Source organism: Lampetra fluviatilis, chromosome 2 (genome assembly GCF_964198595.1).
Source record: "Lampetra fluviatilis chromosome 2, kcLamFluv1.1, whole genome shotgun sequence".
NCBI lineage: Eukaryota > Metazoa > Chordata > Hyperoartia > Petromyzontiformes > Petromyzontidae > Lampetra > Lampetra fluviatilis.
In genome coordinates this window covers 4,284,971-4,346,795 of record NC_136276.1, presented here as the reverse complement: position 1 = coordinate 4,346,795, position 61,825 = coordinate 4,284,971, and the positions used below count along the sequence as shown (strand labels likewise).

General features: G+C 39.9%; 1 protein-coding gene across 3 annotated transcripts; it reads right to left on the bottom strand.

Annotated features, from left to right (window-relative positions):
* Positions 1-33,027: 33,027 nt before the first annotated feature.
* Positions 33,028-47,709, bottom strand: LOC144940169 (NADH dehydrogenase [ubiquinone] 1 alpha subcomplex subunit 10, mitochondrial-like). 3 transcript variants are annotated; one of them, XM_078866762.1, is made up of 10 exons: positions 47,521-47,709; positions 43,687-43,858; positions 43,181-43,396; positions 40,900-40,986; positions 39,447-39,568; positions 39,246-39,325; positions 38,640-38,694; positions 38,317-38,402; positions 37,307-37,410; positions 33,028-33,542 (listed from the first exon to the last, which is right to left on the bottom strand). In XM_078866762.1, the coding sequence occupies exons 1-9, from the start codon at positions 47,617-47,619 to the stop codon at positions 37,332-37,334; spliced, it is 996 nt and encodes a 331-aa protein (XP_078722888.1). In that variant the 5' UTR covers positions 47,620-47,709; the 3' UTR covers positions 33,028-33,542; positions 37,307-37,331. The 3 variants fall into 3 exon arrangements, with proteins under 3 accessions (XP_078722888.1, XP_078722887.1, XP_078722889.1); XM_078866761.1 differs by lacking the exons at positions 33,028-33,542; positions 37,307-37,410 and having other exon boundaries at positions 37,424-38,402; XM_078866763.1 differs by lacking the exons at positions 33,028-33,542; positions 37,307-37,410; positions 47,521-47,709 and adding an exon at positions 44,930-45,687 and having other exon boundaries at positions 37,424-38,402.
* Positions 47,710-61,825: the final 14,116 nt, after the last annotated feature.

Here is a 61,825-nt window from a genome sequence, read left to right as displayed (position 1 = left end):
CAGTTGATGTATTGCTTAGCGTAAGCACAGCCAGAGGCTAAAGCCACCTGGCTCTCGTCTGATTGTAGGAGTTGTTGAATGTTGGGTAGACTCACGTAATTTTGAAATTGCATGTCACAACCAGTAAATGCAATTGGTAATGGTAACACAATGTCACAAGTGCTTAGCAAAATGCCAATACAAGTTGTTTCGTTGTTTAAAGACGTGGCTTTAAAGGTCAAGGATAGGTCAACATTATTAGGAACTTCAAACCTATTTCCAGTTAAATCAAGCCCATTTTCTTTTTTAGCCAGGTTTTCTAGTTTAGGATAAGTAAGATTAATATGAACAACAATGGGAATTGACACAAACGTGAATAGGAATAGATTGTTTTTACATAACTGGGCCAAGAAAAATGTTAGTCTTTTTGTATTCATTAAAATGCAAGTTGTGGCTGTACAATTAAGATGAATGAACGAGTTATTATTGTGGCACTTGAAAGGCATACGCACCTAAACACCGATACTTTGTAGAGGTGTCTTGCTGCTTATTAATCGACAAAGGAAGTGTGTACGGGTTTTTCTTTTAAAGAGCCTCCACTTTGAACCTTTAATTGGGGATACATGTACTGTATTATTTACAAATTGCAGCCAGCAAACATTCTCCAAAAAAACTAATGCACTTTAGCAATGGCGTCATTGTATTATATATATTGTATATTGTATAGGTCATATAAATTAAGTGCTTAAATGTGGAGTTTTTGTGTGGGTTTGCATTATTCGTTACTAAACACAGCTTATTCGTTACTAAACACAGCTTATTCATAAGTATATTCTAACAAATATAACGTTATTTCAGTTTTAAATAATATCCACATGTCCACGTACCTATGTTAAAAGGTTATATAATTGATGATTTACTTGACAAGGATATTCAAACAAAACTCTAGTAGAACTAGTCGTATTGCAATCGACACACGCGGCATATAAAACAAGCTCAGAATGGCACCATAATTATGCCGACACATTACTTTAAACGTAACGCATCAAATCATTTATTATGCTTTATTTAAATGTGCAAACAAACAAACACACGTGTAGCTTCAAAATGACACTTGGTGGGTGCAAATCGTTTACGTTTTTTTATTTTAATAATTTTAAACCGCCCACGTGTAACAACTCAATCTAACACAAAGGGTTGGTTGTCAATGACACTGACATGAACATTAAATCACAAGTTGTTGATCGTCTCTACAGACGCGCATCCATCCCTCAGCTCTTAATTGGCTGAAACGAGGTTATATGAGTTTATTATCTTTGGCAAAGCACTGAAAACAATGTTGTATCGTGTTAGGCTACATTAACAAAACACGAAATGAATACCCAATACAGAGTTGGGGTGCTGATGATGTACGTGGCAAGGGGCTCTTGAGCATTGAAAGAATGTGTTGCAGTTGAGAATGTCCAACTCGGGGCATAGCCACTCAACATTGAAAATGATTGAATCTTCATCTGAAATGTCTTTTTTTTATTGGTCTTCGGCTGAATCGTGTTTCACATAGAGATCACGAAATGAGAAGTGAGGTCTCAGTGTGAGGACATTGTGATGTTTTACAGGTAAGGTTAAGTTCACAAGACAAAGTTGTGTCGTTGTGTAGTGTGAAAATAAATGAAATCCATAACACGGCTTTAAATACAGTCGTGCGTTTATATATAAAAAAAAAATTTGCTTCAACAGGTTTTCAAACTAGTGAAAATGTTAATTGGTAGACCATAATTTATTCCGAAATAAAGGCAAAATCTATAGTTGTAAAAAAAAACACATAGAACAATCTGCGACCTTAGAAATTGGAAATCTCTGCTAACCCAAACAAAACTTCCCCCCCCCCCCACTTCTTTTGCATTACAAGCATTTGTCATAGCCTTGTGAGAGCGAAGACAAAACGCGATCCAGGCTTTACAGAAGGAACCCTGGCCCAGTGCTTCCCTGACCCAACACGGTCCTGGCCATGCTCAAATACCCAGTGAAATGAACTGCTCCTTTCCCCAGTTATCACATTACACACTATAATGTCGAGGAGGAGTTGGGGTGGGGGGTCACCTAGTGCCTTGCCCTGCGATGTATCACGAGGCAGCGATTGCGGGCGGCCGTTTGAAGTTAACTTTGAGGAGTGTTTCTTCGCCAACCTCACTCATCACCATTGGCTGTCAGCGAGGATATGGAATATTAACAGGTTTTCTATCACGCGGCGCACGTACTTTTACACTTTTATAATATTTAGCACTATGGGCCATTTGTGGCGCGCATTAATTATGGCGATTGTAGACGCGTTTACCGCTCAACAAAGGATGAACACGCGCGTGCGTGCAAAATGACAATAACAATATTTTGTCAAATGGTGATTCGACGTTAAAATATGTTGCACTCTTCGTATTACTGAAATGATTATCAGCATTACCATTGCATTATTAAAGCTGTTACCAAAATCAATACCGTTCATTATCTTCTTGAAATAATTCAGTTTAATACATTATTTACGTATAAGACTCTCAAAAGTAATTCTGCTTAGTCTTGATCTCTTTAGTTTAGAGGCACTACTTTTCATTGTTATGCATAATGATAACGTTGACAATTATTTTGACAGCAGGCTCATTATGCAATCCAGTTTTACCACAGAAAGAAGGCAACGGTTATTACTACACTAATCAGAGGACAGGAAAACATGGGATCCATGGCGTCCAACATCTTGCTGATGCAAATCTGTAACTGACGGCAACATTCATCACAAGATACACTTTTAGCGCAGGCCAGAAAACATATTATGGTTAGTTGCGCTTTCTCAATTGTTTGAGTTCGCAGTCTGAAATGACAATAGCCATGAATGCAGTTATTTTGAGCTGGTCGTCTGTATCAGGCTCTGAGATTTTTTTAATGAATTGCACCATCTCTTTGCGTTGTTAAATCTAACCTCTTACTAGTAGATCGTCCAAATGAACGGCACGCACACATTAATTTAAGGGATGATAATTGGTTCTGATAAACTGGTACGTGAGTATATGTCAGATCTAAATACAAACACTTGGCGTATGCATACCCAGAGTTAAGCTATTGCTCTTATTTTTGAGTGAATTTACATGGACCAGAAATTGACAACGGAAAATGGCATGCACTTTGACCATTATCATTAATTAAAGTGTGCTACCACTTGTAGCAGTCTGCTTCAGTTGGCTGATTAGCATACAATCCAGTTGCAAATGTTAATTAAAATGATTTATAGTAATTCTGCAAACGCACTATTAGCCCAGAATTTAAAAATGGAAAATGCCTCACTAGCCCAATAGAGCGCAAAAATATCTCATCCTAATATATTAAAAAAACAGAAACATTTCATATGTTTATAATCGATGTTGAGCATACTCAGCCAGGCCATAATATTATATTCTGCTTTTTGATAACTCAATCTACGTCAATTAAATGTAGGCCACGATGAAGGCTGACCACCAGATTATCTCCCATCACACTGGCATATAAATATTTGACCTAAGACGCCAAACTTAACAAAAATCAATTAATGCTTTTTTGAAAGTGTGTCGACACAAATGCACCATCATAAGCAACAACTTCAAAAACATTGGGTTGCAAATATCATTGTGGCCGTGAGGCCCATTAAAGATGAGCATAGGTGAAGGTGGCCTTTCAATAGGGAAAACATAAAGGCTGGTTTTGGAAGACCCCCAAATTACTGTTGCACAGTTAGCTGACACCACGTGGCGTGAGTCCATTGTGAGTGAAAACCCTGCGTCAACATTTCGCAATGGACAAAAATGTGTGCATGTTGGTTCCCCAGAAAATCGACAGGTGACACATCAGGAGTGCCCCTCTTACAATGTCTCACAACAATCTTGAGCTGCTGAAGGCAGACTGGAACAAATGTAAGAGGCAGCTGTCGATAAATGGCACAGTTGAGCAACTCTCTCATATCCTGCCTAATCTACAAACCTGACACTCAGCGACTTTCATCTGTTTCCCAAATTTAAGTAGCATCTGCGTGGAAAACATTTTCAAGATGATCCTGATGATGAGCTGGTGGCTCTGCAGAGATACAAACATGAACTGGAAGAAAATGTACATTCTGGCTATCGCCTGATGAAGCTTATTGTAATCACCAGCGAAACGTCGTTCACTCGAATTGTAAATGTTGTGGGGTTACTCTTCAACACACAACCGGTGTGCTGAACTAGTAACTAATTGGCACATTTTGTTTACGTGACAAACCTTACTAAGTGTCGGGTGGTGGTGTGTTTAACGACTCACATATATATTTACGCGATCTAACACCCAAAAAAATACTGTAATAAAACATATGTTATCGATGAAATCAAAATGCTTCGGGACCAAGATGAATGATATATTTGTTACAGAGGGTGGTTCTTGTTTGTGTACGCACTTCAATACGTGTGTTATACTCAGAACGTTTTGAACCACTCTCGTAGATTATTCATTCACGAGGCCATACATTTGCTTTTCCCTCCACAATACACAATGCCCTAAAAGAGGCATTCGTTGTACGTGGGAAACTGCAGTAATGGATTTCAGTGGTAATTTACATGGTTCACAAGGGATAACAGAGGATGCCGAAGCAATGTAGCATTAATGTAGCCGTTGATGTAAGAAGCTACTCACATGAGTCACTATTTAAGTACATACATCGTTAAAAGCATTACAGATTTGACTTCCAGATGCACACATAGAGACAGTCACCTTTGTATTCGCACAAATGCGCACAATATCGCTGTATTCTAGATTTGAAGCTTTCGTGACTGCAATGATTCATATTCTTAGGTTTTTTCGGTAAAGTCACGTAGGTAAAACATCAAAATTAATAAAATAAAATAAAAAATCACGACGTTTCGGAGGCAACACAAGTATCCGTCATCAGGTGGGACCGTGACGGTCCTACCTGATGACGGAGACTTGTGTTGCCTCCGTGACGGTCCCACCTGATGACGGAGACTTGTGTTGCCTCCGAAACGTCGTGATTTTTTATTTTATTTTTATAAATTTTGATGTTTTACCTACGTGACTTTACCGAAAAAACCTAAGAATATAATATCGCTGTAACCTCTGAAATACCCTTTACTGCCACCTACAGTCAAATGTTTGCAGCAACACAGTTCATGTATACAGCGACGTCGGCTACTGATTCTCGACATGACTGGCACCGTAACCTGAGAAATGCGTACCTTTCCATTACTATCATTAACACAGCTGGCTGGAGATATATATATATGTGTATGTATGTTGACACTGTGTATACAAAAACATAGTTGGGTGTTCCGAATAAACTAAACTCTTCTAACAAAGTGTATTCTTTATATAAATAAATAATATCCTGAAAGCTTCTGAAAGTTTCAATTAGCCCAGCTGTTGGCGTGAGTTCAATTCATGGATTAAGCTCACCTGGTTGATAACATTCACCGAATTTCAAAAAAATATGTATGACTCAAACTTGTGTTTCTGATCATTCCTGCTACTAACCACCACACACTATAAATACAAAAACACTGCAGTACAGCATTATACACGGCATAGCGGTGGCACAGTAGTTAGCTCACTGCGCTATAAACCCAGAAACTAGAGTTCGATTCCATCTCACGGAGAACATCAGTGAATGCCACAGTGGCGAGGTGTTAACACCTCGCCTGGTATGCAGGAGGTCGTGTGTTCGATCTCGACCGCTGACACCTTCATATTTGGAGTTTGCACGTTCTTCCCGTGGTCGTGTGGATTTTTACCTCCACATTTAGGATCATCATGTGTTTAGAATATTTGGCTGCGATACATTTGCACGCGATAAGCTACTTCGTTGATCTATCAATTGTGGCCAGGTCGCTTCTGAAAAAAAGATAGATAGCTCAGTGAGCCTTACCCACTTTTTCAAAAAAAAAATTAAGTTCATAGCCACGCAGTGAGCCGGTGCCAAAAAATTCCCACGTTCCCTGCTGATCATATGGTAATTCATACTCACTCTGAGAAAGACGTGGGGGCTCTTCTGCTGACCATTGAGCATGAAATTATGAGTTGGGACTTGAATATCAGCCTTACCAAAACAAAGCCCCTGCCTTGGTATGTTACGCCATCAAATAACTCACCCTTTCAATGAGCAATGGGACAGTTGCGGAGAGAGTGAAGGAGTTTCCGTACTTAGGCATTATGCTCATGATGGCTCAGCTAGCACCAACCTGCGTTACCTAGCTTGGTGAAGTATGGCCAACGTCCCCCGCCCCACCCCCATGACTGACATGGCGTGTAGAGAGAGGCCTTCATCCATTGCTAGATTGAGAATGGCTGCTGTTAATTTTATGATAATTATAATTACACAATCGGTAATCATTGTCATAACAGAAACACTGTAAGTTAATACAAATTTTTTTTTAAATGCACTTCAACATTAGATAGGTAATCGAAGAATCTCCCGAATGTATTTGTGAATACATAAGAGTAGAGCATTGATACGTTTGACGTGCGGAATTTATTCTGTGAGGAAACTCTTGTGAAATCCATCCCCGTGTTATTAAATTGTGCCTTGTATGTGGCAATGCATGCCACTGCAATGGAGGAGAACATAGCAAACACTTCTCTTCGGCCAGGGGGATGCAATGGAGGTGTAAATGAGTGGCAATTATAATTACGGGCATCTAATTTAAACCAGAAAAGACCCACGGCCAGAGTGCATGCAACAAATCACGTGTGAATAATTTATCTGCACGCTTTAAGTTAGCCTGCCGTGGATAACGGACGCAGGCGCGTTTGCACCCTGAGACATGTGCGAGCACAAGTCGCACACTTGCAGACGTGCACATTGTAACACAATTCGCATCAAGTCATTCCCAGGAAAGCGGTCACACCTCTCTGCACAACAAGTCCAGTCTGGGCTTTGGTGTGAAGTCACCTCCTGAAACCAGAGGCATTTCTCTGGTGACATCAAACGCTTCAGTCGTGTAAAAAACAATTAACGTGGTTTTGGCAAGTAATTAAAAACGACACTCGTGGTAGCAACGAATATGTCAAAGTCATGCAAGACGTGCATTGCTGATGGTACTTGTGGATGAGACAAATATGTAAAACTCCCAAAACCACACCGGCTTTAAGGCGGCCAGGATTTAGCAGTAAGGCAAAGTGTATTGCACCCATCGGTGTGGAGCTTTGAGTGTTATCCTTTGTATGCATAGGCTTTATTCATGGTACTCTGGTTTCTCGAACATGCCAAACATTCAGAACCGCTATTGGCGAACCATTCCAGTGACTTACTCTCTTGAAAAGAAAAGTGTTGCATTTAGGCTTCCCTGCATAAACAAAGGTCGTAAATTATTATCATCATTATTATTATAACAATGAGGGATTGAACATATGATTCCTCAAGATTTAATCTCAATATATATCGAGTTCACAGTTTAAAAAGAAAACAGACAGCGGATTAATTATGCTTACATAGACTCTTTATCATTTCATGGAATTTTAAAAATCCCACTCATCTCAACTAAAATAGAAAATTTAAACTTAAAACTTTCGTGACTGCAGGAATCCATATTCTTTGGTTCTTTCGGTAAAGTCACGTAGATAGAAGAAATAAGAATAAAAATAAAGTTAATAAAAATATCACGACGTTTCGATCGCAACACAAGCAGTCGTCATCAGGAAAAGGAGTTAGCCTCTAAAGGCCAACTGTTTATAAAGGTTTGGGGATGGGCGCAGCCCAAGTGTATCAGCAGCACCAGCAGCATGGGCCAATGCAGCATCAATGGCAATGCAGCAACAATTCCAATGCAGCAGCAATGCCAATGCAGCAGCAGCAATGCCAATGCAGCAGCAATGCCAATGCAGCAACAATTCCAATGCAGCAGCAATGCCAATACAGCAATAATTGCAATGCAGCAACAATGCCAATGCAGCAACAATGCCAATGCAGCAGCAATGCCAATGCAGCAACAATTCCAATGCAGCAACAATGCCAATGCAGCAGCAATGCCAATGCAGCAACAATTCCAATGCAGCAGCAATGCCAATGCAGCAAAAATGCCAATGCAGCAGCAATGCCAATGCAGCAAGGGGCCGCCAAAAAATGTCTGCACCCCGCTCCACACACCACACTGCTGACGGTGGAGGTTGATTGACAAAAAAACACAAGTCAAGTCATGACCCAAAATGGTTGATGACACCTTTCCAATGATTGCTGAGTCTATAACCTTCCGCTCGGTTGAAATTGTGTCTGTGTCTGTATATATAGATGGCTTAATGAACGAATCTTTGTTGATAGCCAGTAGGCTTGCAAAGTCCCATCGTCTTAGAGAAATCAAAGTGATTAAAAAATATATACATGAAAGATGCTGCGAGAATCTCTTGCACATTTGTCATGGGTGGAATGTAATTTATTTCTACGTGACTTTACCGAAAGAACCAAAGAATAATTCCTGCAGTCATGAAAGCTTCGAATCTAGTTAGAGCCATGAAGTTCGCTATCCCAAGAATTTGGCGGGAACCCACTGACCACTCAAGCAACTGCTAGTTCTGCATGGTGGATCCTTCCAAACGTCAGACTGGCAAGAATGCACCTGCTATCACGTATCTGGACCTTCCTTCATCCATCGTCCCGGTGCCACACTGCCATGAGCTTCCCGTACCCACTCCTCCGGAGAGAGAGCAGCCATCTTTAGAAGAGAGCAGCAAGTCAGAGAGCGAGGAAGACGTTGTAGATTCCGATGATATTTTCAGAGGTGGAGCTGAGGTCTCACCAAGTCCAATGCCGAGCTTTTGACGTCTAGGCTCAAGCAGTGGAACTTGTTGGATAAAAGTGTGCAAGTCACAGATCAGAGGAAGCGTCACCAACCTGTTTGCAGCTTCTTCACCCATCAAGATGGGCTCTGCTTCTGCCACAATGTGACCAGTCTGTTCGAGGCAATCGGAATCGCCTGTAACCAGAATGAGTGGCGCCTCTTCATTGACAGCTCATCCAGGAGCCTCAAAGTCTTGCTGCTCCATAATGGTAACAAGTACCCATCTCATCCCCTGGCTCACTCGTGCACCTCAAAGAGGATTACAACAGCATCAAGACCTTGCTGGACGCCTTGAAGTATGATGAGAGGTCATCACAGACTTCAAAATGGTGGCATTCCTGATGGGTCTCCAAGGCGGTTTTACCAAGTTTCCCTGCTATCTTTGCCTTTGGGACAGCAGGGACACCAAGGCGCAAATCTTTTGGAGATAATTTTTTTTATTACTTTAGTATAAATACATGTTAATTTAGATTAATATGTTGTTTTTATCTGACGTTATTTGAACGAAAAGACACAAATTCGTCCCTTTTCTCATTTAAAATAGGTACATTTTAAAATATCACTGTCCTGGTCACAAAATCAAATTTTGTGGGGAATAATAGCCATTTTCTATACCTTTTAGGCATGAGCAATTACGAAATAACACTTACCACCCAGGAACAAAAATTGTGTTACATAGTGCAATCAATGTCCTTATTTTTTACTTAGTGTTCCCAATCCACATCATGAAATCTTCTTCATGCTTTTGTGCTACTCTCGCATTTCTATGTTCATTCTCTTCCAAATGATTATGATTTTACAACAATTCATGTTCATCCTGCGTGAGCATCAACTTACGTGCGAAAATACTCTATTGACGTTTATCAATTTATATATTTAATGGGTTAATTTGTATGGATGTTGTTGAACATCTTTCGCATTGTACGTAGCAAATCGTGCTAATCGGATCCCTCCAGCCAGTGGAGGCCGCTACGTTTACCACTATGTAAAAAACCCATCCGATTATTGAATCAAATAGAAAGTCTGATCACAGAAATTAATTGGCACTCAATGGTGTTAAATCTTTACATTCCTACAATCAAATTTAATTGAAAATCACGATAAATTCGTTTTCATTGTACTATTGTCAGTGTAAGGGTTAATGCTAAACACAAGTTTAAAGTCTCGTGATAACGTGTGAATGAGTGTAACAAGTGAAGCAGATCGTTTTCGCCAATTAGGATGTATAGAAACTAAATTTGGCCTAGAATAACATTTCAATATGCTTTTATTGGATTATTGACATAAGTGTGTCATGGTAAATGCAACACTAATATAATTACCACGGGAATAATTCGTTTTAGAGTGTTATGCACTTGGAAACAAATCCATGCTAAGCTATCAAGAGAATATTTTAAAATAACTGGAAATGTCAAATCAGTGCCAAGATCTCAAATGTATTGTTATCTAACTGTAATGATATATTTTCAACAATACTACAGTGTTTATAATTCATATTTCAAGTATGACACAAAAGCAAGGGACAGCAAATACATCATGGTGACATTTTGTGTTTCATTCATTTTAAGTTTGCATTTCTACAATATCAATCAAATGCACATTGTACATATTTGGCGTTTTCTAAATGAAAGAGGTTACACAAAATGGCAGTTTCATAACACGAATATATATTAAATATTCATATTTTAAAGTTACATTTACATAAGTCAAAATGCACCCTTCAGGAAATAAAATAAATCCGTGGAAAAAACACATTTGAACAAACATTACAATTGTTTGTATGCGTTTGCCATCTGCTGAACAACACTACAATCTGGTTTAGTAATTAAGAGATTCGGGCTTCTCAGCTGTTGCTGACTAGCAGAGCAGCGAGCAAAACATCAAAACAACATGCAATCATCCACCCTGGAAGCAGGAAGCTAATCATGACCTGGAGTCGTTAACCCACCACGAACTGCTAGCTTTGAAAGTCTTTGAAGTTAAAGTACCCTATCAGATGCATGACTTCCTAAACGTCTTTCAAAAAAAGCATAGCTGTGATCTTTAAGAGCATATCAAGCTGAGATGGTGTCTAAGATATATTATAGGTTGTCGGTTTCAAAATATCCTTCAGTGGGGCATAAAATAATCGAGCACAAGATATAAATTTCTAAATTACGCTTTTAGACAACTTATCCAGTATCAAAGGCGCACGATCTGTTTCTTTTTCTGCACACTACACTACTGTGTTTGGTTACACTTGTGTGTTTAAGCTGCCTACTATCAGCCACCACTGCCATTTATGTATGCTAGAGCCACAATATGCATTGCGTCATGTGGTGTTAAAATATTGCAAAAGCAAATTGGTTTGTATAGTGGTTGATGTACACAGCTTATTTACTGCACGTGGTTACATGAATAGAATTACATTATAGCATTTTCAATCCACCAAATGGATAAATGTCTCTCCATGCTGCGTGGGTCATGTGGAGGGCTTGATCAGACTTCACCAAGCTGGCGAGATAGGTGAGATAGCACTCATGGCTAGTCCTGATAGCACTTGCACCTGATGTTAACCGTGGTTATGCATCCAACTCAGATTACTGCGTTCTCATATGCTTTACAACCCATTTGTTAAGTTGTACTGCCTCTAATATCAAAATGACAGATTGTAAAATATAAACATATCTGGAAAATATAAAAATGTTATATTTTTACAATCTATAGTTTTTACAAAATGATCATGATCTCCATTTCACGTCAAACGCCATTAACAGCCATCGCATATCTTAGCTTTCTCTTGCTATCCCGTGGAGAACACACGAGGTATCTGGGATGGGAGCCGTGGTTCCCAAGTCATCTGGTCACCAAAGAGAAACGTTCTTTGATACACTACAGTGCACGTGTGTGTGTTTATTTCGTTCATGTGCAAACACCACATGATCTCTGTGTTACCATTTTTTTTTATATCTGAAAGGGCTAAAGTGCCTATTAAACAAGTTAATGTTTCTAATGACCCCTCTGACTTTCTTCTCAACAGGCAATTGAATAATGTGAAAGCCGCAGCTCCAAATTTGACAGAGGAATGTGTGAAATACTACACGCTGCAATATGTTCATTGAGATTTGGAGGAGGCACTAGATCCTTACTAATAAAATATTATTTTGTCGATAATTTCTCATTATTTTAATGGCGTGTCTATCAATGGATCTGCTTGTATTAAATGATTGGCAATTTTTGGAATACAGTACAGACGATTATTATTTTACAACTCGATTGCAACCACGCATTGTCTAAAATACATTTCAATTTTGCCGTGTTAATAATTCTCGGAATGACATTGACAAATCGAGGCAGTGCAGCTGCATTTAACACAGCAGGCTTCGCTGTGCAAGTGACGTGTGTTGAAGGGATACTGCCCAACCACATGCCTAGAGCATGCAGCAAGTGGTTTCAGCAAGAGAGGGCTATTGATAGAAACAGGAAATAGCGAGGGCTTAGCAGAGCTGGATCCTTCTGGGATAGCTGCCAAGTCAGCCAGATTTTAGGCAGGAGAGCCTAGTGCTTAATTTTTATTTTATTTTATCTCGAACATACTACAACGCGTCTTCCACTGCTTGCTATTGACGGACGTTCAAATCAGATGGAAATGCTCTTCGTGCAATTCAGGAGGGCAGATGCATCAGTTTGCGATGCTACTTACCACTCTATATGAAGGGCCACGGCATAATGAACAATTCATGATCAGATGGTGTAACAAAGTTGTGTTGCACAAAATGTCGCTTAAGTGAGTACAAAATGTTTTATGCGACACCTCGATGCTAATGAACACACGCTGTTGTTTGAAACCTTTGCAAATGTCCAGACCATTAGCATTAAGTTGTTTTCATTACATCAGCAGCAGAGTACGATATTGCAGCTCACTACGCACGGTGTGAACAATAAACGGAGCCCTGCGATTTGAATACATCATTCAGCCCATTAACATACACCCACCTGCATAAATGCTGCTATTTTACATATATACAGAATATAATTGGATCCTGCGATATAGCAGTGAAACCATTATTGTGGATTTACCTATAATGCACAATTAAAACATTTGAAACGTCAACATTATTACTTCGTATCAAGTCAACTATTCTTGTAAACATTAACGGGTATTCGACTAGCGTTTGAAAACACAATTCTCCTGTAATTTAGACGTTCCAGAAAGCATAACTTGCTTAAATTCTGAAACAAAAAGAGCTGCAGGCAGTAAATGGAATTTCCTTACATCATTGGCCATTTTGCGGTCTGCAATATTGTGGCAAAGTGGCTTATATTATTACTGTATTACCAAATTATTATTGATGTTTTCCTAAATAGCACTGCTGGCAACAAAATGTCCCAGTTAATCAAACTAAGATGCACTTTGATGCATTTATTTCAGATAAAAAATGCTTTAATATACGGGGATAAAAATATACTCAGCAAGGGTGCATTTATTACTTCCACGTTATCTATCAATTGAATGTCAGTCCTTTGTTTGATTTTAAATCAACAATGCCTTAAGACTTACAAAAAAAGACTTTTCTTGTTCCTATTATCAAAACAGACTGGAAGTGACCATAACTTTTTGCAGCCTTTTTTTTAGCAAACCTTACTCTATGCAAAAGGATATGAAAGAATGGTTTTTAATTGCTATAATTGCCAACAAAATGCCATGGGAATGAAAGCTGGCAGTGACCGGACACATTACAAACTGCTTCTCAGGGCACTCACTCGCATGTGTCTACTCTGCATGAGCCATTTTTCCAGGTATTTGAGCTTGTTAAACGCAAAATGTACAGGGATGGCATTACATGGCCAAGCTTAGTTACCACAAACAACCGTCTCTGTTGTACTACAGTGTGGAACTCGCCATGAGCATATGACACCTATGCAAAATAATGTTACTAATGTCTCGCACGTGACTGAGTGCAATAACATTGAAACAAATTACTGGTATTCATAGTCGTGCCAGTATGAAATTCTATAGATTTTTGATAATTGAATTCCACAAGGGATGATTTGGGTTTTTTTTCTTCCCTAAACCCTCTCATAGTTGAGGCAAACAAAATATAATGAGTGCCTCTAAATGCATTTGGAGTTCAAGTTGCAATCAGTTACATTTGGAGTTCAGGTTGCAATCAGTTCAGATTGCAGGTACAATTGTATTTATCAGCACTCACCATGACTAAAAGATTAATGCAGCTGCTGTATATTGATTATGGTCAGCAAATTGCCCAAATTTTCTGCCCTGAATCCATTTTCAGCTCGAGTTACCATTGATGGAGCAAGTAGAGCTCGTGCTGAAATGAGCGTACACCAAATGCTCAAACAGTCCTATCATAAAATAGATTTGGCCAATAACTGTTCACACCACAAACATACAAACTATACAGTCAATTGTAAATATCACATAGATTTCGATTGAAAGCTTTCGTGACTGCAGGGATTCGTCTTCTTGGTTCTTTCGGTAAAGTCACGTAGAATGGAAATAATAAAATAATAACAATAAAACATAATAAAATAATTCTCACGACGTTTCGGCCACAACGCAAGCAGCCGTCCTCAGGTGAAGAACAGGTCTGCAAATTATTTTGTCAAGGCGCTCTTCCCCCTCCAACCCAGCTTAAATTCATTCAGACGCTGTCTTCCCGACAGACCTGTTCTTCATCTGAGGACGGCTGCTTGCGTTGTGGCCGAAACGTCGTGAGAATAATTTTATGATGTTTTTTTTTATTATTTTATTATTTCCATTCTACGTGATATTACATAGATGTTATACTGAACTGGGCACATGGGAAGGCACCTTGAGAGTTCACTGACATAGTTCACACCATTGAATGTTCTGAAAGAATTCAGGTCACCAGCATCTGAAATATTGCACATATACCAAAGAGCTTTGGAGGTTACAAACACAGCAGTTGGAGCCTCCAGTGAACACAAAGATACAGCACTGTAGAAATGGCTCATGCGCCCCATCTGAATTACTTAATCAGCATTTTATCAATCTACTTCTGGAAGAAGGCCTTGGTTACAGGGGTTGTTTCACCATACTTCACCACACCAGTTAGTGTGTTGTTTGGTGAATGCAGGTGTAGGGGGCGGTGCAGCACTAGTTCATAGATCACTTGCAGCTTCTTTCGCACCGTACGTAGTCAACCGTGCTTTTCGGAGGTGGTCAGGAATCAAACTCCGACTGCCCAGATTATAGCCCACCGTGTGCCACCACTGGTTCCTTTTTTGCATTAAAATTACAGTATTCACGTGAAGTTCAATTATTAAGATCTTCAACCTTAATTTATATTGACATTATTGCATATGTGTGCGTGTAATTGTGTAATTATTTCACGAACCAAAAAAAAATGTTTATTGCTCACCCCCCCCCCCGTCCACTCCGCCCCCACTCCTGCTCCCTATACTCCTTGCCAGCTAAGGCCAATCTTGAACAATTTCATTTTATTGTGCAGTGAAAATAAGTGGAAATATGCCAAGACTGTGCCCAGGTTATCAATCACAAAGGGTGTCTGGTTTTGTCACAGCAGCTGTAATGGGTTCCATCTGTGCGGCTGTCTGGTGACTCCGGGGAAAAAGCTCTTGGCTGCACTTCAGTCAGCAGAAAAAAAAACTTCTTTCTCTTTCCTCTCTTTTAAAGCATTCTTCTTCAATTCCTGTCAAATAAAATTTACGATCAGAAATAATGACACGCTGAAGAAAGTGCACTCCGAGGGACATAGCCTTTAAAACATTTAAAAAACACAACAAAACATCGCACCCACTGGGTTGATCGACCATAGAATGCAAAAAAAAAAAGTCTAGATTAATACATTTAATGACACTGATATTTTACACATCAGCAACTGAAATATCATCATCTGAGCCTCGTGCTGATGTGTGGAAAGCAGCAGCAATGCGCACATTTGCTTGCATTAAAATAACTCGGTCATAAGATCTCATCTTGTTCAAGTTAATTTGATTTTTTTTTATATCCAGCAACACAGAGAGATGTGTGTGTGTTTTCATCAAGATTAATCCACCTCTTGATGAAATGAGCTGAGGATACAACTTCTCTAATGGCTGCACAGATATGATGTGTATGGCATCGATTCTGGAACGAAGCCTATCTAGTTTTAGATTTAACAGATCACCCTGTTTTCTTTGTTTGTTAAAGTCATGACCTCTGATGTTTTGTTGCGAGTCACGATCTGTCAGTTTGCATTACATTGACTCAGCAGTAGCAACGATCTGCTTTCTGTTGGGCTGTCATTGCCTGTAATTTCAAGGTGTATTTTTTCTTTTCAAACATAACGGCCTCATTCTGATGTGTGAAATGATTTAATTACTTGCAAACATTCCCATGGATGGTCTGCATGGTCAAATACCAAAGGTCAAAAATAAATGCAATTTGTAATGAACGAATGCATACATACATTTTTGTAAACCGCAAACAAAATATGTGCACTGCATAGCTATTTTTGTGGCTGTGCTATATAACTCTCTGATGTGTATTCTGGTTGTAACTGAATAGTTCATGAAGAAGCTCACGGCATGTGGAGTGAAACGTCCGACACGATAACAATACAGCATGTGGTCCATCGTAAAAGTACATCAAAGAGCTTGTACATTGTATTTTTTTTTAAACAAACAGGGTATGAAAATGTAATCATCAAAATCAGAGGATACTGAATGACTTACATCCTATACTAGTGTTTTTTTTATCGTACAATTACATTTCGATTTAAAGCTTTCGTGACTGCAGGGATTCATCTTCTTGGTTCTTTCGGTAAAGTCACGTAGAATGGAAATAATAAAATAAAGAAATAAAAATATATTACTTTATTATTTTATTTTACTATATTATTTTATTATGTTTTATTTTTATTATTTCATTATTTCCATTCTACGTGACTTCACCGAAAGAACCAAGAAGACGTACAATTACAGTTTCAACATGTACAACCCCCCCCCCCCCCCCCATTGCTGAAATAATGTTGCCTCGCAAAATTGTGGAAGACGGTGGCCGCTTGGGAGGCCTTCAACCAGCAGTAGATCGACCATGGTCGATGATGTTGATTCTGATAGCTCTTAGGTGGGAAAACACAAACACTTGCCTGCTATCTTTAGCAGGTTCTGGCTGCTGCTGTGCTGTTTATTATTTGTGCTAGCTGCTGCTTAAATTTAGCGGAAGCCAACTTAACAAAGGTGCCTGTCCAGGTCACTGTCTGGCTTCCTGCGATAAGGGCAATACAGGTAAGGGAAGTTGGATTATGGAATGAAGCTTACATATCTGGATTTAATTACAACGGTTGTCATAGAAAAAAATCCGTTTTGGCATTTTAAAACCTTTTTATGCCCATTCATTAACATAATAGTTTGATTAAGTCCTTAATACGATGTTGGTGGGCAGTGAGAGTTTAAAATAAAAAGCTACAATCCACAGACACAATTGAGGATAATATACTAAGGGGCCGTCCATAAATGACGTCACGTGATTTTTGACGATTTTTAACACCCCCCCCCCCTTCATCACACGGCGTCACAAAGTCAGACCCCGCCTTAAATATGACGTCACAAAGCTCTGCCCCCCCCCCCCCCCAAAAACATACTTCAAATCGTTTTAAACTATTGTCATTGTAGTGCGTATTTAATGTGGCGCTGTACTCTGATGTTGTAGGAGAAAACATTTATTAAAAAGTATATTTAATTAAGTAGAACGTGTTGTCTATATTTATTTAAAGTTGCGCATTTTGATGTGACGTCGCATTTCTCACCCCCCCCCCCCTCGTCACACATCGTCACAAATGTCTGACCCCCCCCCCCCCCTCTTGGTGCGTGACGTCATTTATGGACGGCCCCTAAAATCTTCTTTATAGTTTGTAAAAACGATCGATTTTTACCCAGTGCAGTCTACATGCCTGCAGATAAACTTTCTCACGTGGCAATTCTTGTCAGTAAAAAAAGTTAACAATTTTTTTTACACATCAATCATGGTGTTAATGTATTTGCACGACAGTATTCCTGACATTTTGTTGGTTTAATGATTTAAGATTGCGATAATTTCTTACAAACTGCAAAACGTGTAGCGAATGAACAAGGATGGAAGATCGTCCAAGCAATGTGAATACATATCATGTTGACACTATTTATTTTGTAAGCTGCTTCCACCGAGAATTTGTATGCGTTATATCCAGCTGAGCAAATAAGGATAATGGGCCTCAATGAGGCCTTCCTTTTATCAAACAAGCCTCGATGGTTTACTTTGAAATTGTATGTTTTTCCTAATTATTTCTCTGTTGAAAATGGTGACTTGCCATTCATGCGCTCGCATTTCTGACATGTAAATCGCGAAACAATACCCTGAAGCTGAATCACAAAGCTGCAAGGCCACGTGCTCGTTCAAAATAATTATACCAAAATATAATATCCCTCTCCACTAACTTGCATGTTTGTGCTCATGAGTTAGAGTAGTGTTGGTTACGATGTTAGTATTTTGAAAAAGTTTTTTATTTATTTAATCGGTTCCCAAAATGAGCCAACTTTACCAATGTATGCATTGAGACAAGATGGAGCAAATACACTTTCGTCCAAATTACTTTGTACTGTGATAGGCAAAGAAGTAACACGTGGCAAGCTGGTTTGCAAGGCCCGAACGCAGCTGGCAGTCTAAAGATTTTCTTCTTAGAACGGTCTGGCCAAGTTAATTTGAACTAAACAATTCTCTGCACGTACAGCAATGAAGGATATAATCAACGTACATTTCCTGACAATTCATTTTTTTCAAATGGTGAAGAATTCCATGCCACGGGCCCTTGGATTTTATTTCCCTAAATGCCACGAGGCCTGAGGGAGGAAACTCCAACTGCAGATTAACGTTTTGCATGACATTGGCTTTGCTCGGCTCCAGTCCATACTCTATTTCCTTTAGTCACAAACGTGAACTGGTAATTTCACGTTAAGTCGCCAAGAGGCCATTTTCACGTGGCTGTCTGTCAGCTTCTTTTGACATCACATCGGTTATTTTCGAGTGAGTTCAGCTACCTGCTCAAGGGGTATGGTGATTTTTTTTTATATATGAATGTGCTTTCAAAATAAGCATCGTTTTTGGCAGTTCGTCAACCTGCACGACATCATACTCGTCCAGTAGGCTGTAGGTTTGTACCATTGCCAGAGTAGGCAGATATTTTCTGTTCAAAGTAAATTTAAAAGGAATGTAGCAGGTACAACGAGTTTATACTACATTACATATCGTGAGAGGAGACAGCCATGGAATTTCCAATTAAGATGCGTACATGGAAATAAATGTAATGTTGTTATTGAAGACTTCTGAGGCCTAGCAGAGACTAACCTGTATGTTTGCTTGTTTATATTTGCCGCAATGTCTGGTCAACATTGATGTATATGATATGAAAGACACAACCTTTTAACAGCCAAGCCAGCCCACCCGGTATAGGCCAATGGGGAAAAAAATGTCTCAAGGAAAATGGTGCTTTATTCAAGCACCCTCAGCAACACACTTATAGAAGCTTCTGAACAAATGTTCCAACATCAAAGGTGTGGAAGTGACACTGACAGACAAAACGTTTTATTCATTGGGAACCGCTCATAACAATGAACGATTACCAATGACAAAATGAAGAAAACCTATGCACAGTCAGGACCGATTTCCAAATTGTGGGTATATTTGGAATGTGGTAGCTTATGTGCTTTGGGTCTGCACTTTAAATGCTATGTGTTGGCGCGTAATTTTGATAAAATCTTGGCTGCTTTTAGCAGCTATGCATATACAGTATATATCACTATACTAATCTTAGTAACCATGCATATATAAATATTTAACTTTAGGATAATTTAGTCGAATAGGTAGAAGTACAAATTGTTTTATAAACTCAATTCGTAATTTTAAAAGCGTAGGGTTATTATGAACACCGCTTTAATTTTGTAAATAATTAAAGTGAAGCAATATCATCCATTTCTTTGTTAGGCCACAGCCGGATTATGGCATCCGCATGCCATGCCGGTTCCGGGGGTTATTTGACCATACTTCACCACGATGGTCAGCTCGTGTTAGTGAAGGGGGACCGAGAACCAGTTGAGATATCGCTCGCCACTGACGTTGATCATGGCCCGGGAATTGAACTCATGATGTCAGGTCCATAGCACAGCGTGTGAACCACTGTGCTATGAACCTCGCAGTGTGTGAGCCACTGCACTGCACCACAGCTCCCCCCATGTACAGCACTTGTCAGGCAAACATTAATTAGTAACAAGTGTACATGGAACACGAGTCAGTGGGATCCAGTGCAGTGTATTAACTCGACGTCACAACTTGCCAGAGTATAGATTGCATGCACTCTCACAGTTACGCCTGCCATGCACTCAGTATGTCAAAGGAATGAGTCGAACAGTACAGTACTTTTCAAGTTCAATTTCCATCTTTCGTTGATGTATTCTTTCTGCCACGTTGGTCCACAGATACTGGATCTCGGTGGGGGTGGGGGGGGTTGGGGGAATACGTGTTTTCATTTGAGCCAGCATCAAAACGCTCGTCCACCATCGGGTCAGAGTTTCTCTGTGTTCCAACCGGTCCCACGTTCCTTGGGCCAGTCTGCAACCTCTGACCCCCTCCCCCGACTTATTTAGTTGCAGGGGCATTTCGACGCTGTTGCGGTGGGGGGGTGTATGACGAAAGGTAAGAAACAAATACGCAGCCTAGCAGCAAGTGTCTTCGCGGTGTTGTGCAGCCACTGCCAGTCGCATACCACCCCCTGCTTCCAAGCTCTGTTCTCAATCTCCGTTCATTTACAAATTGCAGACACATGGCAGCGGCCTGGCACGTCATTCTCCATCTGACCTGATCCGCCCCCTCCCCACGGTGGTGCGCTCCTGCTCTGATCAAAGTCCAGAGACTCCTCTACTTACGAACGAGTTCGGTTCCAGAGGTCTGTTCGTGAGTCGATTTGTTCGTAAGTCCGACTTTACTCCCGTCGATTCCACACTAAACACGGGTGATGGCTTTAAAAGTTGTATAATCTTCTGTAGATGTAGATACCACCGGATCTTCATGTTCTACAGACGTAGATGCCAACCACCGACATCTATTGCGCGGCGGTTAAACTCACTACTCTCGGTCCGAACAGGCAGCTGGACATACGGACAGAGTTGTTCGCATTTCTGCAAGTTCGTAAGTCGAATGTTCATAAGTAGAGGAGTCACTGTATAAAGGCTACAACGCGGTAGATGCGTTCCGGAAGAACGCCGCGTTGCGGAAAAATCGCGTTACCATAAATCATATTTAATATAGGGGGTAAAGCACAGTCCGCAATAATACGTGAGATGCGTACTGCAGGCTGAACAAAGACTGAGGCGTGTGTGGGTAGCATCTAGAAGCATCCAGCAGCATCCCACCTTGTGTGATGCTATGCCGAGGCAGCCGCACAACCGCTTATTCCTATTCGCGAGACGTAGTTCTCTTCACTTGATCGCGTTGTATCCAAATCGCATCCGTGTTATAAAAAAATGTGTTCCCAAACACATTAATCGCGTTATGAAAACAACACGTGTTACAGTAGAAAATACTGTGTATAGAATCAAGCTAGCAAGATGTTTACAGAACAGGCACCCTTATCTTATAACATACTTTTCAAATAGTTTTGCGTGCTCTACTCTTCGAATATTCAGCCTTCTTATCTTGTGGTTATTAATGCCGTGTGGCCGTGTGTGTAAGCCCCATTTTGGAGTTTGGCAACAGTACACATGTTCAAAGATCATCAATTGAAAAAAAACTAGTTTATTTTAAAGCTCAACCAGCATAATGCAAATGCATGAACATAAATCATTTTGCTATGTAGCATGGTACTACCTCAGAAAACTATACAATGCTGGCAATACGTGCTTACCTACTATTGACAACTCTTGATTTTTTTACAAAGCAGAAAGAGGTTTTGGAAACCTTTTAGGAAGTACAATATCTATCAAACTTGATTTATACTTGAGCAATCTGATTAGCTATAAAACTATTTTTCACACATGCCCAGTATTTTAGTTCATCTTATGTTTAATATGTGCACAAAACTTTCATTATCATTGAATAAATTACAGTGTATTAAGATTACCCGAACCTTTGTGACGGAATTTATGCCTAAAAATTTGGACTTAGACTATGGATATGAAATATAAACCTTGCGAAATAAAATCTCTATTTTCATGTAAGGTATGTATGTTATTGGGTGCATAATTGACATGTATAATATCAGTTACTTGTTAGGTCTTGTTGAAGGAAGAGGAGTTGGATAAGATAATGTAAATATTATTTTACATTAAAGTTTATATCAATACGTTGTGTGAAAACTGTTTTTTTGCTCAAATAAATACAGTATCGAGACATTTAAGAAAATAATGCTTCACAAGTGTATTAAAACAACAACTTACCCCGATATATTTACACACACATTTGAGCATTTAAAATGATAGCCAATTTTGGAGAGAACTTACATGAATGCACTAAGCCTAATGTAACATTCCATTCTGGCAAGTAACTGGAACACAATTCACTCAAATTTACAACCGTGTAAACTTAAGGTACTTTTGGGGTGTGTTACGCTTTGAGAAAATCCCCTTCCAATGGTGTTTGCATGTTTTATTTATTTTAGTGAGTTATACAGGTAGTTACAAAGGACTGCGTGAATACCCACGTGGCAAGGAATTTGTGGCAGGATTGACACCCAGTGGTAAAAGTGTGCAACACAGTTCTTTGCCGGGCTTTATAATGCAGGCAAGGAGTAATCGATGCTGTGCATAAGATGGGAACTGCTAACGTGCATTGGTGTTACAGGAATAAAACGTTGTGGTTTGGGAATTCGTCCAAGCATAGCTTTCAATGTACCCCCACCGTCTCTACGCCTGTAAATATATTATTAACCATTACCGTACATACATTTGTTTTAGCAGATTTAATTTTGTGAATTCATAAGATCATTACTGAGTATAAGAAAAAATATGCCAGACTTCGGGCTTAAATATGTTTTGAATAAAGGACATTAATTTAGTATTTTCCAAATTCAACATCATGGCCTAATTTTGCATAAAACTTCCAAAATAGTGCATGCTATGGCCCTGCCATTTTGCAAAATAAGCATTTACGTTTCATACTCTTTGGTTCTTTCGGTAAAGTCACGTAGGTAGAAATAAAATACAACAAATCACGACGTTTCGATCGCAACACAAGTGATCCTCATCAGGTGGGACACCCACAGCAAGAAAATGCTGAAGTACATCAGCATGAGGATCGATTGTGTTGCGATCAAAACGTCGCGATTTGTTTCATTTTATTTTAAATCTACCTACGTGGCTTTACCGAAAGCACCAAAGAGTATGGGTTCCTGCAGTTACGAAAGCTTCAAATCTAGATTATTTACGTTTCAGTTAATCAGCCACTAAGGGTGTTGCTACATTACACTAAATGTGTAATGCTCATATGAACCTTATGGCGGTACCCTGGGGTGTCCATAGTGCTCTGGCTCTCGCATAATATCTGTGATGCAGTCATTCTGAGTCTGTTGATGGTCAGCGATGCGGCAATCGACTCATCTCGACGAGCTGTACACGATGCACCACTACGGTGCGTTCAGGGTTTCAGCGCAATCGTCCTCGCTGCGTTTCGACATCGCGGAGTAGCACTGATTTCGGATTGATTGGTACCCCAGTCGTGGATAAAATAGTGTCCCAGAAATAAAGTATTAAATTGCCTCGGCTATTTTGTATTATTTGGTACCCCGGGGTACCGCCATAAGGATCATTTGCTGTTCCCTACTAAATGTTCAACTGTCACTATTAGTCAAGCAGACCAGAGGTTCTTAAACTCCAGACGTCACACCTCAAACCTCTCCCCACAAACATTTAATTCCCCACGGTTCAGCTTTCAATGTTGACTAGTCCACGGATGCATATCGTGCGCATTCATTTACATCTGGAGATCGGTGAACATCAAAAGCTCGGCCATACAAGGGGCGAGGTAATGGCAATGAAGAATGGAGCTTGACGAAATCACCACTGTTTATAGCGGAGTTAAATTAAATTAAATGTTCTCATCTCAAAGGGAATACACATAGCTGCTGGGGGTTGACAAAACCACTCTTTTGATAAGGTGCTAATATTTAATTAGTTGATCATGCTATCTTCAGATTGAAATGCACCAAACACGTGTACGCTTAAAATATCTCAATCTGAATTCACTTTTACTTTTGTGTAAAATATGTTAGGTTATAGAACGTTATACCTCGCTGGCCTTTATATGTATGTGCTAGGAAGACGGTCCATTGCCCAAAACGTCACCTGTTACATGTAGTTTATTTGAAGGTAGTATTATGAAATGCGTGTTTTCGATACAGTAGTGTGGATTTCTTGTCAATTACGTTTAAAATATATGCCTTTTAAAAACTCATACCTCATCTGTGCAATCATTTATAACATCCTCCTAACAATATTCTATTTGGAAATAGCTATACGACAAAACACATATCTAAAAACATATATTTTGGCTGGATTGTCATACAATTTTCTAAAATCTAGAAAATAGTAATGAGGTGATGTGACATTTTCCTTGCAGGCATTTATAAGTATGCAGCCTGTTCTGGCTGTCACTCGCTGGATACGTTGCAGATCTGCAATGAGCGCGGGACCCGACTTGGCCCGGGGAAGCGAGCGAACCTGGCATGCCTCTGGCAAGAGGGAGAGGAAATGAATCATGCGAGGCAGAGGGCGAAAGCTTCAAAACCAGCCGCGGCGTAGCGTGCGATTGATACTGATTCCACGTCCCAACTCCGAGATACGGTGCCGTCTTCATATTATTTGTCCTCTCGCCTTTCTTTCATTTCTCACGCCGGCCAGATGGAAGCCATTAGCGGGCTGTTATGTTGAGGCTCGGTCCGAATGTTCTGGGTCTTTCGCATTTATTTCAGTAAAAAGTTTAGTCTCCGGGAGCCCGAGGCAAGATAATGCAGCAAATAAAAATACAACTGTGGTTGCCAAGATATGTTCTTTTCCATCATAACTGTTTTTTTTATAGTTGCTAGTGATTTAAGTGTGGGAAAAGCTCTCGAAAAAAAGCTTTCAAGTAATTGAAAGTACCAAAGTGTAGAATGATCATCTATATTCCCATTATTATGCAAACGTGTGATTGTGTGCCAGTTCTCAAAACCTACATATGGGATTTTTAAAATCATTAATATCCATTATCCAACTAGCGTCAAAATCCGTGGTGTAATCGCTTCTGAGAAAGGTTATGGAAACTGCATATTCATTTACCATCATGACGTGTATAATAATTTAATATTTTGCAGAAATGATTTACTCTACGCACACAGCTATGTTATGCATTAAGGGCTTTTTCATATCTCATCTTCAGAATGTAATTAGACATAAATGTTTCAGCTTCCGTGTGCATCTATAACCTCATTTCAGCAACTGTTGTTCACTAAAATGGAATAATTGAGTTCAATTCACGTTATAAAGTTCAAAAAAGTCTATAATGCAGTCAAGTTTTTAGTAACATTTTGTTGCATGTTGAGTATGTGTAGCGATTAAATGATGATTGTATTTCACTTTGGCTAAATCGTGCCACCAACAAACTAATTGACAACGCTGTGACTCTTGATTTCTCATTTTACAATTTTTGCGCATTTAAAACAACATTGAAATTCATTTTTGCAAAGTATTGCTATCATGATTAAAAAAAACTGGAATATTTGTATAACTATCAAATGGATTTCTTAGATACAACACTGACAAATGACAGACTTAATCTTTTGTTAAAGACCAAAACATGAAAGATTGTCCTTTTGAAATGTCAAACATGTTGGATAATAATTTTTTTTATATAAATATGCTTAGAAATAAATGTTGGTACTGTAATTAATGTGCATTGGCTCAAAGGGCATTAATTGACCATCGATTATAATAGTATAAGCAACTTGGCAGACAAAGCATGGGAAATTTATTTCAACTAATTCTAGGCTACCTTTCAGAAAGTTCACAGAATGACATAGTGAATGCCAATAAAATAAAAAAAATAAAAACCTTATCAAGGTTTGTTCAATCAACATTTCATTACATGTTATGGTAGAATTCACCATCTCTGTGGGGTTGTGGTGGTGGTGACAGCTTGTGCGGCGAGTTGTGCCAATGCTCAATCTGCCCAACCCAAATCGAATTGTTTTCTTGCTTTATATTCTTTACCATTATTCATTATCAAGTAATCATTCTTACCAGAGTGACATTGACTAGAATTGTGTGATTTCAAGCCTGCCTACCTCAGAGCTCAGTAAGGGAACAAACAGTTAGATGGATTGGGAAGCCAATTATTGAACCCAGATGTGTGCTTTGGGAAGGGAGGCATTGAAGTTGTTTTCGCCTGCAGCGATTTGGCTGCAACTTCTAATTTAGAAAAAAAATTACTCTCCCCATCTCCTTTCGCCCACGTATATGCACATGCAGACCCACGCTGCCCCTTGCAGTCTAACTGCCATCATTAATGTAATTAAGGGCCTCCTTTAATTACAGCCAATTACTATCAATTTACATGTCACTTTTTCTTCAGTATTAAGGACTTTTCTAGTCTTGCAGGAAACACAGCAGAGGGATCATTTAAGATCTTTTTTTTTATTCCAGATCGGAATTTTGAGGCCGTTTCGACAGGTGTTTTGATGCCGCGCTGCACTAACCAAAATCTGACGAAGATTCATAAAAAATATCTCTTCATTATTACTCGATTCACACTTTTGTTAAAATGTGACACGCGTAATAAGAAACGTTTCTGAAATAAACTGAGATTACAAACTGTTGTTGTATTCTATTTATAAAGTATATGATTTATATAAGATATTTGATTATGAATATAATCTTTTTTTCCTTCTTGGCATGTCACCAATAACTGCAGTGGGTAACACTATATATTAAGCATGTTTTATTAATGAATAAGTTAACTTTAATATTATGTACGATAACCATAAGATGATACATATTATGTAGATTTTCCAATTGTCCAATATATTGTGCCGTACATTTAACATTCTTCATAAAATCATTGCTAATGGGACAGATATTAACAAAAAAATATCGTGTCTGTTATACAGCATTGTTCACCCACATTAAGATGGATAATGAGTGCTATTAACACGCAGATTCTATTTATTTATTAAGCTATAATAACGCACAACCAAGCCTTTACTTATTTTGTTTCATATTCATGCCTCAGAATTCAACTTACGTATCACACACCCCAATATGCTCTTCTGTTTACTGGACAAATTAACGGTGAGTCACGGAATCATATTTGTTTTGTATTATTTTCAGATTAATATCTGTTGCGCACTCAGGGAAAAGGAAGTGCAATTGCCGATTAATTCCTCTCTGCCATGCCTCAGCTCTGAATGAAGATCTGTAAATTCATGTTCAGAGGGACTCGTGTGGCTAATAAACCAGTGCGCTATATACGCCTTCCAAAGGAACGCACTAAAACATAATACAACCCAAGAGACATTTTCAAGTTGGATATTGTGAAACAGATCGTTTTACGCAGGTAATTGCCAAATGTATAATCTAAAATGTGTTTCCAATCACTCCCCTGGTCGTGTGTAGAAACATCATGTACAATAGTTCGGCATTATAAGTATAGGTATTAGAGTATATATATATTGCTTCAATTGCACATAGCAAAGAAAAGCACATTTTAGTGGAGGATTTACGTCTTTGTGCCGAACACATTACACGTGTAAAATCCCCCCTCCCCTCTATCCTGCTGCAGTCACTTCAAAGTAATGAACAAGTGCAAGACCTCAGGTCATATGAGTAATGAATGAAGACAGACAAACATCAATGGGTAATTTACTCCATCCTGATGAAAAAGTGGCCTAATTAACCTCCAAGCAGGAAACTGTGGTGATTCAGAATGAGAATGCAAGATTAAGTGGAGCTTATTGTTATTCAAAAGTACTTTCAATTCCTTTATGCACTCCAATAGAATATGCCGTCAAAATTAATTAACATTAAGACACCGAATGGAATGAATGAATTGCACGCTGTCACATTAAGATGCGTGTGGGAGCGATCGTGGCTGTGTGAAATACAAAATGACAAGTGTCAAAAGTGCCATTTTATTTTCCCCGGGAAACAGAATCATTATCTCAGACATAAATGTTACATTGTTCCCAAAATATTACAAATGTTTTGCCTGTTAACGTCAAATGAAAAAGCTCAGTCATACAATTCATGCTAATTGTCCTCAAAATATAATTTACAATTGCATGCATTGTATCTTGACAGGCAAAGTTCATTTTGGTAAAACGGCAACTCAATATATTTTTCTCACAAGAATACCTAATTGCATTTGTGCATTTTGCTGCCTGCGTTTAAAGTAGAAATCAACCCGTGCACAGGTGCACAGGTTGGAGTATTACATCCCAGGATCGCGAGCGGTGGTGGCAGTTGGTCGAGGCCTTCATCCAGCAGCGGAGTTACTAAGGCGGACGACGATGTTTAAAGCTCAAGTTCAAGTTCAAGTTCATTTATTAGGTAGAGCCCTGTGGGCCATTCGGCTCTTGAATCGGGTGCAACCGCAACAAATAAAAAAAACATGAAAAAAAAACATCTTAAAGTGAATATGTGACTGAGTGCAACCAGAAAATCCAAGAAAAGACAGCAAAATATTGCAGAAAAAAACACCGTACACCAAGGCTGTGTGAAAAAATCCCAGTGGGATGCAAGTCAAACAACAACAACAACAACCATAAGACAACTTAGATTAAGGCCATCAGTCTAACTCTGTACTACAACAAACACACATGGCTAAACCAATACACTTTTCGAAATCACCAAAATAAAGCCATGAAAGCAATGAAAAAGCAATCATAGGAACTGTGACGGAATTTTCACAATAAATAGCATAAACATGTACTACCAAAACCTTCCAGCCATAACTGGCTGCATGAGCCACTCCACAACAGCACGAGAACATTATAATTACTGATTACTGCTATGCTATGTCTCGAGAACATTCTACTCCGACCTGTGCATCCACCACTTATTCCCTCGGCAACATCCATGCCTTCATCGGCTCTCGCGTTCATCACTGCTGCATCTCACTCCTCCACGGTCTACCATGTCTACCTACAAACTCCAATGACCCATTACATCTTACACCTGCAAATTACATTTAGTCCCGCATTTCCGATCAGCACGGTCAGCTACGTACGGTGCGAAAGAAGTTCTGCATGCATACACATCACACCAATCCCTCGTACGACTCCACTGGTTCCAAATCCAGTGTCACATCATACTTCGTAGGGTATTCGTGGTTGAGCTGTATAACCCTCCGATGTGCTTTCATGTTGTACCATGTGCTTCGCGGCATGAGGTCCAACTGCTTGCTCCATGTGTTTTGAGCTTCTTCAGGAACTGATACATTTCCTTTAGTTACAATCCTCATGCATGGAGGCATGAAGAATCATAAACTGAATTCAGTTCCTTCACAAGCTCTCAAGTACACGGAGCATCGCGCGTCTTGCCGAACAGCACGCGGATCAACCAGAACACGCTGCAGAGCTGCCAGGATCACATCAAACACAAGATCGCCCAAATGTCTTCCAAATGTCTTCCGCGTTGGGATCACACCCCACCTACGTACGCCCTCTCATCTCATCCCACTCCTGGCTATGTCTCCTCTGCTCCAGTAAAACAACGCCTCCTGTCAATACCCCCCCCCCCCCCAGTAAACCTCCATGTAACGGGGGAGGGGGGGGGGGTCAATGATTCTCCATTTCTGACCTTCTCTGTCTCTAACACCCTTCCACTGGTATTAGGCATTGCTGACTATTCCTCGATATAAGTCTCGGCCTCAGGCAGTATTCTTCGCCAATTTTTAGAGGAGGGGGGGGGGGACTTTCGCCGATAAGACAACAGTGTTGAGGGCCGTCACACTTGTGAAGCCATTGGGGGTGTTTGACACCAGCACGACGATGATGATGATGATGGGGGTGGTGTTTTCACTCGTGTATTGTCGGGGGCTGCACGTCAGGGGCCGCACTAGAGACCATCAGGGGCCGCCAGTGACCCAGGGGCCTTGCACTGAATAACTTTGCCTGAAGGCCTTCCTCTCTGCATAATGCCCATTTCCATCTGTCCAATTGTTTCTATCGGCACTGAAATTATTTAATCAAGACCCTGCTCCCCTTAACTTACCCACGTCCCTTTAACAAACAAAGCAACCCATGTCCTTCCAATTATATGGTAATGTGCATGCCATGATATTTATTGTGTAAATGCAAACTGCAATGCTTTGCAAAGTTACATCGATACAGATTTGGTATGAATAAACGTCTGTCTGGTATTTCCATTTTAAAGCGATGTTATTCATAAACGATTGGAGGGCATTGATAACATGTCAGTGCTTTATATTGTACGCAAACACTCCTGTACTTTGCAAATGGATGTTCATCTGCCTTTTCCCTATAAAATGTGCCAAATGTTCTGTACAACAAACATGCTATTACATTTAGATGCTATACAAACTCTAATGATGTTGTATTGTACTTGTTGATCTTCATGCATCGTATACATATCAGCTGATAATTATTGTTTTGTTAGATTCACTGGTATTGAGAAAGTTACGTGATGTCCCTACGATGTTTGCTGCAATGCCTACACAGAATATGCATACGAGGCTCTTGCGTCAATAAAAAAAGAATGACCTCCAATATAAGGTGTTTTATCCTTGGGGTTTGCCAGAACACATCTGAACTACTCCGCTGAGAGTCAACAAGTAGAAGCATGTGCGTTCACCGCTGCTGCTTTGATGTAAACACAATTAAAATGTGTGCACAGTTGTGTTGAAAGGCGAAAACAATAGTAAATGTATCCCTTTTTGTAGTTTACATTTTTTTATAATTATTACTGTTCCTTTGTTAGCAATTTTTTTTTATTATATATGAAAAAAATTATATTCTTTTTTAACAAAAAAAATGTATTAAATTTTTATCCTGTTTTTTTACATTCTTAAAAAAAATTTTTACAAAGGAACATTCATAATTACATTCCTATTTAGTAATTTGTAAAATATTTTTTTAATACAAAAATTATTAGAAAAAAAACTTTTTATTATATAAAAAAACTAATTGTCAATTCAATGCTAGACGAAGACCAACCGACCCATTTTGGTCACGGTGGTTGTTTGACCATACTTCAACCAGGGTTGCTTCAGGCATCACTTCTGACTTTAACCAACACTAAGGACTCAAACTCGAGTTGCTGGGTGCATAGTGGAGCATGCTCACCACGACAACCAAATGCAACCCCCCTACCCCGGACAATGCTTTGTTTAAACTCAACATTGATTTCACTGACAGTGTATGTCTTGGTGCTTTCGAGACAAGTGATAGTATTCAAGAAATATCACTCGCACCCTCTCCCAGGAGAGTATCAACACGTACCAACGGAACGGCCCCGATAGACGACTGCTGAACCACCGCTTGGAGCCACTTCAATAAACCTCTTGCAAACGACTCCACCGTTGGTGCACGTCAACCATGCAATGTTTATATTCATCCTCACATGCTGGCCTATATTAAATTAAGAGTCAAATAAATACCTCGTTCATGTTATGTGCATATGCGGGCAATGAGACCATCGACTCATCATTACGCATGAGAACCTGGTCTAATTGTGCTGGCTTAGATATGAAAATAGGATATTGCCATTAATACCACCAACTAGCATTCCGATATATATTCTCTTCTATATATATAAAAAAGGGAAATTTGTGATTATGTGTGTCTGTTTAAAATGTTTAGCGTACTTCCCGACATGCAACAAACTTGAAATTTGCCATGAGGGTACTTTCCAGAATGTACACCATGCAAAAATTATAAAAATACACTTTTGTATATATTTTTTTTGGGGGGGGGGGGGGGCGCAATAATGCATATATTTTGCATGGCAAGTGAGCTGTGACGTCACAACTGTCACGTGACCCGTGTGCGGAAGCGTAACGGAGTGGTGCATGCTGACCGCGGGTGAAGTGAAATACAAATGTGCTGCAGGTCTAAGGCGTTCTTCGCACAGCATTGCTTTATTATTTCAGTCGTTTACTGCCGTACGAACCCTGAAAGTTGTGTGTCTGCTGCAAGCGCGTGTATGTGTACCTATGGACGCGCGCGCGTTTGTGTGTGGGGGGAGCGGTAGTGTAGTGGTTAGCGCGCTACACTACGAACCCGGCGACCCGATTTCGATTCCCGCTCACGGCCACCACCGGTGACGATTATTTTAACCGATCCTGGGCCTCCCCTAGGTCGACTCAGCCTCAAACGAGTAACTGATGTGGTGTGAACATCGCCACTGGGGAGACAAAGGCGGCTGGGCGTGGTGAATCCAAGTTCCGGGCAAAGTCGGGTAGTAAAGCTAGTATTAATATATAACAAACTCACTACTGGGCGAATGCCTGTTGCAAAAGATCATCGGACAGATGTGATATACGCCACGTATTTCCCCCCAATTTCAAGTGGATTTCATTCATACTCGCAAAGCCACATTGCCTGTGTCCTCCGAGTTGTTACTTCATCACTATCTGTTAAAACATCGAGGCATGTCCAGACGCGAGACCTTTTACTCATGTAGAATTTATATTACAAAATGACATTGGTCATATTTAAATTGGCGGGGAATACATGTTGGTGCAAGGATTCAATATATGGAGTTTCAGCTATCGTGCATGAAATCACGACCAGGCATCTGCAAGGCCAGGGAATTCAAAGTCGTTTCAAATTACTCATAGTTCAATTTGGCTTAAACCTGTACTTCCTGGCTGGAGGCAATAGTATTGGCCAACCTTTACCTAGACACAATGTGTAAGTAAAAGTCAAAGCGGAAAAACATTTCAAACTCATGAATCATAATACTTTGTCCAATGGCGGCCTCAAGTAAATGGTGGAAATTCCACATTTCTATGTTTGGGACGAGTTTATCCACAGGTCAAATACAGTTGACTTAGTACAACAATGTTGCACTTATTGTATCGACGTTGGAGAGAAGACCTATATTGACTCCCTGACCAGGATTTGATATGGCAACCTTCTGATTGAGTTGTGCTATTTACAGTGCCAGACAGCCAGTTAGCATCCAACAGCCTATTAAAAAAGATCAGCCTCACACGCTCAGCAGAAATACAATAAACTTTACTAATACTGAACAAAGATTACATAAATGTACGTGTGCAAATGTATATACAAGTTATGTTTGGAATAATGTAATGAATATTGTTTAATAACTGTATATACTCTTCAGTGAAACTTTTGTAATGGTGCAGGAAATGATTTACTTGAACGCCATACATGTTGCCACAACACATACTACTTGCAGCCTGGAATTAAGTATAATAAGATTGTGCCAATGAAGTTCGCACAAGTGAATGATTGCAAGAAGGAGATGCTTCGTTCTGAAATAACCCTTGCGATGTAAAAGACAAAACATATGATCAGGAATTATATTATTCATGGATAGCGAGTGGTTATGGTCATCAACTTAGTGCAATGACTATTAACTTTATATCTGTAAGAGTCCATTTTCTAGGCAATTAAGCTCAGTGACCACAGGCAGGCTTCAACATCAACTGCATGCAATTCATCCATCGTGTAATGAACATCACTTTACTGCATCACGTGGCTGCTGGTGTCTTGAAATCTATAACGAAAAAAAAGCATCGTTTAATGAATGACTTCATACGGTGGTTTAAAACAGCGTGAAATAACAACTGTGTGCCAATTAAATATTCAACATAAAATAATGTAAAGTATAGCTAAGCACAGACGTAAAACTAAATTACGCCACGAAATGTATCATAAAATGTGTTGGCGCCGTGATAATCCCTTTCGGATTTTTGCCAATTTATTTAAAGGACATTCATGCGAGTTCAGAAAATGTTGCTGGCAATTAAAAGCAAGCACTTTAAAAAAGTATCATCAACTAATGAAAACAAGCCAGGGCATTCATTGGCACGTTTATAAATAGTGCAAAAGGTTAATGTTAATCATCATCATGGGACCTCCTTTGCCAGTACCAAAATATGAGAATAGGTTTTCCCCTTTTTTCTGGCAATAAAACAGGTGTTAAGATGGTAAAACACCAAACTGAAACCTTTTACAAGGAATCATGTCTGCATTAACCACACTACTTGTGGTCAGAATGCAAACAAAAAACGTACTCTGATAATATATGCATTGTCTTAGAAACGTATTGGTCCACACCAGAGACAGCTTTCTTTTGAGCCTAGTCTTAAAACGGTGTTAGACCAGAGGACGCCAATAGACGTGTTAGACCAGAGGACGCCAAAAGGCATATATTTACACGATCTAACCCAAAAATGTCATTATTGTTGATTATTCATATACAAAATGAAACCAGACAAAATCGAAGTCATTTTGACTTTTAAAAAAAGCATAACCAACATCATGTAGTCAAGTGGCAAAAAATTATTTCGTTAAAAACATTTTAAACTACAAGGACAATATTTCAGTACACACATTGTGCATATTAATTTATTGTTCTTAGTTTATCTTCTACACATCATCATGTACAGCGAAAGTGACACTATGTTTAACTTTTTTTTTATTGTATTTGATTAATATTTACATTTTCATTTTGTAGTATGATTTTTTATAAACGTGGTTATAAGTCGCTTTTTTACGTACCCAAAAAAATAAATAAGTAAACGTGTCTTCGTTCTTAACTATACAAGCTCCAGAGCATACTTTTATCAGAAAAATATGCCGCACAGGGAAATAAGACCAAGGTTTCCCACATGCAATGCACCAAACTCGCTGGCATGTCCACAACACTAGCGGCTGCCGCAGGCACAAGGCTTCTATTAACATGGGAGCAGAGCTGGGATGTGGCTTTGATGTGGGCACCCACACTATTGGCTCCTTTAACGCCTCACAAGTACCCGGTCAACAAAGGATCTGAGCACTGCCAGAATGTAAGATAATTCGTTATGGACTGCTGCAAACAAATGCCATATATTCCCTTCCTTCCCTCCACATCAAAAGTATGGAGGTTACTTGTTTGTGTGTGTGTGTGCATTGGGCAAACAACTTTACATAGTAAATTACGATGGTGACTTCGGAAATAAAGAACTGCCCAATTGATTCCAAATGTTTTGATATATTTTAAACCAAAACTCTTGTTATGATACCATTTTTTTGAGAAACTTATGCAGAACTCGACCACAGAAACGAATCAGCCATAAGCAGCTATTCCACCAAGGTTGCCTGCTGTTGGATGTTTAGAATACACAATATCGCAAATCGCCAGGAAAATTGCAATAACAGGTTACGAAGGCGTCACAAACATTTCTGAGCCTTTTATAAAAGGACATGCCAGAAACTGATATTCCATGCTGAGAATACTCAAACAGCTAATGCACAAATATTCCAGGTTGGTGTGTTTCTTTTTTACACTTCATCTATTGCAGGTAGACCTTGATGGATGTTGAAAAATCTGAAAACCAAGCATCATACTATAATTGAATATTCATTGTTAGAGAGTACTAAACTTATGGAAATATATAAAATACATGTTGACAGAATATAGAGACTATCCACCATCATATGTGACAATTAAGATGGGCTGCAGAATGTCATTGTCACACTTGAAGATGACCGCAGGTCAGGAATGACTGTGGTGACGGAGGAAAACATGAAGGCAGTGCAAGACCAGATTTTGGAAGGACCGCAGTGTTACAATTGCAGTCAGCTGACAACTTAGGCATTCGTGTGGCATAAGTGTAACCAATCTTGCATGATCAATTGGGAATGAACAATTTATGGGCATTGGGTGACCAAAACACTGACATGGAGCAATTAAGAGGGGACCCTCAGATAAATGCTCATGATCATCTTGATCTGAAAGCAGACTGGATCAAGTTAAGAGGCAATTTTTTACTTCAGATAAGCGCTGGATTTACTTATATGATCCCGAGTTTAAACAGACCATATCATGGAAAAATATACAGCTTTTTAAACACCCAACATATTCAAATCAGACTTCAATGCAGGCCAGACCGTGTTCAGCACCATTTTTGGTTATGCTAAAGGAGTAGTACATAATTACTTAATGGAAAGAAAAAAAGACGATCATAGGTCAATGTTATGCATACTTATTTCATGCGTTAAAAAAAGTGCCATGGCCTTGGAAAGATCATAGCCTCCCCACGCTTCTGCATAACAATGCTCAAGCACATACTGCAAGAGTGGTAAATGCCAATGCTGTCAATAAATGCCACTTCATGGAAATCCTGCGTCCTACTAAAATCTGCAAAGCCGGCACACAGCAACTTTCACTTGGTTCCAAAGTTGAAGGAGCATCTGGGAAGAAAACATGTTGATGATGATGACCTAGAGGCCGTGCAGGGGTCCCTGACTAGGCTGGATGAAGAGTTATTCTATAGGGAATCAATAAGCTCCAGGAACAATATGAAAAATGCATTGTTAAAAATGTAAGATGGTTTGAAATACATTTATTCCGATTGGTGTGTGCATTTTTATTTAGTATTAGGCTCAGAACTTTTCGTATCGTCCCTGTATTTTGAAGTTTGTAATTGTATTAAATACCACTTCTTAAAAAATACTCATTTAAAAGTACATAAATAATAGGAACGTGTTCAAGACTAGAGCAGAGATGCACTATGTGTTTATCATTGAATGATTTTCCATCGTTGGTTTGGGATTTCTCCCTTTGACTTGACCTTTTTTAAAGTTATAAAGACTATATACATTTATTATGATAAAGAGAGCTCTTAGATTACCTTTTCGTCTGCTGCTAAATTCAGTGGTTAGATCCGTTGATAAAGAAGCCAGTCACAATATTACAATGGTATGCGAGATGAAATCTGGCCTGTGGAGTTGCACTGTATAACACACATTTATCTCGATTTAAAGCTTTCGTGACTGCAGGGATTCATCTTCTTGGTTCTTTCGGTAAAGTCACATAGAAGGGAAATAATAAAATAATAAACATAAAACATAATAAAATAATTCTCACGACGTTTCGGCCACAACGCAAGCAGCCGTCCTCAGGTGAAGAACAGGTCTGTCGGAAAGACAGCGTCTGAATGAGCACCACCAAGCTTGGCAGCGTATATTTAAGCTGGGTTAGAGGGGGAAGGGCACCTTGACAAAGGAATTTGCATATCAAGAGGAATTTAGCATATTCATGGCAAATGCAGATATGGGATTAGTCACTACTTGTGGAATGCCGAAAGAACCAAGAAGATGAATCCCTGCAGTCACGAAAGCTTTAAATCGAAAAATTAAATAGAAACTTAGTTAGGCATGTTATTGCCAAAATTTGTCAATATAATGTATTGTATCGAATTGTTTCATATTGACCTAATTAAACCAATATGTCAAGACAATGTTGTGGAGTTTTCCCAGGATTGAGACACTTACTGTTATTATGGCGAGCCTAGACACTTCAGCAAACACCCGCTGTAACCTCAGGGATGACTCTGGAAATTTTCATCAGGTTTGCCACTCTGTGCTTGTTTTCCACACTGAGTAGAAAAAACCAAAAAATATGGTGTTACATATCAATACAAATTCAACATGCATAAGCAATTGAAGAAGCAATTAAACCAAAACTGCAGTCCTGTAATATTGCAAGTGAACATTTAAGTGTGACCCCACTTTATACTGTAGTAAATAAAGGCTTTAAAAAAACTGCAGTTATAATCAAACTATGCTAAGCATTACACGAGAAAACATTACGTAAAATTCCCTGGCATGGACCCATGAAGCCACGTTGGTGCCATGTGTTAGAAGTTTGAGAATGTACCAGTGCCACCTCCTGGAAAATCTTTAACAGTGTATTGCCTCTGTACAGCATTACACTTCAGTGTTGTACAGAAAATATTCATGCCTATAAGCTATAAAAGGCACAGCCATTAGTAACAACAATAACACATGTATAATAAAAAATACCCATCTTGTTAATGTTGCTCGTAAAAATCGTCTCCATTGACAATTTACAATAAATGTAATCATATATTAATTACCATATAAATTAATGCTTCATTATTTTTAAGCTTAACTCTGGACTGAGTCTCAAGTCTATTTTCAAGATGGTCCTGTCAGGTTTTGTGCAGAAGGGGACGATATTGCTAAGTGTAATCTCAACTGACAAATGTTCAGCACTGGCATACGTATGTTGCACTTGTTTCGCATCGTACGTAGTCAACCGTGCCAATCGGAGGTGTGTGGGGGGAAAGCACAACAAACTAAACACAAAAAGCAGTTCTAAAGAAACGAGTTTTCACAAATTAGTTTTTCGTTGAGCTATCATTTGTGGCCAGGTCGCTTCTGTAACCTCCAAGGAATTAATAATTACAGCCTTAATATATACACATAATAGAATAACAAATTCACAATATATATAGTGGTAAAATGAACAGTCAACGAACAGCATCTTTAATTGGTGGAGAGAAGAGTCTGTCTGCAGAAGCCATGGGCCTTTCGTCAAATGCACACTCTTGACATAATCCGCAACCTGTAAAACAAATACATGGCATAATGATATTTCTTTAAATATTACATTAATACACTGCTTCATGCACCATCAGCAATGATTGATCGACTGTTGCATAAAGGCCTCCCAAAGCAATCACTCCATCTCTCACGGTCCCGTGATGTAATAATCCCATCAGCCCACTAAAATTGTTGGTTGTTCAGATGTAATTATTTATGTCATGCCCCCTGTTAATATGTGCAGGAATGCAATTCTTACTTTATCAACGTCCCCAAATGTAGACCAGTCATATTGTAAAACTTCACTTGTCAAACTGAAAACAACAACAAAAAATCACATTATAAAACATTTATGTCAAAGTTCTAGAAATGGTTCACTGCTTTCCAGTGACAATCACTTTGTTTATGGCTGAGAAGCTGATATTTTTTACTTCAAACATAGGAGTTGGAATGCGAAGAATCAGAATCGGAATATTTATTTAAGCTGGAGAAATCTGATGAGCTATAAAGTTATTTTTGAGAGATGTCCAGTAGAATTCCTGAGAGAAGTGATTTGTTTGCGAGTCTCCTTGCTATGCCTTATGCAAGTACTCACCTTAAAATCAATATGACTATCATCTATTTTTATGCGCAGGTAAGGATTCCATTAAATATACACACTGCTGCAATACCACCAAAAACAATTGTCATTGCACCTACTGTTATTTAAACCTAGTTGTATGGCTTCCGTGTCAAACAGTGATACTTATACAAAAAAACTGCCAATATAAAAAAATACACACTAGCTCCAGGCCATTCAAACAGCTTTACAGTTAAAAATTAATTGACTAAAACAAACGAGAAGCACTGTAAGGGTGTGCCTCACCTCATTTCTGGCAAAAACTTTGATTTGTAAACATCTTCAATGTCCTGCAAGTAACTGTCAGAAATGTTTTGTTCAAAAGGCTGAAATATAAAACACGAACAGAGAGTTTTGTTAAATGTATGACTGTACCAAATATATGTTAAATATCACAAATGTACACCTCAAGTATCTGTGTTGTGCTCCCACAATGATCCCACTTACACGGCCACGCTGAATAAGCCGGTGCTGAATCTCAGGCACAGGAACATCCAGATACAGGACGATGTGAGGAGGAAGGATGGCCAGGGTACTGTTGGCCCTTGCCTCGTAGTAGTAATCCACAGCTAAACATAAAAAAACAAGCTAAACGTTACTTTCAAGGGTTAAAGCAAGCATACTCTTTGGTTATTTCGGTAAAGTCACGTAGGTATAAAATTACATAAATTAAATCACGACGTTTCGATTGCAACACAAGCAATCATCATCAAGTGGGAAAACCACAGCAAGAAAATGTTTTGCTGAAGTGGGAGAGAGAGTTGCCGTGGTAAGAGGTTATATAGGTAAGAAAGGGGGTGGAGCAAGGGGGGAGAGGTGGGGGTGTGTGGTAGGGGGAGGGCGAGCGCTGCGTGGTGTAGTAGTACCCGGCAGATATGAAAGACGACAACCAATACAAAGCAGTTAGGGTTTGACCTGGTTAAAGCAAGATTTCATATTTACACATCTTTCATTTTTTGGCAGTAAACATTGAACAGTTGGTATGTGCAATTAAATATTAGGCCGAATTGCTCTTTGTTTATGGCCAAGGGAAGTAATAAATATGAAATGGTGGTTTTCTGTATGTGTCACCTGCTTACACCACTGAAAATTATCATTAGTATTATTGCTAACTTTTTTAATGAATTATCTTGGTACCTCAGCCCTTGCACGCCCCTGCCATTTAAATCACTCTATTTTGTTCCCGCGTTTTAAACAATGTTAAGCACCTGGAGCAAAGGCCCCCTATAAATGTTAAACAAAATACGAACATTACTATAACATAACAATTACCATAACATCACTTGATTTTTCCTAAACAAGCCATAACGCGTTTCTAACTCGTCATCATTGTTTTCTATTCACCTACATTATATTTGAATAAAATGCCGTGAGAATAATTGAGTGTTACCAATAATCACTACTCAGTTTAACACGTAGGCTTTCGCGACCAATATTATTCATAATCAACGTTTTTGGGTTTAGATCGCGTTATTTATAACTGTGTCGTAACCCTCCACCACCCGACACGGCCAATCAGTACAAAAGTGTAACGTTGACAAAAGACAAATAGTTCACTGCTTTAGCCCACCGGTGTGTTGAAGTGTGAAACCACAACATTAATGATGACGTCACCATGCTGCTGCTTTATATAAGAACGGGAGACAGAGCAGAGCCTCACCATTCTGGCGAATTGCCCGATGATGCTGGATCCAATTACCAGCGAAACGTCGTACTCAAAAATTGTAAATGTTGTGGTTTCACGCTTCAACACACCGGTGGGCTAAAGCAGTGAACTATTTGTCTTTTGTCAACGTGACACTTTTTTACTGATGGGCCGTGTCGGGTGGTGGAGGGTTACGACACATTTATAAATAACGCGATCTAAACCCAAAAACGTTGATTATGAATCACTACTCACCATGTTTTTCCAAGAAACCGCTCTTGTGCATGGTGTCCACGAACACAAAGTCACTGTAAAGAGACCGGTCCAGGATGACACCTTGCCCTGAAAAGGGGATACAGTAAAACCTTGGATTGCGAGTAACTTGGTCTGCGAGTGTTTTGCAAGACGAGCAAATTTTTTTTATAAATATTAATTTGATAAACGAGCGAGGTCTTGCAATACGAGTACTTTAGTACGTACAGTATACGCTTTGTCTGCCGAGCGTCACGTGATCACAACTGAGCCGATGGTTCTTCTCTCTCTCGCTGCGGGATTGTGGGTAATCGGCTCCCATGCTCGGTCTCAGTCGGCGTGTCTCACTCGTATAGTCTACATCCGTGCGAGCGTATACTGTTTACTATAGTGTTGTGACCACGTGTGTGTGCGTAAAGCATTTTTTTAATTTTGTGTCGAAGTGTAGTGACTGTTCTTTAGTACTGCAAGTGAAAGTCGTCCTACACAATAACCCTCCTCTCCTCTCTCTCGTCTCCCTCACACTAGCCACGATTAAATTTAATTATTAAATTTGATTACTTTACATTAAATAAAAATAAAAAAATATAAAAAGGTATTTTGTATTGATAATTTTTATATGAATACAGTATTTTTGGGTTGTGGAACGAATCATCTGAGTTTCCATTATTTCTTATGGGGAAATTCGCTTTGATATACGAGTGCTTTGGATTACGAACACGTTTCCGGAACGAATTATGCTCGCAATCCAAGGTTTTACTGTATATGGATTTGGCATGAATGTGAATCGAGCACAAGGGGCGATTTAAAATAACTGACACACAGGATATCAAGACGAGCCTATATTTGAAAAAACTACGCAACACAGTTTGACCTTGTGAAGTTCTGAAAACCTTTGATGACTCCTTGTATCGCTGTGTTGAAAGTTCATAATGCACAATACAAAACGTAATTTGTACTGCAAAATATGAGGCACATGTGCATATGTTTCAGGGAAGTATAATGTAAAGTAAATCTACGAAGCTAAATTGTGAATTAAATACACATGATGCTTGGAAGTTAAATCATAAAATGAGGCAAACCAATTAATTCAACTCCTTTTGTCATAATAAAACAAATTACAGGCCTGACATTTATAATGGGTCCCCTATATAAAATAATTTCAAGTAACATTAAGTATATAAAATAGTGCACTTGTATACACATTATATACAACAGCAGATGAGGCAACCACAATATATGTTATGGGAAAACGATGGCCATTAGGTGTTATGACAATGAAGCAAATCACCCAAAACATAAATATTTGACGATTTGTTTTTACTGAGAGCTCCTTTCGAGTCAAACCAGTAGAGAAATATGAAAAAGGTATTCCCAATATTAACATTGCACATGTTTAGTGAAAGTTACATTCATGCGAAATATCCATACTGAGTTTGTTTATATGGAGCTGTTAACTTTATCCATAGCACTATCACGTATGACAATTGAGTCATGTACCCCTGCAGTAGAGCAAATGCAACCTAAAACAGCACTCTTAAGAATGGGAACATGACATTGTAAGGGGCTTTTGGAATGAGAAAAGGCAACTGAGGATATCTGGCCTGTCCCTTTATGAAGCACACGCTTCACCTATAGGTAGCATTTTATATTCTCACAAGACGTCCATGCACCTTTCCCCACTTTAAATGCCTTACCCATATCCCACGAGCATGCGATTTTCTGCGAACACATACAGATCGACAAATGATGCAGTGGTATTCCGTTGGCACAAGGGCCGGTGGTTAATTGTAAGGTTTTACAACCGAAACAAAGAAAATGCTAAACTTAAAATGTAGGTTTCCGTAGCCAATAAAGCGATGTATATTTGGTTTTGGGTTAGGCCTCATAAGTTTTTTTATGCCAACATTCTTCCGATTAACTTTCCAACACCAAACCAGATTGTCACCGTCACAATTATATTATTTATACGTGCCAATATATTGATCAAATTCTGACGAATAAAAGTCACCCCGTGGCTTAAACATAAAAAAAAAATCTAACTGCCAAAGGTAATAATAGTTTTATTTCGAAATAAGACGTGACACCTCACTAAACGGCTGAGCTGTATTTGTGAATAATACAGTATTCCTAAACTTTGAATCATAAAAATCAATATCTGAAGTTATGCTGACGTGATTACAGAGAACGACACATTGAACATGCAATGGGTTACCATTTCAGCGAAAGTAACTGGCGTGTCGTGATTTTGTGTGAACGCGTGGACGAGAAACAACACGCTGACCTGTATTTAGCAGGTGCTCTAGAGCATCCGAGTACTGCAGGAGGCGTGTGTGGTACATCAGCAGCTGAAGCCGGACAGAGTTGCCATCGGGACTCTTTGGGTCTGCATAAAACTTTTCCAAGCTGCAGCTGCCTTTGAAAGGCGGTGGGGGAAGGGATCTTTCCTTGCTCTTCTTCTCCCAGTATGGCACACTTGCTTCCTCAAAGTAGAGCAGGCCTGATGAAATTAACATTGCATAGTATGAATGATTTACATGTAACATTATATGCTGATGTATTCAATCACACTTTCCTAATGTGTAATAAATAGCAGATGTTAATGTTATAATTTCAATTGCAGTATACAGTTTGATGTAATTATGAGGATACCTTTTAAATTATTCCTCATTTATGTGAAAGCACATTTGCAAATTCTATGTGCAAGCATTCTAAGTGGGTTCTTACAAATATACAGAATACGTCTTCTTTTTTAAAATCACATACATGTTATGTTATGGAGCACATTACCCATTTTCTCTGCTAACTTTCTGCCAAGTGTTGTTTTGCCTGCTGCTAGATTTCCATCTAAGACGATAATTTTACTTGATACAGATAGCTTCTTTGTGATACCATCAAGCCTTTCCGTGTGCATCATGCAGCAATTAAGAGAATGTATCTGTAAAGCTGGTAATGTTCTTATCTGCAAAAGAAAAAAACATCTTCAGGCATGAATGGACAAAGTCAATACTGTAGGAAGGCAACATTAATATACTCTGCCACTGAACAAAAACGACTTTTTACATTTGGATATTGAGCTTTTTCTAATTCAAAACTTTTGATAACATTTCTTTTGGCTTACTTCACCAGTGATGTTATGGCTCGTACCACCGTATTTCATTTGTAATTCCCCGTTGTTTAAATGGATTTAAATACAAAATTCCTCTTACGAACCCTGATCACCAACCCTGATCCATAATATATTTATGGGTCAGATCGCGTGAGTAAAATGTGTGTCGTAAACCCTACTTCACAGACACAGTCAATGAATAAAATTGTCACGTGAACGTGCCAATTTATTCCTGCTTCAGTTCACCAGTGTGAATTAATCAGCCGTGTCGGGTTGAGGACGGTTTACGATACACAATTTACTTACACGATCTTACATCTTACCCAAAAAATATTCATCAAATTGGCTGTGAAAACCTACGTGTTAAATCAAAGATCCCCTTACTACGGTATTCTCAGGATTATTCGTCATATTACTCCATTTATCTGCAATAAAATCACAAGATAATCGTATTTAATTATGAATTTGCCAATAGACTTACTTAACTTATATAGAAATAATAATTCAGAAAGGGAAGCTATTCCATAATGCATGGATAATCGTGAACAGGAAGAATAGGAGTTGGATAAAAGATGTTGTGGACCCCTATAGGTCCCTCTATAGGAGTCGCGGGTAACAGGGCCGTGGATAAGATTTGTCCTGTCTCAATAATAGTGAAACACATCTGTAATACGTGTATCGAGAAACAGAGCTCAGTGCATTCTCCACGTTTCAACAAATGAATTTGCAAGTAAAACCATTCTCTTGGGATTATAATTTCATATCTACACAGTTACATAAAGGCATTATGTAAGAGCTTCAGAAACATTACCAATGCTAAAAAGCACACATTTGACAGTCCCCTTTTCTTGCAAGTGGTATGCAGTGGTACCTTTTCACGTGTCAACAGTCCATTTCGCCTTAAACACATTCAACTCAACTTACGTTTGCCAGAGGGCGTCAGTGTGACTTATCTGTGGATGTGCACGACTCTTCCTGTCCTCACCCTCTCATTGATCTCATCTCTTCTGTCACCAACTCATATGCTATGATGGGTGGTGACATATTGAGTTCATACACACCGTGATTTGGCCACAAGAGGGCACTGCAACAACTGTTTAAACTATGAAAACTTGCAATCAAACATCAGCCTGGTATTTGGTATCAGAGTAGTTCTAGGGTTAAGAATATGAGTAGGGTTAGGGTGAAGGATTTATTCATGCCAGTGTTAGATTCGGGTAATAGATCATGTTAGGTTGAGGTTTTTGCTGTTAAGGCTAATGTTGCATACCTGTCAACCCATTATCAGTGCCTACCTTATTACAGACAAATTCAGCCCTTATTGGTCACCCCATGCCCTTATAACTCTCAACGTTCATCCTACAAAGTCCCATCACAAGGGAGAAACACAAATACATTTTTTTAAATGCCTGTATTGAAACGGCTGTATGCCGTATGGACCTGAAAACTCAATTTCCCTGAGTTACAAGAACACGGGTAAACCGTATGGGTTGGCAGGTACGATGTTGGGATTTAAAAGGTGGATAATACATCCTCTCCCTAGTCTCTCGGCAGATCTCAGCTCGTGGTGGAAATGACACAATTTCGCATAGGATGACCCCGCCTACGAAGTGGGTTAAGGGGCCGTCCATAAATGATGTCACCCCCCCCCCCCCTTGGTTACACGGCGTCACAAAAAGTCAGACCCCTCCCCCCAATTTTTTTTTTTAAACATGCTTCAAATCGCTTTAAACTCTTGTGATTGTAGTGCGTATTTAATGTGGCGCTGCACTCTGATGTAGGAGAAAACATTTATTAAAAAGTATATTTAATTAAGTTGAACGTGTCGTCTATATTTATTTAAAGTTGCACATTTTGATGTGACGTCACATTTCTCCCCCCCCCCTCGTCACAAATGTCTGACCCCCCCCCCCTAGGTGCGTGACGTCATTTATGACCGGCTCCTAACCCGATGAAGAAGCGTGTGACGAGTGCGACCGCAAAATACCAACGCCGCGGGCCAATTCCAACATTCGTCCAAAACAATCGAAATAGCAAAGACACAATCTGTCACGTCCAATTGTCCAGTGGTTACAGACCTTTCTTTTGATGGCACGACGACGGCTCTCATCCATCGCTATGCACTCGTGTTACCAATTGCAATCTACTACCATAGACATCTAGAATACGTATGTTCTATTACTGGTAGGAACCACCTGGTTCCGCCAGCCCACAGGGGATTATTGTGTCCGTCCGTCCGTGCATACAAAAATGGGAGGGGTGGGGCTGGGTGGAAAGGGGAGGGGCTGGGTGGGGAGGGGCTGGGTGGGGAGGGTGGGGCTCGGTGGGGGGTGGGAGGGGAGGGGCTGGGTGGGGAGGGTGGGGCTGGGTAGGGGGTGGGAGGGGTGGGGCTGGGTGGGGAGGGGCTGGGTGGGGAGGGGCTGGGTGGGGAGGGGCTGGTCACCCCGTGGTGCCCTTATAAAACTCAACGTTTAACCTACTCACGCCGGCTTGTGCACGCCCTCACAGTCGGGCATATTTGCGGAATACACCACGCCGCCGTTGACCCTGGCCATTGACCGAGCAACCCAACGTTCCTACCAGCTCCCTCCGCAGGAATGTGTTGCTAATTTCAAAGCTGAACTAATGCCATTTCAAGCATCATTCACACGCATCCGTCTCTACATATCAGAAGCACGGTGTTCAGCTGCTTTGTTAAAAGTCCCACTCTTTGACCCGTGCAGTCTCATGAATATCACCAAAAGTTGTCTTGACACTTAAAACTGACTTCTCTTGAGTGGTTAATGTTTCACACCAAAACACAATGCACCACAACAGCATTACGCAAGCACTGTACTATGAGTATTAATAAACTTTAAACACAATACGTGTAAGACCGCACAACCATTGGCATTAAGGTACAGCAATTAATTTATATTCCAACACTCTTAAGAATAACGCTGACAGTTTAACATTTTTATATCTTCTCCTACATATCATTAATGACTGAACACACACACCAGATTTAAAACTAATTTATTATAGAACCGATTTGACTTTAGTTTGTTGTCCTTCCACCTCCGTTGGCTACGTACGGTGCGAAAGAAGTTCAACACAAAGACAAAGCTGCCCCGTTGGTGGCAAGTTTCTGTTAGCGAGTACCAACAGTAACCACACCCGACCGCCTTTGTCTCCCCGAGTGACGACGTTTACTCCACACCTACAGCACCGGGTACTCATCTGAGGCCGAGTCGACCCAGGGGAGGAGGCCCAGGACCGGTTCCGATAAATCGGCGGGCCGTGAGCGGGAATCGAACTTGTAGCGCGCTAACCGCTGCACCACCGCTCTCCCGCAAGCGGCACACGCGCACGTGCGCACGTGCGCGCGGCCTGTTCGGCTGCTACGAGCCCCCCGACGTCGCCTGGATGTCTCCCGCCGCGCGAGGGACGCCTCCCCGCCCGCCTCGGGGTGGTATAGAGGCTGCCGCCGGCGCAGTTTTTTTTATTTTAACATTTTTGTTGTTTTATATTCTCACCGCAGACAACGCGGGGACGAATCGCCGGCGCGTTACGCGGCCGTCTCCCAAAGGCACGCAACGTCGCAGCGACGTAACGAGCGGACGCGACATATTCATTGCGCGTTTATATTCAATGCCGCTTTGTTATTGTCAAATGTAACTGACGGCCACGGCCTGTTTATTTGTGTGTATACGACTCTGTGCCGAAGTCCCTCTAGCGTTCGATGTATCATGCCACAGCAGAGGATTTGCCTCTCGGCTTTAAAGGGATTTACATGGCGGTATTTAGTAGGGTATTTCTCCCCCCCCTCCCCCACCTTTGAAGAGTTATTAAGCATCAAACATTGGTTAATCCACTGCTCGATGAACCCCTTCCCGGCTTAGTCCGCATAATCCCTCACGCTCCTGCGATGTCATTGAAAATATATTACTGCGCGTATTATTTGAAAACATTGCACAGTGTAGCATTCTTTCCAAAATGAACGGACGTTATCAACCCATGAGAATTTGGCTTTTAAATAACTTAAGAAAATGTATTTTTTTAAAGCCCTGATGAGCGTAAAGGTTTTTAAGATTTCGAGCATATATTTTTTTCTTGAAACTAAGCGTTCGATCTTATCATTCGTAAAGAAAAACTGAAGTTTTAGAGAATTATATTTCTCCTCGGTATTGGCACTGGCAAAACGGTTTAGATGTCAATAGGGGGCAATGTAAACCCATGCATAGAAAAATAGATGCACAGGTCTCCTCGTCATTGCAAAACCAAACTTGATCATCAAAATGGTCAACACTCAACTGCAATCTTAAGTTGACCTTCCAAAATATGTCAAAACAATGGTTTGCGATATTCCATGAAAAATATACAAAGGCACAGGGTCAACACTCAAACAACAGGAAGACTGCATTTACTTTCCAGAATATTCACATTCAAACTGCATGATATACACATGTCAACAGTGTTTGCAGAGGGATCAGTGTTTTCATCAAAAAGCTGAAAACAATATTCGGCTTATTTTTCAGTGTGAAACACAACAGTGAAAGGAAAACATCGATGTTCCAATGTTATCATAAAGGTTAACATCGACGTCAATACATCGATAAATCGGAACCAAAAACGATGTTACCAATGTATCTTTGTTTTTTTTTCCCATCCCTAACCACAAATTATATTTTGGGTGCTGGCATCTTCAACAGTAATATATTCGAGTACATTTGGGCAGAGTATATGTGATGTATTTCATAGGGAAATTTTTGCTTGTAATTGCAGATTGTTTTTTGTTGATGCTGACTCGTATTGCAGGAACCAGTACTAGAATGTAGTACATGTTGGTCATAGGTGAGGAACTTAATACCGCGCTATTTTACAGGGTGTTCTTTGTGATAGTGCTCTTGCTAGCACGCAATAGGATACCTTATTGTAGGATCCATGCATTTTTTTTACACCGGTGCACACGACCAGATGAGTAAGGGCTGATAGAAACCTTGATGTTACTCGCATGACCTACGACGTGAGGTGGAAGTTTCTTATTTCTAGATTTGAAGCTTTCGTGACTGCAAGGATTCATACTCTTAGTTTTTTCGGTAAAGTCACGTAGGTAAAAAATGAAATTAAAATTAATAATAATTATTATTATTTAATTTTTATTTAATTTAGTTTTTTCGGTAAAGTCACGTAGGTAAAAAATGAAATTAAAATTAATAATAATTATTATTATTTAATTTTTATTTAATGTTTTACCTCTGTGACTTTACCGAAAAAACTAAGAGTATGAAGTTTCTTATCTCACCATGGCAGCAACACACACGGCAGCTTCTGCGCGTATGTGAAGGGTCCTCAAGATTCTAGCAATCATGTCGTGATTGATCTACTTCTTGCTCATCAAATGCTGTGTGCGTGCAAGGACATGTATCTGTGTGTGGGAAAGTGTTTGTGTTCAAGTGACTTGAGTGGCAATTGGCCATGACTTGTGAGAGGCAGCATTTGAAAACAGTGAATCAGCCGTGAATTCTGACGTTCAAGTACTTGAAGCTTTATTGTTGCATACAATAGATGTGGATTGAAACGTACATTAGTTTGCATGTCAAATAGGCAAATTGTTCCATCCACCCAGATAACTGCATTGTATTTTTTTATATGTCAGTTCAAGCCCCAGACAATATTTATCCTGTGTATCATGTTGTGATGATAATCCTCAGCAGCAGTGTTCTGTCCATGTCATGCCAATGGTATGCTACTCTCATTATAAAATTGAATTTTTAAGAAAATTATCAAACCAGTTCTCCATTGCCATTTCTTCTGTAATTTTGATCCTGTTCACCTTAAATAAATGCCCTAGATCTACAAACCCCTTTCTGTTTTAATTTTGTATTCATATTACGAGTATTTCCTTTTCTTAAGCGAACACGTTGTTGTTCAGTGCACCCCTACTACTTTCATTAAAGTCCAACATTTCAGGACTTATGGAGTTAGCATCATTGTAAGCTATGTTAATTTTTCATGATGTGTAGAAACAGGGTGAATACTCACAGAAGAAAAGACCAATTACAACATATTCTTAAAGGGGGTAAGGAATATTCTTTAATTTAATTATCCCCAACAGTCTGTTAGGCTATAATGGGGATCTTTGTGGTGGCAATTTTCACGCATATCTAAGTTAACACAAGCAGGGGAAGGGGACACTCGATCCTCAGTCATGCTGGCGTTAGTTGGCTCAAATCAACCCAGTTCTGACACCACTGTGGTAGCAATCATCCACCAAGGACCCCACTCAAACCCACAAAGGCCGGGTCTCGTCTAGCTGATGAAGGTTGCAAGCTGGAATGTCATCATCGCTTGCAACTGGGGTTGGCATCGTGACCCCCCCCTCCTCCTGACACCTAGGGGAAATGGGTGACAGCGACTCATGCAGATGCTATGGCTGCTTGGTTACACAGTCCACACTTCCTCAGAAACCATGGCGAATGAAGGAGGTGTTCCGGCTAGTTATAGTTAAAAGTAAGCCGCAGGCCCACTCCCGCCGGATACAACATTCCACGTTTAAGAACAAGGAGGCTTACTGCAACCTTTGCTGGGAGGTTCGGGGAACCTTACTGAGGAAACAAATACCTTTTTAACACCATGAAAACAGTAACTAGCAGCATCACACCTATCGCCATCCTAAAGGAGAAGAATGGTGATCTCATATCCGGCTCCCAAGAATAGGTTTGCAGCTTTGCTGAGCATTTTTGTGAAGTCTTGGGGGGGGGGGGGGGTATTGGAGTAAGTAGCCGCTCCTTGTGAGTGGTTCGTTGGTGTTGCCATCTGTTTAGGATGTGCAAAGGGCGATCCGGAGCTTGAAACCAGGTAAAGTGCTGCTGAGAGATTTCCTCGCAAGTGAATTGCTGAGGGAGGGTGGCGTTTGTGTGCAGACTGCCCTATTTGACATCATTATAAATGGCTGGTCCACAAGACGGGTTCCTCAGAATTGGAAAGATGCCCTGGTGGTCGTAATTTTTTAAAAGGGGGACTGCACTCATTGCAACAACTTCTGCCTCCTCAGTGTGGTGGGAATGGTCCTGGAAATAATTATTTAACATCGCCTTGCCAGACATACTGAGGAGAAGATTCTGGAGCCCCGATGTGGTTTCAGACCAGGGCGGTCCTGCATGGATGCAATTTTCTGTGTCTGTATGCTCCAGCAGAATTTCTACAGGACCTACATCTCTCCTATATTGACCTGGTCAAAGCCTATGATACCATCAATAGGCCATGGTTCTGGGTTATTCTTCAAGATTTTGGAGTCCAAGACCATATGTTCACATTCATTGGGAACTTGTATGTATGGTAACTTCTTTCCCGCCATAAGTAGCCAACCATGCTAATCGGAGGTATTCATGCAGCTGCTATGACAGCTCTGGATACTAGACCTAACCAGAAACCTGGGCAAATGGAGGAGATGATGACTTATGGAACATCCCATGCCTGCAAATTAGAAAGCTACCACAATCTTACCTCATTGGTTTAAAGTGCCTTTCAATCATATAAGGAAAACTGGAGGTTGCAGGTAGGCTGAGAATAGCCTCACTCGCCCATGGTCACAAAATATCTTTAATACCATCAAGAGGTAACTTCCATGACCACCACTATTTACCACCAATGTGGAAATCAGCCCTCTGACTCCCAGGGTTCAGTCTGTCCATTTTCTTAGCATTTCTGTGAGGTTTTAGGTTTTCGTTTTAGTAGGGGTGCCCCTCAGCCCAAATAACACCATCCAGTGGGGGGGGGGGGGGTCTGAGAGCCTGCTGGAGAGATCTGGGGCCTGAGACCAAGTAATGGATTGGGTAGTGATGACTCCCTCAGCGAACTGCTCAAAGTGGGTGATGATGTGTGCAGGGTGCTTTTCATGACATCATCAGAAATGCAACAGAATTGGTTCTGCAGAATTGGAAGAAAGCCCTAGTGATACCCCTTGAAAATAAACAGAGCAGCTAAAACACAGCAGAGTCTAGCTTACAGCAATCAGTTAACATATCATCTTGGCCTGTCCTGTAACCTTATGCGAGTATTTTTTTGCTACTTTGCATGGCCTGAACGTGCACCTAGCCAGACAAACATGCCGTGGTGGCATCACTGCCAATTATTGCTATAGAAACCTGCAGGAACAACCCGGGGAGTGCTCAGCTTATGTGCTGTAAATTGCCTCCCTATCTCTGATCTATTCAGTGGCAGAGCATGGTGCTCCAGCATGGTTCAGGAGCTTGTACACTGAACCTCTAGATGAACAATTAAATAATGCAATGCGCATCATAACCAGAACACTGAAACCGACACCAATTTCCTGGCTCCCTCTTCAAACCAACATGTTGTCACCCAATATCTGCAGAGAGACGCAACTGCAAGGGAGTTTACACGTTTTCTTGCCAACAACAACCACCTACCCATCAACCAAGATCTAAAACAATTATCTCGTCGCCGACTCGAATCCAAATGCCCCTTCTGGGATAGCGCTGTCGCCGTTACAGAATCTCAACCAGATCCAGAAGAATGCTGGTGAACCGAGTGGACCAACGCAAATGTCCAGAATAAACACCACATTTGAAACCCAAATATTGCGCCTCATGGCTTTGACAGAATATCAACAGGCCGATGTGCATATCTTCATAAATATAAATTTTAAAACAAGCCACAGTGCGATTGTGGCCATGCAATCCATGCTATGGAACAAGACGTCTGCGCTTCTTCAACGGAGGAACAGCAAAATTACTCAAACTCTCTCCTGAAGTTATCTCATCGCTAGTAGATCTCAACATTGACATATAGCCTCTGAGCCTACGCAATTATGGAATAATGGAATAAAATGGGAAAATAGCTATTGTTTTGTGCATATGGGTGCAAAACATAAATATTTCTGGTGATTCATTTGCTTTATGTTGGAATACGTTCTTTAGTGTTGATCTCCCATGTCATCGGCTATGGTGTGAAATTTCCACTGGGAGGCACTGGTGATATTTAATGACGCTACGAGTATTCCATGAAAGTTAAGAAGTGTTGTTATAAAGTGCATCAATAAAATCATAACGTGTCCATCTCGTGCATTCCTCTTCCAGACGGCACTGCCCAACCTAAATCCAACAGGAAGCAGCCATCTCTGTCAGTTGACCTGCCGATTGTGTATCTGGTGGTCAGGTGGCTATCTCAGGAAACTCTACAGTAAAACTTGTAAAAAAAAAACGAATCCAAAAATGAATGCCAACCAGCTAGGGAGAAAACACAACCAGTGTAAACAAACTATAGGACTGTTTTACAAAGTTTAGCTTTCGCTTATTGCAGCCATTATTAAGGTGAGACAACAAAAAATTACATTTTATTTTATTCTTGGCAGGGGCTGACAGTTGATGAATACAATGTAAGTCATTGAAAAAAGCAGCTCACTCGCAAAAACTGTATTTTTTTCAAATACAAGCATTTTAATCCATACACAGTGGAATCTACCAGCACTTTGTATGGTGTTGGAATCAGAATGGATGTGGCTTGCTATTGGAAGCAACCAAAGATAATTTGTGACGTGCTGAACAAAATATAATAATTATCATAAAAAATACAGCCCTTCGTCAAGCCACTAATGTATGAAGGCATTCTCATACTTCTCCAACACACAAAGTGCGAACCAGTGCTCAGGTTAGACAAAGCTGATCATGGTAAACTTGTGCATAATAACAAACCAGTTATTTAATAATGAATCCGTAGCCCACGATTATTTTGTTTTTCACTGCATAAGACGGCTCGATATATAAGTGCGATCACAACTGTACATTTTTCATGACCGAAATATATTTTTTCAACAAAAAAACGTATATGGCAATGAACTGTAAATGGGTGTACAATCAACATTTTAAAATGGGCAATTACTATACAATACAAAGCTGAGCACTGTATATCTGTATTGACAAGACTGCAACTCATGAAAATTAACAAAAAAATACCCAAATATTTGTTCCCTCAGATCCTCTTTGAATACCATTTCATCAGTGTCTTGTGGCTGCATAATTCGAACAACCCATAGCCATTGTGATGTTTCACTGCAGTGATTATGAGGCCTCAAATATTGAGAATAATAATACCATACATCATATCAGACACTGAAAGCATAAACCTATTTGTTGTCAACATACCATAATTATATATTGCATTGATACGTGACTCGGGCCTTTTTAACCAAAATGTGTGGCTTATCTGCATGCAAACGTTCAATATAGTCCATGGAAAGCTGAAAAACTATACATATCAGATGTTTTAAACAATGAGTCCAGTAATGCAGTAATTGCATTGTGAAAGGTTGTGTGCAAACGACAAGGCTAAGTGAATAATTGCATTGTCTGCAATAAAATATTTGATATTTAAAGGTTTAATGTATTCCGACAATTGTGTCCTTACACAATAATGCGCGTTTCTTTCAAATACACAAACTGGGTAAGCCAGTCCATTAAGTGGTTTTACCCGCAATGTTAACATTTAATAATCCCGATTATACATGCAAGAAAGGCTCACAATATAGGAGATTTCTGCATTGGGATGTTTTTACAATTCCATTTTAAGGAGTGCTTAAAAACTTAACGGACACTGTAGAACAAGAAAATATTAGCTGAAATCACAGGGTGCAGTTAATGAACAACAAAAAATGTATATATCATTCAAAATAAGTACATTTTATTTATTTCATTTGTATTGTAATATTTTAAAAATTACATTTGAAAAAACAATGACTTTGCTGTATTTAAATGTGCCTGTCTCAGAAATGAATAGGCATTGCAGTGACGATTGACAGGTGTATGCTCGTGAATGTATCCAATAGAAGCAATAAAATGCTAGCACTTATCTCGAAGGTGGAACCATGAGACAAACAAATTGACGCTTGTAATCCTCCTGCGCACTAATAATTACGAGGTGAAAATACATGCTTGTTGATTGTAATGTTAGAATGAAAGAAACCACCACATTTTTTGCAACATTTTCCAAGTGATTTTACAGGAATCATATAAATCACAGCAATCCGCCACAGTGGGCACGATGCATGAGATATATGTGCAACATAAGAGTTCATTTTTAAACAGTGCGAGATAGCCAACAGTACGGACATTAAAAATAATGCTTTTGCAGCCTGTGTGAGCAGAAGCAAAGAAGTGATCTAAATGCATACAATTGTAGAGGAGTAAAATGGGGACGTGACGTCAGGTGTGCCGTTCAGGGCGATGACGTCACGTCTCCTAGGGTACTTAAGGGATACCCCGTGACGTAAGCGGGGTCACTGTGGGAACGGGTAGATTAAGCAGGGTGAAGAGGGAACCAGGGGTAGAGAGAGGGATCGAGTAGGGAGTCTGGGGAGAAGCCGGTGGTAGCCGTAGAGGTGCTTCTCTCTCCGGTCGGTGGAGTCGGCAGAGTCCACGATCCGACACGAGAGAGAGAGACCGGAGCTAGCCGACAGGGACCCGGACTCAGAGTAGGACCCCTAGCCCCTAGGAGTTGTGTACCCTGTGTATTATTGATAAGCTTTAATAAACCCTGGCGAAAGCACTTAACTTACCTCCGTCTCCGAGTACGTCCGTCGGAATTTCTCTACACAATCATGGGAGACTGTATCATACAGCAAACCCTTTCTGGAGTGAAGGGCTTGTAAGGAAGATTAGGGGGCATATAGTATTTAGCCAGTACTGCACGGCACCTCTTTGTCAAACCTCCAATACATCACAAAGCATTTCCTCCACTCATGTCCACTGTCACTGCTGTAATCTCCTGTAAGTTTGGACTGCCGTATGGAATGAAGCCGGCTGATGGAAAATGCATTTTAGTTTTTTTGTCAGTGCCTTGTACGTTATCCTGATAACATGTCCTTCTCACTTACAAAGCCTGGATTTTATATTCTCATTGACCCTTCCTTCCCCTTTCCTTCCTCTGATGCTTTGGCTCGAGACTCTATCTGCATTGATTTCTGAGAATCCTTCACTAACTTACATTCACAGATTTTTTTTCATTTATGTTGGCCATCATGTTCCACAGTTATCCTGGGGTACGATCAGTATAGCTTTCACTGGTGATGTCTTGTTGGCTTTCAGATTAAAATGTTATTCTTTCCCATTTTTGTTTAGAGTAAGTGCAACATCATCCCATTCAATTTGCAATAAACGCAACATTTGGCCTGCATTTCAGGACTGTGCACCTTTATAATATATTCCCATATGTTTTAGTTTAAAGCCTGAATGCTGCTTGCAGTAGGACCAATATTTTCAATATGGATTGGCAGATAATGCTTACTCAAGAATGCTAATGCTCACGTGAGCCGGTCCTGGGAAATGAGCGTAAAATTATTATGAGGAAGAAGTATCTTTTTGGCTAACCATCGAACAAAGATGGTCACTGCATCGCGAACTTTCAGATGCGCTTATGTGACCGTCTGGAACGCTCTTCCTTACAATATTAGGAAGCTCTGCATTTTTAATCATCTAAATTGAAAACACATTTCTTTCGGACTGCTTTTTGTGTTCAGTTTGTTGCCCTTTCCCTGCACCTCCGATTAGCACGGTTGGCTACGTACGGTGTGAAAGAAGTTCAATATACGTTTGCATCTGAGCAGAAGTTTTCAAAGATTAGCTGACCAGGAAGCACTGCATTGTCACGTAGTGGACTATTTTAGTCACTAAATTTGTGATAGGTGCTCTTGATGGCCTCAGTATATATCTCATTTAAATGTAGTGGTAATTTGTCATAAACTATGCTCATTAAACCAGTTAACCATGTCATGTTGCCCTGTTCCAATCACATTTGCCACTACCTATTATCATTGTATCACACCACTACTCACACTTGTGCTGTATGTAATCACCATAAAACCTTTAAAATATATATATAAACTAAAAAACAAAAGTGGGATCTGGGAAGGACACAACTCTAACAAGTATGAAATATTGAATGGTGATGGAATGGGAGCTAAATTAGTTGAACGCACACGAGAGAACAATAACCCTGGATATGGAGTTACGAGATCTGTCAATAAAACGGATTAAAGCATCGCAAGACCTTAAGTGATGGTGACGGCTTCGGGAAACCTTCATCCAACAGTGGATGGATTGTGGATGATACTCATAATGACGACTTTTGATGAGTGACTCTTCATAGCATATGAATACAGCCTGGATTTATTTTTAATTTAATTTGTTCAAGGTGTTTTTCATGTTTTCATATGCATATATGGTATGTATGAAAACGTGCATATTAAATAGCTTGCTTATTTTATTATTAAAATTAAACATGTCTTTATCTGAATGAATAGAAACCACAATACACAATTTCCTTCGTGCCATTGGCCTTATATAGTTCGTATAACAAGCATCATATATTTCAAAAACCTACATTCTGAGAAAGCTTCTAGTATTTTCTATTAAAACATTCCAAATAAATGAAAACCATATGCAGTGTATGCTCAAATAACAATATTCTGTTAGCATATTGAGTGTTTTGAATTCGTATCCTTATAACAAATGAATTGTCAACTACCCAGTGTATTAATAACCAATACACACCACGGCACTTCCATACACAAACAAATGTATTGCAGTGCACCAAAAACACTGCTATTTATTCTATCAACCAATAGCCAAGAAGGCCCTCGGTTTTATTTTACTCAAACATGAGAAATGCCTTAATGAAAGATTTGTTTCTGGGGCGCCAACTAAAGCTTGCCTACCAGTCGTGCTGATTGCTTTGTCAGCAATACGCGGGCTACATAATGCATCAGGGGATGCAGCTCGGCTCTCAGTCACCAAATTAGGAACTGGATGTGGGCCGAGCTCCAATGGTGCAGAGAAACCTCCAGTGGAGTCTTAAATATCTGAATGGCCTATCATCAGCCAGACGATTGACTGTTGAAAGATTTAACCAGTTCCACCTCTTTTCTGCACTGCTTCATGACATTTAATGCTTCGTGTGCTGGCAAAAACTTGGCACTTAAAGTGCGCATATATGTTTGAAAAATGAAGTTTCTACATATGTTTTCCTTCACTCTCTTTTTTTACGGGTTTGTAATTCAAAAATATCGTTGCTGTTTAACGATTTGTCACTGCACAGCCCATAGAATATAAATTCACGTGTTATATTCATTATAGCTGTTGTGCAGTATTGTTGATTTTTAAGCCTGCTTTTCCTATAATTTACGACTAAAGTTTCATGTTTAAAAACAGTTAGCCCAAATATTTTGGGAGCAGGGCGATTTTTTGTAATTATGTATTTGGCTTGGTTTTATGATGAATGCAAGTCATCAAATGCTTAAACAAACTAATGCAATGCACCTATAACATACCAATATATTTTACATGTGACGGACTTTACATTAATAGCAATACATAACGTATGACTGCACATAAACCATTTAAAATGTACGCACCCTAAACCAACCCTTGTCAGAATTAGTAACAACATAAATTCACGTTGTTTCAAGTAGAGTACAGTGAAGTACTGTATTATACCACACGATCAATAATACTTCACAACCCTTTGTAAATATACTGCTGGATGGTGGCCTACCTGTGCTGTTTCAGTTTTAAGGATTGCTTCATCATAATTCACCATGCTGCTCAAAGTGGGTTTAAGGGAGGAACCAAGACTTCAGATATCACTCGTCACAAACATCACTTACTGTGCATACACATAAGGTCGCCAGGTTATCCCGGTAGTATACTAACCATTATCACAATGCTGCAGTATTAATATTTTTTATTGTTTTTACATGAAGGTGTGTGTTAATAGAGAGACTTTCCATTGCATACAAGGCGAGGGACTGTGAACATACACCCTCCGTTTGCACTATTTGCCTGAAACAAGATATATGCTGTGCAACTGTAATTGTGATCTCTCACGTGACACTTTCTTGGATGTTATATAAACCTCATCAACTCTTCCACACATCTCTCTCTGTGGCGACCAGGTGGAAAACGAAGTACTGTATGGTGATGAACACTACACATCCATAAAACAGTATGCTGTTCACTTCAGAAAGTCTATGGAAAAGTCAGCATCTTTGTTTATCAGAAATGGCTGAGACTAAAATAATCCGGGGCTGATTCAGGGAGAGTTTGTTACCACACTTTTGCAGATTTTCTGGAGTTAGCCAGAAATTGTGCCAACGTAAACCCACCAAATTTCGTGTCATCTTCCACAGGCAGGAGGTGAATTACTTGGTTCATTGTTTAACTGTTTTGCACGGGAATGAAAGAAATCTAGACCTTTCGGCTGACCCTGGCCCATAATTGAAATATTTCGGATTTTAAATGTCGAGTTGTATGCATCGACTGCACTATATCCGTGCTAAATTGACCTTTTCAGCCCTTCTACATCACTAAATGCACATCAGTTTGGATTCCCCACCGATGTCAAAGAAAGCTTATGTACAGTATGCTCCATGTTAAATGCAGTGACACGTTATGGCCTGATGTACAGTATATCTGCTTCATAGTAGGGACCCTTTGTGCTGTAGTTTTTAAATGACAGGAAGCCTGGGCAAGAGAACTAAAGCACATGATGTAACATCGATTCATTGCGAATGACAATGCAGGCCTTTGAGTTTTCCATGAGAAGCCGAGCTCGTTAAACCCAAATATGAAATGAATGCTTTCACAAAACATTTACAAAAATACGCAAAAGATCTTATCACATAAATCTGGCATGGCGCAGCACACGCCGAATACATAGAAGCTCTCGTAAAAAAAACATAAGGGCTTACAATTCATGAAGTTTAAAATATTAATTAGTTTTTTTTTTATGGGCGCAATGAAATAGTTTTGAAAGTTAAAGAATGAGTGGCATGAAGAGCAGTGGAGAGACCCAAAATGCTAAAGTTTTTTTTAAAATATATGTTGTTCTAATGCAGTACAGTATATGAAAATAAAAAAAAATGCACATTACATAAAACACATTCCTCGTGCACGAGGAAGAAGAGCGTTTCAATTTAAAGCTTTCGTGACTGCAGGGATTCATCTTCTTGGTTTTTTCGGTAAAGTCACGTAGAAGGGAAGTAATAAAATAATAAAAAATAAAACATAATAAAATGAAACAATTCTCACGACGTTGTGGCCGAAACGTCGTGAGAATTGTTTCATTTTATTATGTTTTATTTTTATTATTTTATTACTTCCCTTCTACGTGACTTTACCGAAAAAACCAAGAAGAAGAAGAGCGTTTATATCTTGTTAAAAGCATATAAATATGAAGTCAATCCTGTCTTGTACTTGGGGTGTGTACAACATCAAACTTTTTCAAACATTCGAAATAAATGATCCCTATCCGCATGGTATGCTACTCGTGGTGGCGGTATACAAAGACATGTTTTACAAAACACAACCATATTAGACCCAAAAAAACAATGGCCGTTACCGCCCATAAACTGCATGGCAGAAAACCTCATTATTGTTGTGAATGTTTAGATAACGTTCCAGAGGTGTGGACTCGAGTCATGTGACTTGGACTCGAGTCAGACTCGAGTCATGAATTTGATGACTTGCGACTCGACTTGGACTTGCATAACAATGACTTTGTCCCACCTATGCGGTGGAATGAGAGTGATATTTACCAGGTAATTTTTGGATGATCTTTGAATACCTTCTGTAATTCATAATCTGCCATCACTGCATGACATCAGCTCCTCCTCCGCCACCCTACAAAACAACCCAAGAGTAAAAGGTTTAAACCTCACTACCCCATAAAGCAGAGGTGTGGACTCGAGTCATGTGACTTGGACTCGAGTCAGACTCGAGTCATGAATTTGATGACTTGCGACTCGACTTGGACTTGCATAACAATGACTTTGTCCCACCTATGAGATGTGGACTCGAGTCATGTGACTTGGACTCGAGTCAGACTCGAGTCATGAATTTGATGACTTGCGACTCGACTTGGACTTGCATAACAATGACTTTGTCCCACCTCTGTAACGTTCAAATAGACATTGCATCATGAATGGTGGAAAAACATAATTTTATGGAGGGGAGCGTGGGGGGGACAAGAGGGTGGGGGCAGAGAGCAAGCAGATCACCAAGCTCGTCGATGTCCGTCATCCAACCAACATCGACAGCGGAGACTTTGCTTCTTTAGACGACGTTGCCCGGCCCGGCCGGGTGCCTCGTTCCAGATCACGCCAGAGCCCTGCAGGACTGACAGACCACCACGGTTGTCCATGATAGAGGGTTCCCTTTGGTTAGATCGGGTAAATGTAAGTGTGTCGTCAAACCCACCACCACCCGACACAGCCAATTAGTCCAGGTTTGTCACGTAAACAAAACATGCCAATTTGTTACTAGTTCAGCACACAGGCGCGTTGGAGCGTAGACCCGCAGCATTTACTCGCAATTATAAACGTTGCGTTCTCGAAATCCTACGTGTTAAACTCACAAAGAACGTGGAGACACAAGAAGACGGGCAGAGAGACGTGAAGAACGACATAGAATGAAAAATGGGCAGACAGAAAGACAGAGATACAGACAGAGAAACAGACGAATATGGAGATACACACGGAGTGACATGGAGAAAGATGGAAATACATGAAGAGACACGTATTGCCCTATCAATAACGGAACTACTGTCCGCTATTTTTGCGTGAGGGCAGTGCCTGTGTAACGGTTAAGTGTGCACATGATGAATTGTACGCAGGATCGCTGATAGAAAGTCGACCATTGGTTCTTTCAGAGACAGGGGGAGAGGCAGCCAATGTACGGGAGTGAGCATCTCAGATGCGCGTGTCGTTCTGAGCGGGCTTGTGTTGAGCAGACAAAAAAAGATCCACCGTGGTTCATCGCTGACTCT

Coding starts and splice junctions, on each gene's coding strand:
- LOC144940169 (XM_078866761.1), bottom strand. CDS start 47,619: ATGAATATGTCGCGTCCGCTCGTTACGTCGCTGCGACGTTGCGTGCCT. Junction 40,987..43,180: donor AGAGCACCTGCTAAATACAG/GTCAGCGTGTTG, acceptor TCCCCTTTTCAG/GGCAAGGTGTCATCCTGGAC. Junction 39,326..39,446: donor GGCTTATTCAGCGTGGCCGT/GTAAGTGGGATC, acceptor TTTATATTTCAG/CCTTTTGAACAAAACATTTC.